A 72,089-nucleotide genomic window follows, 5' to 3' on the forward strand; every position below is an offset into this window, starting at 1 on the left:
TTCTAAGGCTGACATTGTAAATAAAAGTAGTGATTAACTATTACGGCAGTTGGAGAATGCTTATGTCAGGGATTTGGGACTCACAGCAAAAGACTGATATTTTGCTATTCATGAATTTAAACGGCACTGTGAAAAGGAAAATTCCTTAGACCAATTATGTTAAACAGTTTGTTAGAGTAAAACAAAACAGAATGGTTCACAAATCAGGCAGCTTCCAGAACCAGAGCAGACCTAGAACTCCCACCAACAATGTGCTCATGGCATTTAGAGGAAAACAAATGGGAGACAGAGAACAATTTAATTGACAGTAACCTAGTCAGTCAACTGACTGGTTAATGCCTAAATAATTAATTGCTAATATCCAAATCAGATAACAGGCTACAGAGTGCTGTGCCACCAGCTAAAGCAAAGTTAACTATTGGTTGGGTTTGGTAGCGCCAGAGCAGCCCAATCCATGACCTTCTACAAAATCTCATTTGACAGATCAGTAACACTAAATATACTAGAGGCATCAATGCACTGTAATGTGGAGTTGTTTGTTTACTCCAAAAATTGTTGCTGAAACTGAATCCCCAAAGCAACAGAATTGGGAAGCAGAGCTTATTGGACCCTCATGAGTTAATTAACACTGCTAGAAAATGGACTGGATGGAAGGGGACAGTAGGCATCCCATGTTAGGGTGCTGCTTGGAGTGCCAGCTGTCCACATCTGATCCAGTTACTGACAAGGACAAATCATTTGCCTGCATTTCCAGGGCAGGGCATAGCACAGATTAATTAAATATTCATTAAACAAATGAATAAAAAGGCACACTTTAAGTGGGTTTTAGTTAAAGATCACTCAGCAGGTGTACCTGTCTAGCACTTTTCTAGGTTCTTTGAGGATACTAAAATGTGCTAGTGGTAATGGGCATTTAGTCTAGCTGCTGTTTTGTTTTCCTTCCTTCTCATCCTGCCTCCCTCACACCCTCTTGTGTCACTTTTTTTAAAAAGATTTATTTGTTTTATTGGAAAGGCAGATTTATAGAAAGAGACAGAAAGATCTTCCATCTGCTGGTTCACTTCCTGAGTAGTCTCAACAACCAGAGCTGAGCTGAGCCAAAGCCAGGAGCCAGGAGCCTCCTCTGGGTCTTCCACATGGTTGCAGGGTCCCCAGGCTTTGGGCTGTCCTCCATTGCTTTCCCAGATCACAAGCAGGGAGCTGAAAGGGAAGTGGAGCAGCTGGGACACAAATGGGCACCCATATGGGATCCCAGCGAGTGCAAGGCAAGGATTCAGCCACCAGGCTACTGCAACAGTCCTTCGTGTCACTTCTTATGACTATAGGCTGCCATGTCATGAGCAATCCTACAGCAAAGTCCTTCACCGTGAGGAGCTGCTGTCTCCTGCTATTACCCACTTAGTTATGAGTTTATAAACAGATCCTCCCTCCTAATCAAGCTTCTAAGTGTCTATAGCCCCAGCCAGTATCTTTACTGTGACCCTAGCCAGACCCTAAGCCAGAACCACCCACTTATGCTGCCTGGATTCCTGCCCCTAAGCCAGTAGAAGGTAATAACTACTTATTGTTTTAACCTTCCATGTCCGGGTGATTTGTCATTTAGCACTGGATAACTGACATAATCACCGTCTCCAACCTCTACATATTTGATGTGTGAGTTTAAAGGTTGTCTAGGCCATTGCACTCCCACTAACAGTTTATCATAAAATACCAAGAAGTTAGGTGGATTCAGTTAGAAATAGGGGACTGTTTTCAACTGTTCACTTGGATATTGGTGGTCTGCAACCACAGTGGTTTTAGGGGAGGTGATGAATACTGCTTCCTGACTTGTCCTTATCTGTTAACAGAGCCGTGGCGCAGAAACCTGCACTCCTTTAGTCCTGGAGCTCCTCCCGTTGTGGACATAGGATCCATGCTTTTCTCATTGGACCTAATGAAAAAGGACCAAGATGCCCAAACACAGACAGATGTTCACAAACATTGTATCTAATAACACTGACAGCTGACATTTATTGAATGGCTTACTATGTGGTAAGTTCTAGCCTAATGATAGGCATTTACTCACTTGTTTGTATTCCCATTTTATAGCTTACAGAACTGAGGCACTAAAAGGATAAACCAGGGATTACAATCACTTAGTGGCAAAGCTTAGATGTGAACTAACCCATTATCATCCACTATGTTAAAAGTATCATAAAAAAATAAATAAATCTTACAAAAAGTCTCGTGAAGTGGAAGTTTCAAAAACGCACCAGACAGCATTCTAAGGGTTAATACCCACCAAGTAAAAACGAACTGAGTAGCAGCAAGGGAAATACTATCTTCTTTCTGATTACGTTCTTCTAACTCTGGGAGGAAGTTTGTAAAATGTTTGTAAATTCAGAATTTTTTTTTTCTGGGGGTAGAACTCACTCCACACTCCCCTTTCCTGAATAAACTGTCCAGAATGCCCATCTGGGACTTGCACCCAAGTTCTCTGTACCCTACTCTATACTGTCCAGCTTGCTAATAAAGCAAAAATATTCTCCCAGGGTTCCATTAGCCACATACATTTTCACCCTCCTCCTAGTCCCACCAAGGCCTCTGCTTGCCTCTCAGCCAGTGCTCCTACATTAATAGGTCACACCCGGATAGGAGCCAGCAAAAGCCCAGCTCACGAGCACAGCAACCCTTCCTGGGGCAAGCAAGGTGTGCGGCGTGAGCACCTGGGCCTTGGCACCTGGCAACGATTGTGCCTTTGGACCTCAGCTCTCTTCTAGGTACAGGGCAAGACGCTCCACACGCCCACTCCCACCTATACACCAGGGAATGACAGAGCCCAAGCTGGGGCACAGCAAGGCCCTGGAATGCAGAAAACCCTCAATCGCTGCTGAACATGGAATGAACAAATGCTCACTGCTGAAATGATCATTTCAGTCATGGATCTACTCACAACAAAATTATGCCACACAAACATCTAGCCAGGATACGTAACAGCGACCTCAGCATAGATGAACCCATCAATGTCAGGTTTCCTTTTAAAGTAACTGAACGTGTAGGGGCGGGTGTTCAGTCCCTGCTTGGAATGCCTACAGCCCAGATGGGAGTGCCTGGGGAGACCTCTTGGCTCGGCTTCTAATTCCAGTCTCCTGCTCCGCATATCCCAGGGAGTACTTGGGTCCCTACTTCGCAGAGAAGATGGTCACCCAGTTCCCCTACTCAGTCCCGGCTCAGCCCTCGATGTTGTGGGCCTTTGGGGTGCGAACGACCGATGATTTCCCTCTCTCTCTCTCGGCTTTTCAAATAAATGAAAATAAATAAATAAAATAAATATAAGGTAACTGTAACTCCGGTGTGTTGGAACCCGGAGTCAGGTGACACTCCTAATGGTGTCTTGGAGTTTTTATTAACTTACAGCACCTCCTCTTTTAAAGCGTGGGCTATGAAAGCGTCTACATCTTCCGTGCTGTTTGTGGGTTTAATTAGAAAACGCGTCACGCGGATGGCCTTTCTCTGTTCAGGAGGGAGCTCGGGCGGAGAAGCCAACGCCGGTGCTAGGGACCCACTTGCCTGGTAGCGCCGCCCCCAACAGTACGGACTACATCTCCCACCGGCCTCTTCGGCTGCATTCGTCAGGCGGGGGCGTTCCGTCCGCCCTAAGACTGCCATTCACTCGCCCTTCGCGGTGACGGCGACCCGTGGGGTTCCAGAAGGGAGGCGGGACTTCCGCTCCGCCGGGCGCTCGTCAGGCAGGAGGCGGAAGCGTGGCGGAGGCGGTAAGGTTGGAGCGCGCCGCGAGGCGACATTGGTCTGGAGTGGTCGCGCCCCCTTGGCCGTGCGGCGGTCCTCGCGTGCCGGGTAAGTGGGATGGATCCCCGGCGCCGGCCGCGAGTGGAGGCGTGTGGCTCCGCCAGCTGCTGGACAGCTCCTCCCCGCTGACCTTGCCCCAGACCAAGCTTCCGTCCCTTTTCTTGGTCTCGCCCGGCCTGCCCACCGGGTCCGTGGGCGGGGACCCTTGAGATGGGCCGGTTCAGCCCCGGCTGCTTGAGCGGAGGGCTCTGTCGTCCTGAGTTCCTGATGGGCAGCTTTCCCCGGCTCGGGCATCGGTCGCTGCGCGGTTCTCCACCTGCGAGGCGCCGGGCTCGCCTTGGAGAGGGCGCGTTCGTCAAGTTGGTTTGCAGGGGTTGCTTGAGTAGGACTCTGTAATTCGCACTGTGTTGTGGTGTCCCCCCCTTCGTCTTGGAATTCATGTAGGGCTTCATTCACAAGAGCAGGATGTTTGTCAGCCAGCTGCCCTAAGTGGTTTGTGACCCTGGACAGAGGCACCCCGTCTGTGCAATGGTGGTAGAAAAAAGGACCGATTGCCCGCGTCTTAGTGGACAGTGTGGAGACATGTGAGGCTGGCCATGGCTTAAATGGATAGCGAGATGCCTAGAAGAGAGATTTTTTTTCTTCCTAGCGCTGAGCTCGTATGGACGCCTGTCAATTGGGCTGCTGGTATATATATTAAAGACTGAATACCGTTGAATGTTGGCATTGATACCACGGAGAGTAAACCATTCATGTTCCTGTTCATCAAAGGCTCAAAGCCTGCAGAGTTTTTTGGATTTACATATTTGAAAGGCGGCATTTAGGGAGGGGAGCTCTCTCTGGTCCTTGCTTGGTTCCAACTTTGGGTCCACACCCTCTCTGGCAATGACCATCAGGATCGCTCCGGAAACCCCTCAAAACAACCAACCAACCAACCAAACAAACAAACAAAAAATCTAGAATAGATACACAGAGAACAACAAAGAAAGCCTAGAATCAGGCAGGAAGCGGTCAGCGTGGACTCACTTATATCTTTTAGAAGGGACACAAAGATTAGTTACTCCTCAGTAGGGCATCAAAGATTTCTCTGATCACCCCTCCATAAAACTGTTCTGCACCTAAACAGTTGACATATGTGTTGTTAGAGTTATAAGCCAGTCTAGACTTCCAGAAAAAAAAAAAAAGCCAGGTTCACCAAAATTATGCTTCAATGCTATAAAAAGCTAAATACTATACTGAAAATAGACACGAGACAACTGAATAGTAATCTATAGCCATTTTAAGGTGTATAGAACCTGGTTGTATATAAACTAAAATTGAAATGTCAATGAAGAAGTCACAGGAGGTGGTTAAGAACTTGCATTTTTTTAAACATTGGTTACTCAGTACTATGCCCACTAATTCCATAACGTTATAAATTGTTGCTGATGTTATATTGGGGCTTTTAATTGATTGGGATGATATTCTGCCGGCTCTACCTTCAGACCAGAGATGGTCTCCCCAAGAAAATGTTGAACTTATCTGGACAATAAGATACTGAACTCTATGCTTGGTATATGTTTGCAAAGAAAGAATCTGAACTTAATTTGATCTGTAATACTACAACAAGGTGGAGGAATCCACCATGGCGGGGGGAGGGTTTTAGGAGGGGTGGAGGGAATCCCAGTACCTATAAAACTGTGTCACATAATACAATGTAATAAAAAAATAAACAAATAAATAAAGATGCTAACAAAGTTGTCAGGAAAAAAAGAAAGAAAGAAAGAAAGACAGGCGGCATTAGAGAGTGTGTGAGTTTCCATTCTCTGATTCACCCCCGACATGGCCAAGGTTGGACCAGGCTGAGGCCAGGAGCCGAGCTCCATCCACCTCTCCGGTATGGGTGGCACGGGCTCAGGTGCCAGGGCCTTCTGCTGCTTCGCTAGGTGTGTCAGGGAGCTGGGTTAACAGTGTGGCAGCTCAGATCTGAACCAGCCTGGCTTTGCAGGTGGTGGCTTGACTTGCTATGCCACCGCACTGTCCCTGAGTATCGATTTCTAATTTAAGCCTGTGCTTTTGCAAATGAGTCTTTCTGGAGAGATTAACTGCATAAAGAAACCACAACTAGATCAGCTGGTGTTTCTGACAACTTTTCGTTGTGGTGAGAGCGTGGTGTATTATACACGTGTATATATGTGCATATATAGATAGATAGATATGCATTTGTTTTGCAGGTGATTGTGAAGTGGTGAGTAATTGCCACTGAATATAATTGTGACAGAAGATACAAAGATGGCAGCAAATCCTTCAGGACAAGGTAATTAATGCATGCTGAAGTTGCTGTTATTACTGGAGACTTTTTTTCTTATATTAATGTATTTGAAGAAGAGAAGAATTCTCACAGAGCAGTTTAGAATAGCCACAATTGAAAAATGATCAGGGTTGTGATATAGGTAACCCAGGGTCAGGAGTACCTGGGTCACCTGTAACTCATTGGAGTGCCCGGGTTCGAGTCCTGTTTCCACTTTTGATTCCGGCTTGCTGCTCATGCCCACGCTGGGAGAGCAGTGATGGCTCAAATCCTTGAATGCTTGCCACCAACGTTCCAGTCTCGGCGGTTGGACCTGTTACGCCACAGTACTGGCTCTTTCTCTTGTTCTTGCTTGTTTATTTTCTTCAAGGCATCTTTGTTATATGTGTAATATGTTCCTTTTCTCTGGCTACTTTTACAATTTTTTCTTTGTGTTTCAGCATTTTGTCTCTTATTGTTATTATTATTTATTGTTGTTGTTATTTATTGTTATTTATTGAGTTGCAGTGGCCCAAGGACTTGAGCCATCCTGTACTGCTTTCTTAGGCTATTAGCAGGGAGCTGGATAGGAAGTGGATCTGCAGGGACTCATATCAGCACTCATGGTCTGCAGAAACAGAACAGTAAACTTCCTTCGGGACTAGGGAGAGGAGTCTTTTCTGGTCCTTACTTAGTTCCAACTTTTTAATCCCCACCCTCTCTTGCAATGATCATCGGGTCGCTCCGAAGCCCCCCCTCAAAAAAAATATTACAATAGATAGACAGAGAAATACAAGGAAAGCATAGAGCCAGACAGGAAACAGTCAGCGTGGATCCACATATACCTTACTAGGTAGGACACAAAGATTAGTTACTCCTCACTAGGGTATTGAAGAGTTCTCTGCACACCCCTCCTAAAACTGTTCTGCACCTCAACTGTTGACAAATGCCTTGTTAGATTTATAAGCTAGTTTAGACTATCCTAAATCTGCCAAGTTCAGCAAAATTATGCTTCAGCACTATAAACTGCTAAATACTAAAATGAAAATAGACACTAGACAGCTGAATAGTACCCTATAGCCACTTTAAGGTGTATAGCAGCCGGTTCTCTGTATAAACAAAAAAATGAAATGTCAATGAAGTAGTCATAGGAGGTGGTTAAGAACTTACAGGGTTTTAACATTTAGATTATTCAATACCATGTCAATTAATTCCGTAATGTTATAAATTGTTGTTGATGTTATGTTGGGGGTTTCAATTGATCGGGATGATACTCTGCCAGCTCTGCCTTCAGACCACAGATGGTCTCCCCAAGAAACCGTTGAATTTATCTGGACAATAAGATGCTGAACTCTATGTTTGGTATATGTTTGCAAAGAAAGAATCTGGACTTAATTTGATCTGTAATACTGCAACAAGGTGGAGGAATCCACCATCGGGGGAGGTCACGGGGAGGGCTTGGGGGAATCCCAGTACCTATAAAACTGTGTCACATAATGCAATGTAATAAAAAAAAAAAATCACCACTCACAGGGGGTCTGGTGTTGCAAACAGAGGCTTGACCCACTTGCTGCCACACCAGCCCCAGGTTATGTGATTTCTAATGCTCTGACTTCATGTCTGCCAATGGTTTTTGCCATCTCCAGTTTGCTGCTAAGTCAATCCAGTGGATATTTTGTTTGATTCATTGTACTGTTGTAGCTCTAGAACCTCTGCTTGGTTATTTTCAGTAGCTCCTATATTTCTTACTAAAATGCCCCGTTTCTTTACTCTGGATCTGTGGTCCTTAACTCCTTCGCTGGTGAGTGTGCTGTCTGCATTATTCTTCTGGAGTTGGTTTCTGTTGACTGTGCTTTGGTTGCATGTGGGTCATGGGTCACGTTTTTCCTTTTCTTCCTGTGATTTTTTTTTTTAAAGATGTTATTTATTTTTATTGGAAAGTCAGATATACAGAGAGGAGACAAGACAAGGAAAATTCTTCCATCTGCTGATTCACTTCCCAAGTGACCATAACGGCTGGAGCTGAGCCAATCTGAAGCCAGGAGCCAGGAGCTTCTTCCGGGTTTCCCATGCAGGTGCAGGTTCCCAAGGTTTTGGGCCATCCTCAACTGCCTTCTCAGGCCACAAGCAGGGAGCTGGATGGGAAGTAGGGTCCCCAGGATTAGAACCAGCGCCCATATGGGATCCCGGCATGTGCAAGGCAAGGACTTTAGCCACTAGGATACCACGCCGGGCCCATGACTTGTTCTTAAATGTGGACATTGTGACTTTGATTGTAGACTCTGGATTCTGTTGTGTTCTGCTAAGATGTAGTGTTTGTCCCAGCAGACAGCTTGGCCTAAACTCGAGCTCCACAGCTTCTCTTGTGTTGGGTAACAACTCAAAGCTTGCTTAATTTTTTCAGTCTCAGCTGCTGTGTTATTGCTGGGGCGCTTGGGTCTCTTCTGTGTGTGCGAAGTTTGGCAGTGAGAGAGAACTTGGGGTGGATTTCACTTGTACAGATAATATAACCTTTACTCCTGCTGGCTTTTCTTTTCATTTCCCTTCTTGAACTTTTGGTTGCTCTGCCAGTGCTGAGCCCTGTATTTTAAACCTCAGACTTGTTAAGGAGAGGCTAGAGCTGTTTCTGGGCTGTGGAGTTCATCAGGAAGGCCGCACGTGTCAAATCCTACCACTTCTCATTTCTGCCTTGTTGTCAGTTCAGTCTCCAGTGCCTTTAAATAAGTACTATTAGTATTTTACTGAGATTTGAGTCATATTCTAGTACCAGGTCTGTGCTGGTCCTGTTCTATCTGTTAATTCTACTCAGTAAAGGTTCTCAGGTATGATGGAAGTGTAGGACAGGTTGGACATGTCAAACTCAAAACCCTGAAACATGAAATGCTGTGAAATTCAGGACTTTCTGAGTGCCATTATGGTGCCACAAGTGGAAAATTGCACAGCAGACTTCATGCTGGGGGTGGCAATCAAAATGTAGCCATGTTAAAAATACTGAGTCAATTTATCCAAAGGCTGTTGTATAAGGCTCATATGAAGCATGTGCATGCTGCATGTAGACCTGAGTCCCATCCCCAGGATATCCATTTGATATATGCAGATATTCCAAAACTTGCTGCCACACCGAGTCTCAAGCTTCGGATGAGGAACACTCAGCCTGTGTTGTAACAGGCCAGCTTCTCCTGACAGCGTTGCCAGCTGACACTGCATCGTGCTCCTGTCGGGTCACCAGCTGGGCTTTCCCTGCTCTGTGTATTCATCACCGGTCAGCATTTCTTGTGCCCTTTGACCTCTTTTCACCATTAAGTCGTAAGGACTCACTGAAAAGGCTTTAGCTAGATTGGACTTGTGGTGGTGCGTGTGAAGCTGCCGCTTGCAAAGCTGGCATCCCCTGTGGGTGCCAGTTCAGCTCCTGGCTGCTCCTCTTGTGATCCAGCTCCCTGCTGGTGGTGTTGTGGCAAGGGCTCCTGCGCCCAGCGTGGGAGCTGCACGTGGAGCCCCTGGCTTCCCCGTGGCTCAGCCCTGGACATGGCGGCCATCACATGGTAGATCCCTCTCTGTTCATGCAAATACATAATCTTTTTCTAAAAAAAGAAAAAAGAAATAAATTGAGTAGGAGTCAAAGTAAAAACTGAGGAAGGAATGAAGTCTATTTGGGAAAGAAGACAGGCTGCTAAAAAACACACTAAAACACACTAAACTGGTTTTTTTTTGTTTCTCTGTTCTATTAACACAAATAATCAAAATTTACTGTTTGATGGTTACTGTTTTTTTCAGCATTTATTGTAAAAACATAAACATTTTGGTGTTGTCTTTCATTGATCCTTAGTTACACCCACTATGACACATCCCAAGTCTAAATAGAAAACAGTTTAGATTGGTCCTGTGGTTTTTATGGTTCTTTCCTCAGTGGTTTTGTGGATATCATAGAGTTGTTGCTGTTAGCGACCAGCAGAGGGCGTCTGTGTCATGCTCTGCGTCATGCTCTGCAGACTCCTGGATTCTCAGTGACAAATGTTTCCATTTCTTCTTCAGATCGACCCTATTTTGGTGTGTTAGATTATTTCTGAATAGCATTCATGTGTACCAGTATGGCATTTCAGTGTCAGATGCTTTAATTATCTTAAAATAACTGAAAAAAAAAGCTATTTCAAAAACAGTCATGATCTGTGTACTGTAATTTGTTAATGTTTCTGGTGCTAGAGCCTAGAACCCATTGTGTTCATGAGCCCTCTCTCAGATGCAGTCCTTTCCTGCTGTGGTAGTCATCAGGACTGCTAATTTCATTGAGGTCACAGAATCTCATATTCTTTTTTTTTTTTTTAAGATGTATTTATTTTTATTACAAAGTCAGATATACAGAGAGGAGGAGAGACAGAGAGGAAGATCTTCCGTCTGATGATTCACTCCCCAGGTGAGCGCAACGGCCAGTTCTGTGCCGATCCAAAGCCAGGAGCCAGGAACTTCCTCCAGGTTTTCCCATGTGAGTGCAGGGTCCCAAGGCTTTGGAGTGTCCTCGACTGCTTTCCCAGGCCACAAGCAGGGAGCTGGATGGGAAGTGGAGCTGCCAGGATTAGAACCAGCACCCATATGGGATCTCGGGGCATTCAAGGCGAGGACTTTAGCCGCTAGGCCACAGTGCCGGGCCCAGAATCTCATATTCTTGATAGCATCCAATGTAATTGGAACATTTGGTAGGGTCTTAATATTTGGTTGATAAGAAGTAACATTTTAGGAATTTTAATGCATGGACAGACTGTCAGACGGTTTTGGCCAGGATACTATTTGTCTCACTGTGTTGGAAGCATTCTTTATTGCTAAATATGGCAGCTGGATTGTTCCATTTTGACTTTAGAAAGACCAGTGAGGTACATGAGTAATGAACTTGAGTTTTCTTCAGTTGTTTTGTGTTTATGTGAAACTGCTGAGAGTAGTAACTGAAAGCCTTGCAGATAGGCCGTGGGCACTGTTAGTTTGGGGCTGCTCTGGATGCTTCCTGCTGTGTAGGAATGGCTGGGCACAGCGGTTGGGGTTTTCTGATAGAGTTTTACACGTCTTAACTTGAACCACTTGTGAGCCAAAGGAAAGAGGACTTAAACGACAGACTCAACTAGGGTTTGCTCCCCCTCCCCCCATTTAAGCTTCACTAGATTTATTGTACTGATGCATAGAAATGGCCTTTTAAATTCTTTGTTTCTTTTTAAAGATGAGACTGTGGATAGAAAGGCAAAATTTGGAACACGCTTTATAAGCTACATTGCTTTGTTTTTTGTTTTTTAAATATTGATAAAACAGAATGGCAGGGTCTCTATTTCATTTTATTTGAAGGGGTGAATGGAAACAGAAACAAAGAGGTTCACTCCCTGAATGCCCACAACATCCAAGTTTGGGGCAGGCCAAAAGCCAAGAGCCTGGCACTCAGTTTGAGTCTCCTGTGTGGGTGGCGGAGACCCAAGTGCTTGAACTGTCACCTGCTGCCTCCCGGGTGTGCTTAGCAGGAAGCTGGGTTGGAAGTGGAGCAGTCAAGGACTCAACCCAGGCATTGAGCTAGGACATGGAGGCAATTCAAGAGGCCACCGAATGGTGCCAAATGTCCTCTGTCAGATTTCTTTATTATTATTATTATTGTTTCATTTTAATTGCCAAGGCAAAGAAAATAAATTAGATTTCTGATGCTACGGTGAACCTAAACCCAGGTTGAAACTAGGTCAAGGTAAAATCTGATATAAAGTAACACAAGATCTGTTGTTTGTTAGGAGATAGATTGGTATCCCCAGATCCATTCAGACTAGTCAGGGAGGTCTTTAATGTGATATCTGCGTGCTAACCAATTGTACCCAAGGCCTATAAATTGGTGGCTGGTACTGACATTCGAACTTGATTCAGCTTACTGGGAAACAGCATGTTTTCTAAAATTTTGGTTCCTTTTTAATGGAAAAATCTATTCCACATGATTTGATGATAAGGAAGAAGGACCTTTTACTGGATATTTAAGGGCTCAAGTTATTAATAATAGTCCAATTTAACTCTTAAATCTTTTTTTAAATTTTTTACCATTTTTATTTATTATACGGTTCCACTCACCAACACTATTACATGGACATACATCTTTTGATATGAAGCATCCTCTTGTAGGAATGCCTCTTCCCATGCTTCTTTTGATTACTTGACAAAACGTGGTAAAATGAGCAGTGGGGTAGCATACGTGTGATCCAAGTTCAACATATCTTGGAATATTTTTATAGCATGTCAAAGTTTCCTTCTGTTAAAGCCACAGGGAGATAGGCTTTTGCCTTAGCAGTCAAGATGCCCTTGGAATGTCTACATCCCATGTCCAAGTACCTGGGTTTGAGTCCCCGTTTTGGCTTCCTGCTAATACAGCAGTGATGACTTAAATGATTGGATGCCTGCTGGCCGTGTGGGAGAGTCAAGTTGAGCTCCTGGCCCCTGGCTTCGGCTCAGCTGATGTCAGCATTTGAGGAGTGAACCAGCGAATGGGAGTGTTTCTCTCAAGTGAAATAAGTAAATGAATAATTAGTTTCCAAAGCCATACAAATAATTTCCAGTCCAAATATCCAAACATATCAGCTTTCTATCTTAAAATCATTTGTTTTCATTTATAGCAGACTCTTTAATCTATGAATTTTTAGTACTTCTGGAAATTATTCTGGAAATTCACAGTGCTAATTTTAAATAGTTTTTAAAATTCTTATAGAATGGGTTTTTGTGTCATTTATTTTCCCTTCCTCCCAAGGCAGCTCACTTCCATGTCTTTGGGGGAAAAAAAGAATCTTATGTAAGTTTATAAATGTTAAAGGGAGTTGAAAAGCTCAGTTGTGTTTGTACAAATTTCAGTGGACATTATCCATCAGATTAAGGCTTTCTCCATTGTTGGCTGCAATTCATACAATTTCTGCATTCGGAAATTAAAATTACTGTGGGAGGACAGTTGATTGGATGTACAAAACAGAGAAATACTTCCAGGCACGGGTGTGGAAACAATTGATGGGTTCCATAGATGATTTATGGGAACTCCCATAATCTCAAGTCAACTCCCTGTTGTTGATATGTAAACTCCTCAAACCCTCCTTCCTTATCCTGTGTGACCCTCAGTCTATAAAAGCCTAATGCTACCAATTGACTTGGCTATTAACTATTGTGATTATTGGCTCTGTGCACCAGATCCGTTGCTGCCAGACAGCAAACAAGTGGCGCCCAAACAGGGAATTGAAAGCAGGTAGAAGGTGCAGTGGAGACCCCCACAGAAAGATAAGTGGGAATAATGGGCCAAAGTCAGCATAGAGAGCAGTGTTTTATCTATCTTGTACAGAACTTTTTAGTGAAACGTGGAGCAAAGATAACTAGGCAGCAGTTGCGTTCTTATTTAGAGGTTATTTGTGAGTATAATCCTTGGCCCCCAGATGAAGGGACCCTAGAAACTGAATTTAAAAATTTTAACCAGAAAAAATGGTGAAAAGGCCCAAACGATAGAAGATATTCATATTAGTTTTTGGATTACATAGGCTTTAATTAAATCCACTATTATAATTTTAGAAGGGAAACCTGCAAAAGACTCCTCTAAGAGGAAACATCACTGTAATGTGGCTAAAAAGGAAATGCCTCATAGTGCAGATGAGGAGGATGGAAAAGGGGAATGTGTGAGAGACTCCCCTAATATGAGATTCCACCATAATGTGACTGAGAAAGAAATGCCTTATATTACTGATGAGGAAGATGAAAAAAACAGAACGAGTGAGAGACCATCCTAACAGGAGATGCCATCGTAATGCAGCTGAAAGAGAAAGGCCTTATACTGCAGATGAGGAAGACAGAAAGGGACAACTCGGGAAAGAGTTCCCTAATGGGAGACGCCAACTGTAATGCAGCTGGAAAAGAAATTAAAGCTTCTCGTGTTAAAATAACAAAATCGCAGGACTTCTCAGAATCTTCTAGTGAGGAAAATGAGGATGGGATAAAAGAACATTGAAGTACCAGCCCACACCGTGTCACCCTTAGACCTGGTCAAGGACATGCCCTAGTGTTTGCTATTTCCTGGAGACCTCATGAATTATGATTGCTTTTCCCAATTACACTTAGCCAAGAAAATAATCAACCTGCGTGTGAGAATCTAGACTTTAAGACCACCACAGCTTTTAAGAAAGCTTGTGCATTCTATATACCCACTTCTTCTTATGGGTGGGAATATTTAAATGGCTGGAGCCAGGGAGTAAATTGGATTCCCTATGGTTTTGAAGTAATAACAAAAACAGGGCTTTCTCCTCCTTATTTACAATGGAAAATGTGGAGGAGTGATATGGCTAAGGAAAGCTTGGGATCCCTAGGACCAGCAGGTCGACAATTCCCCGGGGAGGGGCAAGTGACTTATGATATGTTGTTTGGAGATGGGCAGTGCAGTACTACAAAGCAGCAAATATAACTACCCCAAGCTGTGTTCACCCATGTATGGGACACAGCGCTATGGGCCTGGGAAAAATTGAAACTGGAATTTGCAGGCAGTTATATGAAAGTCGTCCAGGGGCTCGTGGTTTATGCTGACTGTATAGGACACTTCACTGACTCCATAGAAAAATAAGTCCTAGGTGATAGTACTAAAAAACTGTTACTCAGACACCTAGCCTTTGATAATGCCAATGAAGATTGTCAGGCTGTTGTCGTCCAGTAAAAGAGACAGAAGATCTGAAAGCCTGTCTCAACAAAGGGTCATTCAAACATTGTGCTCCTTTAGCAGCACTTGAAACCTTTGCTAGTCAAAAATGCTAAATGCTGTAATTGTGGAAGCTAGGTCACCTTCATAAATAATGTTGAGCATCTTATTTAACTCAAAAACATGGTGCTGATACTGCAAACAATAATTCCCCTGAAATATGCCCTAAATGCCATCAAAGCTGATGTTGGAAAAAAGAGTGTAAATCTAAATTTGACTGTGATGACTGATGCCTGTGGCCAGGTAACTGATGGTGGGACATCAGAGGTTTACAAAACACCAATATCCTTAATACCTGTTGTTGTCTTAAAGCCCCGTATGTGCTACTCACCCTTCAGGTGTAAATCCTGGAGGACAAAATTCTAATCAATTATGGCAAATGGATGCTATTCATATATCACTTTCTCCTTAACCAGTGTGCCAATTTTTTTTACTTTTTTATTATTATTATCATTATATGATACAGTTCCATAGGCCCTGGGATTTCTCTTCCTCCCTCTCCAAGTATCCTCCCTTCCCCAGTGAGTTCCCCTGTATTATTACTATAGTATAGCTCTTCACAAACAGTCATATGTCCGTCATTGTGGGTGTGGCATGGACAATGGCAGAGTCCAGCATCCTATTGTCAAGATAGAGTAAACAATTTCATTGAGAGTCCATCTTTGGTCTGGAAGTAGAGATGCATAATACATTGTATCCTCACATCTGGATATGATAGTCTCCATTACACAGTTACTATGTCCCCTTAAATGGAAAGCCACAATACAAAATCAACAACAGGAAGAAAAATAGAAATTTACAATGCCATGAAGTTAAATAATATGCTTCTGGATATGATAGTCTCCATTACACAGTTACTGTACATCCCCTTAACAAGAGAAAAGCAACAAAACAAAATCATCAACAGGAGGAAAAAAAAGAAATTAAAAACACCATGAAGTTAAGTATTATGCTACTTAATGACTAATATGTCGCTGAAGAAATGAAAAAGAAAATCAAGAATCTTCTTGAAGAAAATGATGCTGCTGTATGATATATGGGTCAGTGAAGAATTTAATGAGAAAGAGTTTTGAAGAAATGAAACTAAAAACAAAAAAATCAAATTCCATGAGATACAGTTTCCTCTGACCTTTGTTGGTGAGATACGTCTTCCGTAGGCAACAAATACATGGGTTTTGTATTTTAATCCAGCCTACTTATCTGTGATGTTTGATTGATGAGTTTAAGCAATTTACATTCAGGGTTAATATGAATGGGTGGTAATTTGGTCCTGTCATTTAGCAATGGGTTGTTCATTGATTTAGGCTTGTGTTGTGTTTTACTGGGATGTTCTTCGCATGTGCCTTTGGTTGTGGTGGGAGTTATTCCTTTCATCTTTCAAGAAAACATCTTTAGTATCCTTTGTAGGGAGGGTTGAAAGCACGATACCTTAGTGCTTATAATTCTTTATAGTTTGCAATAGGCATCATTGTATTACGTTCTGGAAAATAACCATTTGGGAAAGGGGTGGATAGTGAGTCTAATATGTTGCAGAACAGGAATTTTGTTTTCTGCATCTTCTACAGCCTCACCTTTGTACATGATCTACGATCTTTATTTCTCTTCATTCTTCATCTTTTTTTCAGGTTTTCAAAACAAAAACAGAGTTGCGATCTTGGCAGAACTGGACAAGGAGAAAAGAAAATTGCTTATGCAGAACCAGTCTTCAACAAACCATCCTGGAGCTGGGTATTGAATCCTAATTGTGGTGCTAATATGAATCATATTTTTTAAGAGAATAGAGGAAAATATTTACGTTATGTTACTTTGTTAAGCATACATATCTTAATTTTTTTCATGGTTGGTAAGAGAAAAGATTTATTAGACTAATTCAAAATGGTTGGCAGTGGTTTCTTTTTTTTTTTAAAGATTTATTTATTTTTATTACAAAGTCAGATATACAGAGGAGGAGAGATAGAGAGGAAGATCTTCCGTCCGATGATTCAGTCCCCAAGTGAGCGCAACGGCCAGTGCTACGCCGATCCAAAGCCGGGAACCAGGAGCCTCTTCCAGGTCTCCCACGCGGGTGCAGGATCCCAAGGCTTTGGGCCGTCCTTGACTGCTTTCCCAGGCCACAAGCAGGGAGCTGGATGGGAAGTGGATTAGAACCGGCGCCCACATGGAATCCCGGGGCTTTCAAGGCGAGGACTTTAGCCGCTAGGCGACGCTGCCGGGCCCAGCAGTGGTTTCTTAAAGGCTGCCATATATGTGTTGTGTTTTGTTTCTCTAAGGATAGCTACACTTTATGTGTTCTAATTCTTAATTGGGACAGACCCTGTAACAAAAGCAGTTAATAAGGATTTTAAAATAAATTTATGAATGCTTGCTGTGCATTTCATGTATCACTTTTGCTCAATGAAGACTACGTCAAAATGATGGAAAATGCTATAACACTTATAGAGAGCATCTTCTGCAAAGAACAGTACATGTGTGGAGAAATGCAAGGCAAAGGAACGTGTTTTGGGGGGTGATCTATGGGAGGAGAGTGACGGAAGTGGGTTTGCTTGCACAGTCCCTGCCATGCTGGCTGGGCCGATAGGAGGCTGGTGTTGTCGCCAGGAACAGAGAATTTATGGAGGATGGAGACGGCTTTCTCCTGTTTGCTGCTGCTTAATTGCTTTTAGTTATAAAATAATTTTTATGTCAAGGATATTTTGTGATAACATACGCTGGTTTTCTTCATTTCCCCATGAAGACTTTTAAAAATTAGACTCTTACAGTAGTCAAATTTAAAATATTCTAATCATAATATATAATTTTCTGTACAACCCTCTTTTGAAAAATGAATCTTATGTAAGATTTTTGTAACCAGTGATCTGTATTGTAAGCGCTTTACAAAGTAGGTCAAATTCAAGCGGCTTAATGATCTGTATTATTTTCAGTATCTGCTGTATTCAGTATTTTCCCTCATATCTATTTTGTGAATCAGCTGCCAATCTATTTTGTCAATCCTGACTTCTCTTTTTCTCACTCTCTTTTCTGTTGTCAACTGTTTCTCTCTTGTTGACTTCTCAACCCACTGCAGTCTGACTTGCAGGCTCCCCTTCTCCCTCCGTTAAACTCTGTGTTCTTGGCTGGGTGCCGCAGAGCAGCCCATTCAATTGCCACTCAGATGCCTGTGTCCCAAGGCAGAGTCCCGGACATGGCACCTCCATGTACAGTCCAGCTCCCTGCTAGTGCGTTCCCGGGAGGCAGCAGGCCATGTCCTAAGTACTTGGGTCTCTGACTCGAAATCTCAAGTTTTCACCCAATTTGGAAACCCAGATGGAGTTCCTGGCTCCAGGCTTTGGCCTGGCCAGCCCCCACTGCCGTGGGAGTAAGGCAGAAGATAGAGGATATCTCCACACCCCTATCTGCGCTTCTTGTTCTACCTTTCAAAGAAATAAAATAAGCATCTTGTAGAAAGAGAATATTTTCGCGCCTGTATCATTTAGAATCTCCTGGCAGCCAGATCTGGCAGAGCCAAGTCATTTCCTTACCAGACTTCTGAGTGCAACTTGATGTCATTTTTTCTTTTTTAAAGATTTATTTGTCTGTTTGTTCATTATTGGAAAGTCAGATTTACAGAGAAAAGGAGAGACCTTTCATCTCCATCTGATGGTTCACTCCCCAAGCAGCTGCAACTGCCGTAGCCAAGCTGTTCAGAAGCCAGGAGCCAGGAGCTCCTTGCTTGTGGCCTGCGAAGACAGAACAGGACAGCCCAGGACCTTGGGACCCTGCACCCACATAGGAGACCCGGAAAAATAAATGAATCTTTGAAAAAAAAATGTAGTTAGTGGGAGAAAGACTTTACATGGTCTTTTTATCCCGTAAAGGATATATAATGAAAACTGATTTGGAGAGAAGGACGACTCCTCAGGAGGGTTATGGCACAGTCTGGTGACTGCTTGATGACACCTTGTGCACTTGAAAATCGCTGAGAGAATAGATCTTTAATGTTCTCACAGCAGATGAATGGTAAGCATGTGTAATGATGGCTATATTTATAAGCTTATCATTTCACAATGGATACAAGTGTCACAACATCACACTGTACACTGTAACCACATATGGTGGAAAGAATAAGGGTGTCAGGCTCAGCATGGTAGCTAAGCGGCTAACGTCCTCGTCTTGAGCGCCGGGATCCCATATGTCTGCCACTTCATGTCCCAGTGGCTCCGCTTCCCACCCAGCTCCCTGCCTGTGGCCTGGGAAAGCAGTGGAAGACGGCCCAAAGCCTTGGGACCCTGCACCAGCATGGGAGACCCAGAAGAGGCTCTTGGCTTTGGATTGGTTGCTGTGGCCACTTGGGAGAGTGAATCAGCAGACGGAAGATATTTCTCTGTCTCTCCTCTCTGTATATCTGACTTTTCAATAATAAATTTTAAAAAATAAACAAGTGTGTCTGCCTCAGGCAACCGATTGACTTCCACTGCCTTTTAGTATTGCACTCTCAAGGCCGGCTCTGAACAAGGACTTCCGGGACCACGCCGAGCAGCAGCACATCGCCGCCCAGCAGAAGGCAGCTTTGCAGGTGAGCCTGCTGTCACTGGCATTCTGTCTCGAGCCGTTCCACAGTTTAGAAGCCAGCACAGTTGTTGTATCGAGTTACAGTGGAATTACAGTGGTACATAAAACTGTACCACATAATTACAATGGTTTGCTGATGTTCAGTCATGGCCAAAGGGTTTGAAGGACCAATTCAGCAATAATTGAGAGTGATCTATATGATGCTGACATGGTCATGGTTGATTTGGGGCTGCGCCTGCAAAGGGATGGTTTGGGGACCAGACAGTTTGGGATATTTGGGTGGACAGGATGATTTTTTTAATATTTATTTTATTTTTTTTATTGGAAAGTCAGGTATACAGAAGAGACAGAGAGGAGTATCTTCCATCCGTTGATTCACTCCCCAAGTGGCCACAATGACCAGAGCAGTGCCGATTCAAAGCCAGGAGCCCAGAGCTTCCTCTGGGTCTCTAATGTGGATGCAGGGTCCCAAGGCTTTGCGCTGTCCTCAACTGCTTTCCCAGGCTACAAGCAGGGAGTTGGATGTGAAGCAGGATCACCAGGATTACTGGATTAGCTAGGCTACTGCGCCAGGCCCGGACAGGATGATCTTAAAAAACTAAACAGGCTAGGTTAATTGTAAGCATGTATTTTTTTCAAATTTGTCATGTTACCGTATCCTTTGATAGTTTTATAGATTTACTGTTTGTGTGGTTGTTTGAATGATCAGCACAGCTGTTGTGCAGGAAGTGTTTAAAGGAACGTGATGCTGCATTGGATTAAAACATCATTCAGAGTAATAGATGGTTAGAGGGCTGCAGTCATCTCAGATCATTTCAGATTCCCAGAGACACTGAATAAAGGATCAGGAGTTATGTTTTGTGGGCAGAATTTCATTCCTGTGCTTTTAAATCTTAGGATTCCAGAACTGTTTCACGTCGGGTGACTTTTTTCAAAAAGTCCTCTTTCTCCAGACAAAGGACATTCTTGGTGGTTTTCTGTTATTTACATCTGACATTATCTACAAAAAACATTTTTAAGACGTCTTTATTTGAAAGAGAGGGAGAGGCAGAGAGACAGATCTTCCATCTACTTCACTCCCCAAGTGGCTACAGTGGAGCTGGGCTGATCCAAAGGCAGGAGCCGCAAGCTTCTGGGTCTCCCATGTTGGGTGGAGGAATTTAAGAGCTTTGGCCATCATCTGCTGTTTTCCCAGGCACATTAGCAGGAAGCTGGATCAGAAGTGGAGCCACCAGGACTAGAACTGGCATACATGTGGGATGCTGGTGCCCTTGGGTGTACCTTATCCACCACAAAAATGTTGGTTTTTTTTTTTTTTTTTTTAAAGAGATTTGCTTATTTTTATTGGAAAGGCGGATATACAGAGAGGGGAAGAGACAGAGAGGAAGATCTTCTGTCCGTCCGATGATTCACTCCCCAAATGACCCCAGCCGCCGTTGCTGCGCTGATCCAAAGCCAGGAACCAGGAACTTCCTCCAGGTCTGCCATGTGGATGCAGTGTCCCAAGGCTTTGGGCCGTCCTCGACTGCTTTCCCAGACCACAAGCAGGGAGCTGGATGGGAAGTGGAGCTGCTGGGATTAGAACCGGCGCCCATATGGGATCCCGGGGCATTCAGGGTGAGGACTTTAGCCGCTAGGCCATGAGGCCGGGAAACGTTGATGTTTAATTCATCAGTAATCTGTGCCCTCCCTCCTTCCACCAACTGCATTTTGTCAGGTTCCTGCTTTGTTGACCAAGACGGTACTTTGGGACCTTTGGTGCTAACTTTCCTTGTTTCAGGGAACGAAACAGTTCCCATCTTTGGCTCATTTATTGAGTGCAGGGGATCACAGGGAGATGATGGAGATGACAAGGGAGTGCTGGTGCTGCTCGTTAATCTGAACCCTGTATTATTGCCAGTCTCCTGTGTGTGTGAACAAAGTTAGCAGCAACAGAACCGATTTTCCAATAAATTTGGCCTCAGACATTCTAAAGGATAAGTGCTTTAACTACGTTGTTTGGAAACTTATGATCCTCATAGCTTAATTGCCTTTTTTTTAACTCTTTCTCAGCATGCTCACGCACATTCATCTGGCTACTTCATAACTCAAGACTCCGCGTTTGGCAATCTTATTCTTCCTGTCTTACCTCGCCTTGACCCAGAATGAAGGGACTGTGATGGACGTGACTCTGACGATAAATGCCAAAGCTACTCTCAGTGCTGTTCAAACAGTAACTTTCAGAATTCTGGTGAACTTTTTTTTTTCCGCCTCTTTGAAAGAAATGAACATGTAGACGAAGACAAAAGCAAGGGCAGTGAAGATGAGAGCTCGGGATAACCCACCTGGACTGTGCCGCCTAGGTCTGTAACTTTTTTTGTTAATATCATTTGATTTTTATCTGTAAACCCCACCAAACTGTAGGTTACCTAAAATCACTCCCCCCCTCCAACAAGTTGGTCTGAATATGTCATGTCCACCACAGCAGACGGTCAGACGCCACTTGACTTCACGCGGGTACCTTTTAAAGCAGGGCCCCAGCAGGCTTATTTAACTTATTTACGTTCCGGTCATCTTTGGTTTATTAGATTGATGTCATTGCACCGTTTCAGCTGATAGGCACATGTGTATCATCTTGAAATGCTTTGTATAATCACAACTACTTCCTCTATTCTCAATTTTGAAAGGAAAATCAAGATAAGACTAAATTACCCAACAGTCTTAAACACCTTTTGTAAAAATATGCCATTGTCAGCAGTGTGACTAAATGCTGTCAAAAATAATTATAACAAATGTGACTTTAACATTTATACACGATTGAGTGGTACTGCAGAAGTACACAGCAGCGTAGTTATCATGTCCATTTTTATTACAATTAATAAGTTACTATGCGTGTTTATCCTTTTTCATTTACTTTAATTAGGAATGAATTAAGCTTTTCAGTATGACCCTTCTTGAACAGATTCTGAGGTGCCTACTTAAATATGCAGTCCTAAAAAACAAAATACAGTCCTTATTCCCCTGCTGTGGTGTTACAGAATTAGAATCTGATTGAAAATAAAGACTGAAAACTATGGGTGAGAGTCTATATAACATAAATATGTCATAACATCTTTATACATCATGGATTTGTAGATCCCTGACACTTGGAGGTCATTTAACTGAAATCTACATTCCTCCTTTGAGTAGGACTGAAGTTGTGCTTTATGCTGTATCACAGACACAGAATTTTATATAACTTGGTATAATTGACTCATGTTGGTTGAATCCCTATCTTGTCTGGTGCTAGAAGAAAATGTAAACTTCAGAGTTCTGGATTGGGTCAGGCTTTCGTAGTTTCTCTTCCTGCCTCTCATTCCCTGGATTTCTTTGCAGACCACACAGCCCCATCCCACCCAGACCTAGTGAAGCAGAAGTGGACAGTTCTAAAACTGGTCACACTGTGCAGCGTCTCTGGGGAGTGTGAGCTGATTTCCTTTGTTGAGTGAGCTGGTAACTGCCCTTTCTCACAGTCACCTGGCAGTGGACGGAGCCTGCCAAGAGAGTCCCGAGGGCTGGGGACCGTTGGCTGATCTCCCAGCAGCTCTGTGGGCCTCCTCCTTGCAACTGAAGTTCACTGAGTTTCCATCCTGTGTGATTCGCATCGTGGCATCCTGGTTCTAAGCCTGTCTATTGCTGTTAGGGGGCCGTAAAACATGTGTGGTAGTGTGCAGTACTGAAGCCCCTATCTGCTGTGTGACTTTTGCAGTGAGGTCAAGAGATCTCTTTTCCAGTGCTCTGTTTTCTAGTCTTAGCGGGTGAAGTTCATCTTGCCTGAATCAGCAAGGCTTGGTTCAGGAGCACCCTCCCACCTCATGTTCTGAGTTCAGTTCAATTCCATGTGTATTTATTTATACCAACTCTTACAGCTCTGCTTTTGGGGGACCAGAAGCTGAGTGAGACGTCCTCTCAGGGAGGTCTCAGGGCGGATGAGGAAGCGACTCAGGTACCTGCAGTTGGAATACAGGGCAGAAGGGAGCCGCGCCCACGAGGCCTGCTGGAGCGCGCCGATGGCCGGAGTGCCTCGCTGGCTGGAAACGCTCCCGGAGACCTGGTTGAACCTGCAAGGCACGGAAGCACTGATGCAGGCAGAGGTCAAGCCTGCCAGCTCAACAGAAAGTGGGCAGTGGCTAGATAAGAGGCCGGGGGAGGAGCAAGGAGGGTGGAAGTGTCAGGGTCGTTTCCCGCAGCTGATGGGTGACAGTGCGCAGTCGCTTAGCCTTGTCCTTTGCCTGGGCGGAGCCGCACGCAGTAATGGGGGGTTGATGGGTGACTGTGAGGAGGCCGCACACAGTAATGGGGGGCTGATGGGTGACTGTGCAGTTGCTTAGCCTCATCCTTTGCCTGGGCGGAGCCGCACGCAGTAATGGGGGGGGTTGATGGGTGACTGTGAGGTGGCCGCACGCAGTAATGGGGGGCTGATGGGTGACTGTGAGGAGGCCTCACGCAGTAATGGGGGGCTGATGGGTGACTGTGAGGAGGCCGCACGCAGTAATGGGGGGGCTGATGGGTGACTGTGAGGAGACCGCACACAGTAATGGGGGGTTGATGGGTGACTGTGAGGAGGTCGCACGCAGTAATGGGGGGCTGATGGGTGACTGTGCAGTCGCTTAGCCTCGTCCTTTGCCTGGGAGTTGCCGCACGCAGTAATGGGGGGCTGATAGGTGGCTGAGGAGCCGCACACAGTAATGGGGGGCTGATAGGTGGCTGAGGAGCCGCACACAGTAATGGGGGGCTGATGGGTGGCTGAGGAGCCGCACGCAGTAATGGGGGGCTGATGGGTGACTGAGGAGCCGCACGCAGTAATGGGGGGCTGATGGGTGGCTGAGGAGCCGCACACAGTAATGGGGGGCTGATGGGTGGCTGAGGAGCCGCACACAGTAATGGGGGGCTGATGGGTGGCTGAGGAGCCGCACACAGTAATGGGGGGCTGATGGGTGGCTGAGGAGCCGCACGCAGTAATGGGGGGCTGATAGGTGACTGAGGAGCCACACACAGTAATGGGGGGCTGATGGGTGGCTGAGGAGCCGCGCACAGTAATGGGGGTTATTTCCTGTCCCTGTGTGTGTGTGGGTTTCACCTCCCAGTTTATTGTTCCTTCCACTGTGTAAGGTCTTAGAGAGTGAAGATTTTTGTTTCCCTCTTTTGTTTGCTGATGCATTCTTACAGTAGTTCTTTTTGCATATAGTATGTGTTAATACTCAGTTGTTTGAAAGAATGAATAAAAAATATACATGACCTAGGTTGTGATATATAGTTTTTTGTTTGTTTTTACTGTAAGTTATGGCCAAAAGTTTTAAGAGCCTCCGCTAAGTAATACTTGTCGCAGTGCTTGATATGGTCTTGGAATAAAAACCGGAATGACAGTAATTTAAAGGCAGTTTCCTCATGAATAAGCCATGAGTGGCCTCGTTAAGTTGTGTCAGTGCTTTGCTTCTCATTGGCAATAGAAACTGAGCCTTTCTGTGAGATTATCTGAGTTGCTCACTGAGGCGAGACATTTGGCACACAGGGTTACACCAAGACTTGAAGATCAACAGAATGTGAATTCATTAGCACAGCTCGGCCCCACTCCTGGGACCGTATCAGCAAGCACCATCTCACTTCACTGCACTAACGTGAGGCGGTGTTTACTTGGTGCTGCTCCCCTCTGTGAACATGGTGACCGGCATGCAGGAAGCACCCACCATGCTTTGATGAGCATGGGATGCAAGGAGAAGGGGAAGAGAGCCCTGTCACTGTGCCTCAAGACTCCAGCGATCTAGAGGGTGAGACAAGCACGCAGAAAACAGTGAGCGCAGGCCTCAGCGCATGTGCAGGGAGCCAGGACCTGAGCCTGAACACACCAGTGAAGGTCACGGCAGAGAAGTTGGCTCTCCGGGTGGGAGGGTTCAGCCAGCAAGGACAGGAGAGCAACAGTCTGAACACCCACCTGCCCAAAGGTGGGGAGAGAGCAGGTTGTAGCTGCCACTGTAGAGCCACCAGAAGCCCAATTTGGCTACAGCTCAGATGGACTTGAATGGGTTGACAATAAGAAGTGAGGCTAGGGCCTGGCGGCGTGGCCTAGCGGCTAAAGTCCTCGCCTTGAACGCGCCGGGATCCCATATGGGCGCCGGTTCTAATCCCAGCAGCTCCACTTCCCATCCAGCTCCCTGCTTGTGGCCTGGGAAAGCAGTCAAGGACGGCCCAAAGCTTTGGGACCCTGCACCCGCGTGGGAGACCTGGAAGAGGTTCCTGGTCCCGGCATCGGATTGGCACGTACTGGCCCGTTGCGGCTCACTTGGGGAGTGAAACATCGGACGGGAGATCTTCCTCTCTGTCTCTCCTCCTCTCTGTATATCCGGCTTTCCAATAATAATAAAATCTTTAAAAAAAAAAAAAAAGAAAAGAAGTGAGGCTAATGGGCTGCATTTCTGTCGGACAGTCTTTAAGTTCCAAGGTGAGTGAAGCTTCCTTAGATCAGCGTGGAGCTGGAAGCATTGGCTGCTGTGGAAGAACCCATTCGGTCTTCACCAGCACTCTGGGAGGGAAGTTCTGCAGGACCGGAAGAGTCTAAACTTCTGTGAGAATTCAGCGGCAGCCATGTGTGTTCACATCCGCCTCTCAGCTGCAGTCCAGTTTACCTCTGCTGGCTTTCCCACTTGGTTTTTGGACCCAACCTCTACATTGATCTTCACTTACTTGCCTCCGCTCTCCAGCTTCCTTAGTTGTCTACCCCTACCAACCTTGTGAGACGGAAGCAGCAACGCATCCTCACACAGCATTCATTTTTGCCATAGGTCCATGAGGCAGGGAGGGGATATTCTCAGAACCTACACAGCAATCATTCTAATTGCTCTTCCTAGTGAACAACAACAAAATGCATGTTTTTATTGGAAGGGCAGAAATACAGAGAGAAGGAGACACAGAAAGATCTTCTGTCCACTGGTTAACTCCCCAAGTGGCCACAACAGCCAGAACTGTCCAATCTGCAGCCAGGAGCCAGGAGCTTCCTCTGGTCCCCAACGTGGGTGTAGGGTCCCAAAGCCTTTGGCTGTAATCTGCTGTTTTTCCCAGGCCAAAAGCAGGGAGCTGGACAGGAAATGGAGCTGAGGGCTGGCTGGGTTGGGCTAGGCTGTAGCACCTGCCAACATGAGTTGGAACTGGGGGCAGACCAGGCTGACCTGGGCTATGGCACCTGCTGGCAAATGCTAAGGCGAGGTGGGCCATGCCAGACTGGGCTGTAGCACACGTGAGACCTGGTTGGTGGTGCAAGCATGGTAGGGGGCAGCATGGGCTCCCCTGCTAGGCCACTGCTCCCTCTGGTGAGCATGGAGTTGGGATTGGCTGCAGACCAGGCCAGACTGGGTTAATCGTCCGTATCCTCTGGTGCATGCATGCATCAAAGTGAGTACTGATTGGCTGGGCTTTGTCACAGCATCAGATATCAAGTGCTAGACTGGGCGTAAGCTCTGTCAAGCTAGCTGCCAAACCATCTGGAAAATGCAAGATCCAGGACTGGGAATAGGCTGAGTAGGTACACTGTAGGCACCTCTCTGATGGGCTGCAACATCCACTGGTGACCACGAGAACCAGGGCTGGGGGCAGGCCTGACTAGATAGGTGGTTGCACCCAGCAGCATGAGTGAGAGCTTGATAATGGGGCCGCTTTGGTTGAACTAGGCTCCAATGCCCATTGATGTGTACAAAAGCTAGATGGGATTCAGGACAGACCAGTCTGCTGCACATCCTGGCCTGCATAGAAACCAAGGTTGGAGCAGGCCTGGTAGGGGATTTTTGGGGGTCACTCCAACTAGGCTTCAGTTCCCACTGATGTTCATGAGGGCAGAGTGTCTGGTGGGCAGGGTTGGTCTAGGCCACAACAGCCATTGGTTTGTGTAAGAGATGGAGCTGGTGACAGAGCTGACCCAGCAACTGCAACGACCACTACGTGTGTAGGCTGATATGGGTGATGGACTGAGCCAGACCCCGTACTGGCAAGCACACACGAGAATTAGGCCTGGAATCACCTCAGACGAGGTTTCTTTGAGGATTCCCCAGCTGAACCACTGGACTCAGAACTCCAAACATGGTGAGAATTGCAGGATCTGTGGTCTTATTGTGGTGTGCATGTGTCAGAACTGGGCCTCTTCTTTGGCTGAAGATTATGCGGTGGACGGCATGCCCAGATGCACATGGGGATGTGGCAGTCCACTGGGGACTCCAGGGACGCCTAGTACCACAGCAGAGAATGGAGGGCAGAATGAATTGGATAGCTCTTCCAGCGAAGTGTTGAAAGCAAGTATCTGGGCAAGTGGAGACTTTGAGGCGGACTGTGTCAGCCAATGGACCTTGGAGGGATTTCCTCATCCTTGGATCGGCAAGATCAACAGCATTTCAGAACTATCGAAACCACTTGAGCAGAACTCTCGGAGCATGTGCTACATCGGGGACCCTGAGATGACATGGGGTGGCTGTTCCCTATCCCCAGGCACTTCTGTGATTGGGATGCTGGGAGCAGCTTCTGCCCTTCTCTTCCCTCTTTCTTCAAATACAGGAAGAAGAAAAAGAAAATTTGGAAACAATGGCCTTATCCACTTTTTCTATCCTCAACCCTTCCCACCATAATCAGTGGTCCCCATACGCGTGTATCCTTCTTAAGTAAATAAACATTATTTTAAAAAATGAATTCTGGGGCCTGGCGGCATGGCCTAGCGGCTAAAGTCCTCGCCTTGAACGCCAGGATCCCACATGGGCGCTGGTTCTAATCCCAGCTGCTCCACTTCCCATCCAGCTCCCTGCTTGTTGTCTGGGAAAGCAGTCAAGAACGGCCCAAAGCCTTGGGACCCTGCACCTGCGTGGGAGACCTGGAAGAGGTTCCTGGTTCCCGGCTCCGGATCAGCACAGCACCGACTGTTGCGCTCACCTGGGGAGTGAATCATCGGACGGAAGATCTTCCTCTCTGTCTCTCCTCCTCTCTGTATATCTGACTTTGTAATAAAATAAATAAATCTTAAAAAAAAAATGAATTCTGACAGTCTGTGTGTGCCACGCTGTGCGGAAAGGGAAGCTAACCATGAGGATCTCATGTGGAGCACTGAGATGCCAGGGACGTGAGGAAAGACTTTTTTTAAATTCAAGATAAATTAATTTTTATTGGAAAGGTGAATTTACAGAGAGTAGAGGCAGAGGGAGAAAGATCCTCCATCTGCTGGTTCACTCCCCAAATGGCCACAATGCCTGGAGTTAAGCTAGTCAGAAAACAGGAGCCAAACTAGGACGGGGGCTGGGGTGGCTAGACAGAGAGGCACTCAACAACATCCATGAGGGCTGGATGGTTGAGTTGGTTAGATGGAACTAAGCTTTAATACCCACTGACAAGTACAAGAGCCAAATGGGATGGGGGACAGACTGGTCTACTGCTACACATACTGGCAAACCAGGGTAGGGGGTGGGCCTGGTGGGGGTTATTGTGGGTCGCCCCGACTAAGATGCAGCTCCCACTGGTTGATGTAAGGGCCGAGTGTGTGCTGGGCAGAACCAGACTGGACTGCAACACCCATTGGTTCCAGTGCAACTCGGGACTGAAAACAGAACCAACCCAGCAATTGCAACCACCAGCTGATCGTGGTGATGGACTGTGCCGGGCCCTGTGCTTGCTAGAACATACAAGAATCTGGTCTGGGAATACCTCAAGGTTTCTTTGGAGATCTCCCCAATCGAACTGCTGGACTCAGAACTCTAACCAAGAAAAGACAGAAGACAGAGCAGGTCAATCATTCATCTCAGCTATATGTTGGCAGCGAAATATGGGACAAACGGAGACTCTATGATGGACTGTGTCAATCAGTGGACAACCTCATCGAGTGAAACTGGCAGCGATTCATAACTGGAGAACTATTAAAACCATTTGAGCAAGGATCTCAGAGCATGCCCCACATCTGGGACTTGGGGTGGGTGGGAAACTGGGTGGGGCTTCTCCCTCAATATCCCCCTTTATCTCAGATACATGATGGAAACAATATGGACATAATAGTATTACCCACTTCCCTATACCCCCTGAACCTTTTTTTTTTATCGTAATTAACTATGTAAAGATTGTCAACAACAATACAATACAATACAATACAATACAATACAATACAATACAATACAATAAAAAAAACAGGAGCCAAGATCCTATTTTAGAACTCCCACAGGGGTGCAGGGTCCGAAAGACTTGGACTACCCTCTATTGTTTTAGCAGGCCATAAGCAGGGAGCTGGATGGGAAGTGGAGCAACAGGGACAGGAACCAGTGTCCATCTGGGATACCAGTGTTTGAAGGTGGAGGATTTACCTGTTGAGCCATGGCACTGGCCCCCAGGAGAAGCCTCTTTGAGCCTTCCTACCCAGCCCAGCTCCCAGCCAGAAGCCAAATACAGCCAAATGGATGACCCCAACTGATGCCACGTGGAGGAGTACTGCCCCTGTGGGTCCATTTTGCAGGATTGTAAGAAATAGTCCTTTTTTAGACCTCTTAAGTTTTGGGGCAGTCTCATTATGTGGCAAAAGATAACTGAACACCCTTCATTTCCAAGCTCCTAGATCTTTCCTTAAAAAAATATTTTCATTTTTATTGGAAATGCAGATTTACAGAGAAGATCTTAAATCTGCTGGTTCACTCCTCAAGTAGCCACAGCAGCTGGAGTTGAACCAATCTGAAGTCACAAGCCAGGAGCTTCTGGGTCTCCCACACGGGTGCAGGGTCCTAAGGCTTCGGCCCATTCTCCACAGCTTTCCCAGGTAATAAGCAGGGAGCTGGATGGGAAGTGGAAAAGTTAGGGACACAAACCAGCGCCCATTTGGGGGATCCTGGTGTGTTGCAAGGCAAGGATTCAGCCACTAGGCTATTGCGCCAGACACCAGATTTAATATCAGCATTCCAGTTGGTAGTCCATTAGGCATTCAAACTTACAATGTCCACAATTCAGCTTCTGATGTCTTAGCCTGTCAGGGTAGTCTTCTATCAGCACTGCCGGCTCAGTTAATGGCCATTTGCATTGCCACACAGAGGAGTCATTCTAGACTGTTCTGTATCTCACTTTCCTCTTTTCATTGTATCAGTTCTGGCATCAATACACTCCAAATCTTGTGCAATTCTTATGCTGCTAACATCTCGTGCCAAGACACCACTGTCATTGGCCTAGATGACTGCAAGGGCCTCAGCTGTGGGCTCTTCCTCTGTTTTCCCTCTACCCTCCTTGCCACTCCATAGTTGAGAATACTCAGCACAACAGTCAGAATATTCTTTTAAAAATAAGCTAGGCAGGGGCCCAGCGGCGTGGCCTAGCGGCTAAAGTCCTCGCCTTGAAAGCCCTGGGATCCCATATGGGCGCCGGTTCTAATCCCGGCAGCTCCACTTCCCATCCAGCTCCCTGCTTGTGGCCTGGGAAGGCAGTCGAGGACGGCCCAATGCATTGGGACCCTGCACCCGCGTGGGAGACCCAGAAGAGGTTCCAGGTTCCCGGCATCGGATCGGCGCGCACCGGCCCGTTGCGGCTCACTTGGGGAGTAAATCATCGGACGGAAGATCTTCCTCTCTGTCTCTCCTCCTCTCTGTATATCTGGCTGTAATAAAATGAATAAATCTTTAAAAAAAAAAAATAAGCTAGGCAGGCCTGGTGCAGTGGCCTAGTGCCTAAAATCCTCGCCTTGAGCACGCCAGGATCCCATATGGAGACCGGTTCTAATCCCGGCAGCTCCACTTCCCATCCAGCTCCCTGCTTATGGCCTGGGAAAGCAATCGAGGACAGCCCAAAGCCTTGGGACCCTGCACCCGTGTGGGAGACCTGGAAGAAACTCCTGGTTCCTGGCTTCGGATCGGCTCAGCTCTGGCTGTTGCGCTCACTTGGGAGTGAATCACTGGACAGAAGATCTTCCCTTTCTCTCTCCCTCTCTGTATATCTGACTTTGCGATAAAAATAAAAATAAATCTTAAAAAAATAATCAGCTATGCATTGGGGCCAGCACAATGGCTTATTAGGCTACTCTTACCCCTGCAAATGCCAGTATCCCATAGAGGTGCTAGTGTCCTGGTTGTTTCACTTCCCATCTAGCTCCCCGATATGGCCTGGGAAAGCAGCAGAGGGTGGCTCAAGTCTTTGGGACTATGCATCCACATGGGAGATGAGGAAGAAGCTGCTGGCTTTGGATTGGCTCAGCTTTGGTCACTGTGACCATTTGGAGAGTAAACCAGCAAATGGAAGATTTTTCTGTCTCTCCTTTCTGTAAATTTGCCTTTCCAATACGAAGAAATAAATCTTGGGTCCAGTGCAATAGCCTAGTGGCTAAATTCTCACGTTGCATCCTCCAAGATCCAATACAGGTGTCGGTTCATCTTCCAGCTGCTCCACTTCCCATCCAGCTCCCTGAGTAGCGGCTGGGAAAGCAGTTGAGTATGATCCAAAGCCTCAGGACCCTGCACCCTCATGGGAGACCTGGAAGAAGCTCCTGGCTTCAGATCAGCTCAGCTCCAAACACTGTGGCTGCTTGGAGAGTGAACCAGTGGATGGGAGATCTTTCTCTCCTGTATCTCTTCTCTAAATTTGCCTTTCCAATAAAAATAAATAAATATTTTAAAGAATGCAGAATAAATATTTAAACACACACACACCCGACAATAAGCTAGGCCCTGAAGATGGAAGATTTCCCATTGGAGGTTTTTGACGCGTTAGGCCTGACGCAAGGCCGGGAATTGGATGAAACTGTCATCAATCTTAACCCGCGGCAGAGCCAGTCGAGGGGCAGGGTAGCCCTGGGGGAGAAGGCAGTCACCGCAACGACCAGGGCGCAGCGGGGCGGAGCTGTCGGGAACACCAGGAGACCTGCTCAAAGTGACGGAGGGATCAAGCTGCTTCCCTCACTGGGCTTTCTGGATGTGACTTTGCATTTGAGCAGTTGTGTATTTAGGGTTTTTGCAAGTAACGTGGTATCTCTGGGCTTACACAGTGGTGGGCAGCAGGTACTATATATTTTTAGACAGTGACTAAGTACCTGGCATTGTTCTAAGCACTTTGTCAGTATGCCCACTGAGTGTTTTTCAAGTATACCTACCTATCTGAAGGGCAGGGTGGCAGAGAGGAAGATGGTGCTAGAGATCTTCCATCCTCATACTGCTGAAGTGTCCGCCACAACAGAACTAGGAGGGCAGACGGCGGCCTGGGGCTCCATCCATGTCTCCCCTGTGAGTGGCAGAGACCAAGTACCTGACCTGTACCTGACCCAAGCCATGCTCTGCTGCCTCCAAGGCAGATAAACGGGAAGTTGGATCAGAAGCAGAGATGGGACTTGGTCCAGGCACCCTGATATGGAATATGGGGTTTGAGGCTGTAACTTGACTTGCTGTGCCGCAGCACCTGCTTCTCATATCATCACGCACAACATCCCAGGAAAGTGGGTAACATGATTCCTTCATGTAGAAGATGAAGAAATTGATGGCCAGAGACAGTGAGTTCGAACAGTTCACCCAAGATTACATACAGCTAGCTGGTTAAGGGGCAGAGTTGGAGTTTGAATCTTGAATAGTTTGGTTCCAGGATCCCTGCTTTGTTTTATTTTCAAAGGTATGCATTTTTGCTTTAATATAAATTTAAGTTAAAATGGATCAATTTAAGAAAATAGGGACCAAATAATAGAACAAGTAGAGTCAGCTCTCACACAAATTGCGCAGGTGGGATTCAAATGACCGACCCTTGGGCGACTGCGCTTGGGCTAACAGAGAAAGTGTCTGGCAGGGAGCTGTGGGGAGCTGCGCGCGCTCTCCCATGTCCTAAGAACGCAGGACAAAAGCAAACATCACATCCGTGACTTGCGTCCAGGGAGAACAAATCACGTCCTTTCAACTCAGAGGCATTATCCAAGCGACAGACAACGACAAAAGTACAGCATTAACTAAGGACCATCATCAATGTGTTTGTTTCTGGTGGATGTTCAGTTCTTGAATGACATCCTTAGAAACTCACCGGGTTCTTTAAATTTGGCCAAACTTTTAAATTTTATGACGATAGTTAACTGCATTAGCAATGTGCTACATTATTTCCTTGATTGCATTTGGAACATTTAAACAGCTGAGTACATTGTAAATACTCCAGTAGGAATTTTTATTTCCCATCCTTATTTCTTTGGGATCCCATGAGAAATACAAGAATCTTGTTTATTGCAGGAATACATCTTGTTTAATGTCTCCCAAGGCTGTCCCTGGTGTCTTGCCAGCATACATGGTAGTAGAATTGCTCCTCAGCAGAGGAAGGAATAAACGGGGGGGGGGGGTCAAAAGGAAATGTACCAGGAAGACGGGTGGGACATCACCCTCTCCAGACCACACTGCCACACAGACTCCCTCGGGCGCTGGGAGATGACGTTGTGACACATGAATGATTGCAGCGTGCTTCAGGCACCCAGGACCCTAAGCACACATCTTTGCTGGGCGCCACCTGGGATTTCATTGTTTCAAGTAACAACTATCTGAAGAGTGTTTGACCTCGATGGCCAGGCAAAGCGCATGCTACCCCAGGCTCTTGGGTCTCCTGCCTTAGTGAGTCAGCCATCACAGTCCTCACACCTGCATCACAATCTTTGTGTCACAACTGTTGGTCCCCCTGCAGCTGCTGGAGTCACCCCCAAGTTTCCCACGGATCCTCCTGCACTGGAGGGAGGGAGGGAACACAATGTGTTCCCAGGAATAGGGCAGGTAGGAATGAAGTCATGTTGATAACATAACTGGCTCCTGCTGTTAATTGTACAACCTAGCGTGCTTGCCTGAGAATCTCCTTGGAATCTTAAATGTGAGTCCCCTCGCTCTGCTCATCTTCCTTTCAGGTTGAAGATTCTGGGATTCTACAAGACTGGTGAGGAGGGTTCTGGAATCTCTACTGTGAGATTTAAAAAAAAAAATCCCTCCTTATGGGCCTTGCGCAGTAGCCTAGCGGCCGAAGTCCTCCTCTTGCATATGCCGGGATCCCATACTGGTGCCAGTTCGTGTCCTGGCAGCTCTGCTTCCCATCCAGTTCCCTGCTTGTGGCCTGGGAAAGCAGTCAGGAACGGCCCTAAGCCTCGTGGTTAAGGCTCTGCTTAGGATGTGCACACGCCATGCCTGAGTGCCTGGAGCCCTGGCTCCTGCTACGGAGACCCAGGCAGGCAGCAGCGATGAATCAAGCTGAGTCTCTGCCACCACGTGGGAGACCTGGATTGAGCCCTGAGTTTAGGGTTAGGGTTAGGGTTCCACTGTGGGAATCTGGGAGGGGAGCCAGTGGGTGGGAATCCTCTCTGCTTCTCAAATAAATGAAAGTAACTTTAAATTAGAATAAGGAGAAGTCTGTTTGCCTGAGAAACGGTAATTCTCAATGAAATATCTTTTCTCCACTGCCACTGTTACAGTCCACTGGAAACATTTTTTTCCCCCGGAAAATTCTTTCTTGGAAATGATTTTAGCTGTTGGGCAAACTGAACATTGAGTTTCTACTTGCTAAGTTTTGAGGATTAAAAGTAGTCTCCCCAAAGTCATAAACAAAAATCTCCAGAGAAGAGCAGCACAGATAATGACCATGGGAGCCGGGGCCAGTGAGGCAGCTCCCCAGCAGGGGAGCCGAGGGAGCCAGGCAGCAGCACACTCCACCCACATCACGACCCCCAAAGCATGGAACCTGAGTAGGAGTCACTCAGACATCCGGTGCTGTAAAAGACAAAGAAAAACATTACTTTCATGAACATGAAACTAAATTTTTTAAATAAAGAAAACCATATATACTGATGATTACATTAAACTTATTTTAAGAAAACAGACATAAAATAAACATTAAATTATTTTATTTTTCAAAAACCTGGGTTAAAGAGTCAAGTCACATGTACATAAACCAAACGAATGACAACTTAAAAAAAAAAAAATAACTAAGGAGCTCGTGAACTGTTTACAGACTCCACTGGACTACCAACTAGAGCGCCGGGGTGGCTGAACCAGGAATCCCGTCCATCGCGGACACTTGACAACACAAAACAGATGCGACCTTGCTTTCCCATGCGCACGCTCCCATGTGCACATGCGTGTGTGCAGAGATGTCATTATGACTGGGAGAAGGCAGCTGGAAACGGGACAGCAACATCACTCATGTTACGAGCACTTTCTGCATCAACCAGAACGTCTCCATTGTTAAGAAATGACAGTAACATCCTCCAGGCAGAACCAAAATAGTATACATTCAGAATAAGGAGGACACAAGGCGCACAGTCTTGTTGTTAATCGGGGAATGCAGCCACATAGAAAATGTTTCCATCAAAACGCTGCCTTTTTTTTCTTTTAAGATTTATTTATTCTTATGAGAAAGGCAGATTCACAAAGATGTTTCATCTGCTGGTTCACTCCCCCAATGTCCACCACAGCCAGAGCTGAGCCACTCCGAAGCCAGGAGCTCTTCCACTCTTCTATGGTGAGTGATGGTGATGGTCCAAGGACTTGGACCATCCTCTGTGCCTTCTCAGGTCACAAGCAGGGAGCTAGATCAGAAGCGGAGCCGGGACATGCATCGCTGCCCATATGGGTTGCTGGCATTTGAAAGTGGAGGATTAAGCTTTTAAACTGGAAGACATCAGGGCACCGGCCAGGGACGAGTGCCGAGGCCAGGGTGCTCACCAGGCCTGCCCGTGCGTTCTTACCCCCTTCCGGTGCAAGCACAGAAGCTGCAGGCGCCTGGCCTTTAGTTCTAACACTGCCATGGCAGATTCCAGAAATCATGCATTGTTTTTTCTTCGTTCTGCTTCTAGTCCCTTAATATCTGAGTTTTACCAGAGGCTCACAGAATTCACAGCAAAGGGAAGTCCCTCACCGCCCGGCCCGCCTCTTGGTGTTGAAATAGGAGTTTTCCTTCTACTTGTATTCTAAACTGAAGTGTGATTTTCTTGAGCATTTTTCAAATCAGACATACATTCTGGAATTTTCTGCTTTTGTACCCACTCTTAATTTTGCATCTGAGGAGCAAATGAGAAGTGGTCAACAGACCCCTAGGGAGGCCATCAGAACCCTGAACCCTGAGCCTTTACCTCACTTGGAAGCAAGAGACACTTGGAATAGAGCTTTAGGTGGTAATAGGAAGAATCAAGAGCAATGCACGTTTTAATTTTAAAATGCGCACCTGAAACTTTATACTATCATTACAGTACATTGTTTCAGTAGTAAAAATTAACAAGTAGGATGCTGTGGTGCGGCAGCGACTTTTCAGTACATCTTGTATTAATGTAGCTCATTCAAGCAGAGGCTCTGGGCTCCTTTTTCTGTGGGCTTCTAGCCATTTTGTCTATTTTTTTTCTACTGAGTGGATACTGTTCTAATATTTAGTGCTCAAGAGTCCCTTAAAGTTATGATATAAAGCAAATGTTGATTTAAACCAAGCTGGGTGGACTGCAGTACAATTTATAAGACTAGTATATAGCTATCGTGTTTCTGGATATGCTAGCTCTTTCCATAAATTCCCAAAGTCATGGGAGTGGGTTTTTAGCCTAGTAAGATTCTGGCATCCCGCACTTACATATCTGTATTTGAGTCCCAACTCCAGCTCCTGACTCCAGCTTCTTGTCAACTGTGATTCTATGAGGCAGCAGCAATGGGCTCAAGTCATTGGATTCTCAGCCCTCTTACACGAGACCTAGGCTGCATTCTTAGCTCTTTGCTTTAACCCTGGTACCAGCCAGCCCACTGCAAACATCTGGGAAGTGAACCAGCACAGGAGAGCTCTTATGTGTCCGTCTCTGACACAACTTTCCTCTCAAAATTCCCTGTTGTTTCCTAGCATTTGAGGATACAGAAGCTGGAAGGCAGAGTGCGCCTTGCTTTTCAACAGCAGCATGTCAACCTCTTGACTGTTTTCCTCAAGGCCTTTCATGCTCCGCAGGTGAACAGCCCGTCAAGTGCCGCGGCTGATGCTCCTCCCTCTGCCACTGGCGTGTGGTGTCTTTTCAGTGTAGTTTTTCTCAGTATAGTCTTTGCAACAGGACCAAATGTGGGTAATGTCAGTTACTGTTCTGTTTTCCAAATCCAACCTCCCCCCCCATTTAATTTACTTCCTCTGAAAAATGTATTGGGAACAAAACTCCAAGTTTGTCCTTCATGTAACCGAGTTAAGTACTGATAATCTGCTATTGTGTTTTTAAGCTCCCTTGAAATCCTTCTATCTTTTCAGTTTTATTGTTGCCTTTGTCTCAATCTACTCTCATTTTAGTAGGTTCTTATTTATACATAGAAGCAACTCTATCCTTCCAATAGTGATAAAGAAAACCCTAAAGCTTCTTTTAGATCACTTTCATTTTCAAGAGTGTTCTGGAAACTGTTCATTTTCTTGGTTCAGCCATATCTTTTAAAAAGTGATTTTTTTTGGGGGGGAGGCACACACACACACACTTTCCCTCAGCTGGTCCAGTCACATACCCACATCAGCTGGGGTTGAGAAAGGCAGAAACCAGGAGCCAGAAAATCAATGTAGGAATCCCAGCTTTTCGAGCCATCACCACTTTCTCCCTGGGTGTGCGTTAGCAGGAAGCTGGAGTTGGAAGCAGAAGAACAGGAATTTGAAACCAGACACTCTGATGGAATACGGGCATCTCAGGCAACATGTTTCCTGCTCTGCCGAACACCCCCGCCAGTCATATTTTTAAATACCACATCTTCCTTCTCCCCCGCCCCCCATCTATATTTGTCCTCGAATACGTCCCCTTCTTCTGGATCCTGCCATTTGGGTGTTTGTCTAATTCCCTTTAGAGTCAAACCCAGGTTCATGGTAAGGTTGTGTATTTTAAAGTCCAACTTGCAATTTACCACTTCTCTACTGAAAATGCTCTGTTCTTTCTTACTGTCTGGTTTTCTGAACCAACATCAGACATGAAAAATCCTATTATTTCGAGGTTCTGCTATTCAACTACGAATTTATTGTCTCTGTCCCACAGTCTCAGAAGGCTGCAGGTGTCTCAGCCCCTCTCTGGGGTCTGGAGCCTTGTGCTGAATGAAGAAGCACTGGGGTCACCATCTTTAATTGAGGACCTGCCAATTATTTCTCCGGTTCAGGCGTGGCCCCAAGCAAGGAGTGACTAGGTCAGGAAGGAGTAAAGGACTAGTGAGTTTTCACACTTCACAATGTCACAGGGTCTCTGTTTCAGGAAGCAACATCAGGGACTGAGCTACAACCTCTGTCTCAGACATCGTGTGAGCAGCTTAAAATTCTGGACCTGAGATCTGGCCTTCCGCTGGGTTTCTCATGTAGATGGCAGGGGTCCAGGCCCTTGGGCTATTCTCTGCGGTTATTCCCAGGTCAGTAGTAGGGAGCTGGATGGGAAGTGGAGCACAAACCAGCACCCATGTGGGATGCCCGTGACAGGTGGCAGCTTTCCCACTATGCCAAAGCACTGCTCCTGTAATTTTCTAGTCTTGCAATTACTGTTTTTTGTCCGACTACAGATGAGCCCTTTAACATATCTGGGCTTTATCTCAGAGTGGCTAATGACCTACTGTTGTTAAGTCTCAAAACAGAACAAAAATATGTCCTGATAATGGAAAGAGCAGAACACAAGTGACTAAATAATTATATTTTGCTAGGAGAGTGTTGTAGTCTTAAGATTAAAAACATCATCTGACACCAAAATTACAATACAAAAGTAAAAATATGAGCATGTAACTGTGACAACAGACTGGAACCTCCTTTACATTCCAAACAATGATGCCATGTCAAAGCAGGTGATTTGTTTTAGGATAAACTGTCATAACCACCCACCCTGGCCCGTAAGGTACACAGCATTATTCTCATTAGGCAGAAAACGTAACCATTCACACAAAAAAATAACCACCACCAAGCTTTCTAGAAATTATTAAATTATGCCACATTGACCAATCAAGTAGTAAAAGAGTTTACTTGAGGTATAACACAGTATGGAATATTTTCCAAACTGTTTTTTAAAAAGTTCAGTGGACCCATGTGGGCCTGAAAGAGGTGCATTTCCTAACGGACTGAGCACTGGATTTGGAGTCAGATCTTCTGCATTTAAAACTAAGTTCTCCAAGGCTCTGGGGGACTTTCTTCAGCTTAATTAACTTCTGTGAGCCAAAGTTTCTCAATAACTAAAATGATGATGATTAGATATACTTTTTGAAGAGAGCTGTTATGGAAACTAAATGAATAAGAGGCAGCTAAACCTTCTAGATAAACAGTTCAGTAGATATAACAATAAAGTTAAATTAAAAGTAATAAATTATACTAACCAGGAAGTATTTAGGAGCCCATTCTCATCTTAATAATGTGTGTGTGTGTGACTTATTTAATCAGCATGAATAGTAGTGAGATCAATATGCATGCACATATTATTCAATAATTTTATTTGGTCTTAAGTATTTTCTGAAATGGTCAATTTTGATATAAACTATGTTCAATAAAGAATAAAGCGCCTTGGGCTTGGCAGCGTGGCCTAGTGGCTAAGGTCCTCGCCTTGATCCCATATGGCCGCTGGTTCTAATCCCGGCAGCTCCACTTCCTCTCTATCTCTCCTCCTCTCAGTATATCTGACTTTGTAATAAAAATAAAATAAATCTTAAAAAAAGAATAAAGCGCCTTGGTTGAACTTAACTATCTGAGCAACTACTACATCAACAACTAAACATGGAGAACTCTATATTTCTTGAACTCTGAAGAACTCTTAAGTTTACAAAATAGTAATAATAATAATAATGATTATAAAGGGGAAACTTAGCCTGCAGGACTAGTGGCTTCGGTTGAAGGAGTTTTGACAAGTCCTGTGGGGTCAGACCCAAGTCTGATGTGGGGCTTCCAGAAATGCTTACTCCTGAGACCCCATGGCCTGGGAAGGGGTGCAGCCGCAGGCCCCCACCAATCCTTCCCACAGCTTCATGCCTCACTGTCAGGGGAAAACACAACACGCAGGTGCTGTGCTGACTGTCTAACTACTGAATTCTTTTACTGAAGAGCATTAAAAACTCAACACCCCACCCCACCTGACCACAGCGTGTGTTCTGCCCAGAACCGTTGACAGCTTCTAAATATGGAGGGGCTTAACTTAGAGGAAACCAGTGCTTGTACGGAGAAAAGCGAGGGAATTCTTGCTGAGATCTTCACTGTCTGCTTTTCTAGAAGCCTGAATGTTTCTAGCTCAGAATCTTGTAGGCATCTACTTTTCATCAAAGCAGCCCAATGATCTTTGTTGGATAAGGTCAGTGGTTAAACATCCTGTGTACCTTCTTTGAGGAGTACTGGTGTGGCCAAAGCTAGTCTAAACTGAAAAAAAACAAAACAACAAAACCCCTCACCATTTGTCTAGAGATAGCACAATAATTCAAGAAGTTGCAGAAGCTGAACATTCAAATGGAATAGTTGTGTTCAGCAAGGAGATGTGCCGCTGAGGGAGAAGCAGTGTGTTAGATGGTCTGCCCCTGAGGAATCGGGATTTTTGTGTCTTGGCTTTACCTCTTGGGAGATGGCAGAAGTGTGAAATGTGACACTGCCCATTCAGGGATGATCCATTTTATTGAACCACTTTTTGGGTTCAATGAGCAGCAAGTAGGGAAGAAGCTCCAGGTCTGGTTATCTTTGGACCTGCCCAAGAGGCGTCCATTTTCACATGACCCTGACTTGGTCCCAATTCTCACGGGACTGGATTCATGTACATGCTTGCAGCAGGGTATACTGTACCTTGATGCTGTTAATAAGGTTCAATTCAACTCAAAAACAAAACCCACAGTAAGAGAATTTCACATTTCTTCAAACACAAACACCAGTGATCACACAGGGCAGACTAATGCAGCATGAAAACCAGGAAAGATAGGCAAGGCCATGCCACCAAGGTGACCTGCTCTCACAGCTTATATAAGTACTTCCATAATATTCCTGTGTTGCAAATACATTAAACAATGGGAAAATTGTCTCAGTAAGCTCCAGAGGCTTCTCTATTCTCCCTTCACATATTTTTGCTTATATCTGAGGTACCAGGGCTTGGTAGCAACCGGAGGTAGGAATCAAGGCATAAATGCACATACTTGGTCAGTACCAGGTTTGGTTTCTCCATGTTTAAGAACGTAACGGGGTGAAAAGATTATCCCTAATGGGATCAATGAGTGATATGATGTAGATTAGTTGAATATTATTACCCAAAGTGATGACCAAAATGGTGAACACTGGTTGCGTGTTTACGGTGTACTCTGTATTGTGCTAAACTCTTTACATTTGATTGGCTCAAGCCCTACATGTAGGCACCCCATCATCTCTGTCAGAGAGAGGGCCACATGATTCTGGGGCAGGACCAAGAAAGCAGGTTCACTGTGAAGCACAGCAGGAGGTGCTGAAGGTAAGAGCTCACCCCTCAAATGCCAAATTCTCCCCCATCATCTCTGGCACCACCAATTCAGACACAGAGCCTTGAGGCTCTGTTCATGTGTGGACTCATGTATTCTTGCTATGCATTCTCACTTTCCAAAGGTTAAGTGGAGAGAATGCTCTTAACCTCTCTCTGTCGTTTTTGTGGCATTCTTTCTTCTGCCCCACCAAAAGCAGAAAATCATGGAGTCCAAGGAGGGTGTTGGGTAGAGCTGACCGGTGAGCTGAACACTGCCCTAGCTCAGCACTGGGTAGAACCAACTTCTCCGGCCCCCTTACTGTCCTCAGGGTGCACCCCCGGCCAGGCACACAGGTAAAAGCATCTTAGCAGGTTTATCACACTTCACCCCAAGCCAGTCATGTGCGTGTGTGTGTGCACATGCATGGCTGTGTGTATACACACATCAACAACACATCCTGGAGGAAGTACCCACTGCGGGAGCTGGCAGGTGGTAGCACTAGAGGATTGTGTTTTCCTTCTCTCTCCGACGGCCTGGGGAGGCGTGGGAAGGCTGCGGGCACATGTTCTCTGACCGCATCTCCTATCACTGAACATGCACCCTCCTGGTTTCTCATTAAGATCACACACTTCAGAACTTGGGGTTTACAAAGCATCACATGTGGGACACATGACTATTCAGTCCATGAAAAGCTGTTGCCGAACAGACAAATGACAGCCTCTGGGTCAGTTCTTGCAACTTTCGGCAATGTTGAAACCTGTCATCCCAGTGGCAATTTCTTGGCTCTTCTTAAAATTAAAGTGGAGATTTCTCTTCATTAGTCTGCAGCCTCTTTCCAAGAGCCCACGTAGGTCATATTTCAGGTTAAGAGCAGATTGACAAGAGAATGACCACCACCTCCCTACACACAAGACAGCCTTTGGGTGTTCAGCACACAAAAGGCAACTGGACCTAATGTTTTCTATTTCTTCCTAACCCAAACTCTAAAACCACTACAGGAAGTCACACACAACAGCTTGTGATGTAAGCCATAACACTGATAACACAATATTACCAGTTATTCATACACAGAGACATACCAAAATTAATGTCTATTCGGGGAAGACCAACTAGTAAGCCAAATTACAAACATGAAGGAACCGACATAGGAACATTACACTGTAAGGCAGCATTGGTTGAATTTTTTCCCCTCTGGTTAAAGAAAGTACTATATATCTCAATGACCAGTGGATGACTAAAAAAAAATGACGAAAATAAATAGCAAAATAATGTTTTGATAAAGAAATAAGGCTGAGTTTAAGACTCCTCCAAGATTAATCTGTTTGGGGATTTTAATTTGAGATTAGAAAGCATTCACTGGTACAGAATGGTATAAAGTTGTAGCAGTCACCTCACAAACAAAATAAAGATCCCTAGAAATTACTATCACAGTTCATCAGCACTCTTTGGGCTCCATTTTTACTTTTTTGTTGCATTCAGAGGAGTTACTGGAAAGTTCTGTTGGTGTTCAAACCACCCGTGGTTAGGCTGGATTTCACCTGAGTGGAAGGCGTTCAGACCCCAAAGACAGCCTGGTGTGAACACTGGCAGCACGCCCCTTCTTCCCGCTTACCTGGCAGGTGCCAAAAGCATCAGGTGCCAAGCTCTGGTGCCAACCTAAAATGAATGACATGTATCATGACTGAAAAAGTCATACCTGGACAAAACCATTTCAACTACCTTTAATCAGCACTTTTTTTTTTTTTTGGCTTGTTTGTTTGGGTCTTCTTAGTTATTCTGAAAATGGCCATTTTAATTGTTCTATGGATTCAGTGCTGTATGCTGACAGAGCCACTTCTGGGATGCAAAGAATGAATAGAAAATTCCAATAACAAAAAGAGATATTCAAAGGAACATAGCTCTTGCGTGGTACTGAGGGAAAACAAAAAACAAAAACAAAACATAGGCACTTCCGCTTCAGGAGGTTTTTCACATTTTTGATCACAGGCGGCTTTTCCAAGCCCTGTTCCACTACAGACAATGCGCTCCCGGTCCCAATCATCTGGGTTCCTGGCAACCTTGCCCAAACAAACACGCTTTTGAGGCCTTCATCTACTTCCAGAACAATCGTCTTGGCCCAGCCGCCTGCTCAGGCACCTGCACCGCGCTCCAGGCTCCTTCCAGACGTGCCACCAATCAAAGGTGAAGAAGGAACGGGCAATGCCATGTCTCCTGGAAACAGAAGTGAGCAGTGCCCACTGCCGTTGGCTTCCTGGACGGGTCGTCAGCCAAGCACACAGTCTTCAGAACATTCTAAAGCTACGAGGCTACTGGGATTTTAGAGTATGTGTGTGTATGTCTGTTTTAATGACTACTTAAACAGTATCTTCTTTTCTCTTTTCTTTTTCTTTTTGAGAAAACCTGTGCTAAAAAGGCACTCTGAGAAAAATAATTAACCCCTACTCGGAGGCCCATGAGCACCCCACCACCCTGCCCAAGGGGGACGTGGCCCGGGGAAGGTGGCAGGGCCCAGGGCTGGCCCCAGAGAGGCCTCACTGGCAGCAGCTGTGGGAACCCAGTCTCCTGGAGACCTGAGTGAAGGAGACGAAGGTAAAGTTCTCACAGTTTTGCAGCTTGACCTTCTTGGCCAGGTTTGGGACAATTCCCCGAAGCGACCTTAGTCCCATCCTTTGCTCCTCGTACCACACGCTGCCCACGTCGCTGGCCTCCTTCCGGGCGGTAAGGTAGAAGGGGGACTTGGCCTCCATCTGGGTGGGCGGCCGGTGGATGTACATGTACTTGTAGAGGAGGCAGTACGGGCACTGTTTGTGTCCCCTGGAGTGCTCGTGGTAGATCTTCCCGTGGCACACCCTCATGGAGCTGCTCCGGCTCTCACGCTTCACACTGTCAGTGCGGGCAAAGTAGGGCTGGTTCTGGGGGTCTTTGAGCAGCTCGATGTCACCGTACATCAGATCCGCGTGTTCCTGCAGCGTCCGCATGTTCAGGTATTGGCTGTTATACTTGACCACAGTGGACAGCAGAGTGATGGGGCTGTCATCCCCCAGACACCCAGCCTGCCACATCTCTTCCTCATCAGAAAGGGAGAAGTAGACGATATTGCGAGACCGGGCGCCGGACATGCCTGCCTTGCTCAGCACCCACAGCTTCTCCTTGAGCTTCTTGGTGGAAGAACTGAAGGTGCTACTGGTGATGGAGAAGCCCACGCCTGCGTTCTTGAGGATGCGATCGAGGCCCCGGCGGATGGCATGCAGCGACGTGGCCAGGAAGTCTGAGCCGTCGCTCTTCTTCACGGTGACATAGAAGTTCTCCAGCAGCTCGTTCAGCTTCACTGCGGGGATCTCAAAGGAGACAAACATGAAGTTACACACTGGGTGACAGCCACACGCCAGACCCTTCCTTCCTTCTCCTAATCCTACCAGGGATCAATAGTGCACAGGGCATTTTGTGGCCCCTGGAGGGTTGACCCCTTAGCATGATCTGGTGGAAAGATGAGCACCATTGAAACTGGAAGATCTAGGTTCCATACTTGGCTCCACCTAATAATCTCTTTCAACCTCAATGTTTCAATCTGCAAAAGATGACCCAATAACCAAAACACACACACACACACACACACACCTATTCAACAGTAGTTCACAAAATCGGTGAAAAGGTTGCTAAAATATCAGTATGTTTTAGTGCAAAAAAATTCTGAAATCCAGGCATTTTTGCACATAGTGCTTAGGACACTGCTTGGGATACCCACATAGGATTCCACGTATGAAGACCTGTGTTCAAGATCCAGCTCTGGGGCCAGTGCGAAGGCTCAACTGGCTGATCCTCTGCCTTGCAGTGCCAGCATCCCATATGGGCACTGGTTCATGTCCCAGCTGTTTCACTTCCCACTTACCACCATGCTGGTGGTCTGGGAAGTCACAAGGGGATGGCCCAAGGCCTTGGGACACTGCACCCATGTTGGAGACCCAGGAGCAGCTCCTTGCACCCAGCTTCATATCAGCTCAACTCTGGCCGTTGTGGCTACCTGGGGAGTGAATCAATGGATGGAAGACCTCTTTCTGTCTTTCCTTCTCTCTGTGTAAAATCTACTTTTCTAATAAAAATAAGTCTTTAAAAAAAACCCTAACAAGTAAACCACATATAAAATCAGTATGGTGAATTATTAAAAACACAAATGAACTAAAAGATAAAAACTGATCTTTAAAAATGGAAACCATGCAATCTTTGAAAAAACTTATAAAACTGACAAACTTCCAGTAAATCTCATAGAAACAAGGAAACATACATGTAAACAGTATCAGGAGTAAGAAAATAATTACAGAAAGGAGACAAGAGCGAAGGTTAGATAAAGAGGATGAACTTCATGCATGTTAATTTGAAAATCTAGGTGGAAATTGTCTAGCAAAATATGATTTATCAAAGTTGGTTCAATAAAAAGTAAAGGACCTAAATCTCTCCAAGCAGAAGCAAAGAGTGATATGTTTGTCAAATGTGTATATTTCATGCCTAAAAATAAAGCATTATGGAATCAATTCAAATTGTCTTTGGCACTTTAAGTTTTAGGACATAGAAAAAAGAAAAGAAACTTTTTTACTTTCATTTTTAAAATATCTGAATTTTACCAATACTATGCCAAGAAACAAAGTATACGAACATGGATGTAAACTTTCCTAAATAAAATACAAGCAATTTTCATTTTGCACATTCCTTGTTAAAGTGTGTAAACACTGATACAGTACACAGTGAGGACATACACAAGTTCAAGTTAATAATGGAATTCTGCAAAACAAACATTGCCTGTTTCATCAAATCAAATTTAGACTTCTAGTACAGCAACACCTCATCACAATAAGCAGGATTATGGCAGAGTGAGGATGAGCTCATCTTAGATATTGTAATATAACTCATATTTATTAATCAAGGAGAAAACATAAACTTAACAGAAACTGAAAGTTTGAAAATGTGATATTCATTTCACGTTTAAAAAAATTTTAATTAATTTTAGATTGGAAACAAAAACATCTTATTGTGATGAACAGTATTTATAATCAAGAACAATTTACCAGGATGAAAATACTAGATTTCTTTCTTAAGAGGTCAGGGAGCAGATGAGCCTGCTGAGCATCACTAAGATTACATAACACTGTTCTGGGTCTTCCAGCCAACTAAGACAAGGAGAAGAAGTAAGTATACACACATGCATATAGGAAAGGAAACAGAACATAACTGGTTTCTGACAATCCGACTAAGAAACACCAAGATACTCAACTGAAAAGCTGTCAGAGTAGGGTAGCTGTATACAAAATACAAAAGGAACAGCTTCCTTACATGAGGATACTTCCTAAAGCTCATGGAAAATGAAATTAAATGATGAGGTTTGGGTGCAAAAAATAATTGAAATCCATAGTTTTTTCATATGTATTCATTCTGCATTAACTTCTTGAAGAATTCTCATTTATGTATGAATTCTGAAAATTCTGCCACCAAGTAAACTTATCTTTAAATTCCATTGTCACAACCTTTTCAAATTACTTTTGTATATCAGCAAGAACCACTCAAACAACTTCCCACTAATCACTATACTCAATCACAGCTGGCTTTGCATTTATGTCGTCACCTTTAGCTCCCTACTTACAGGTATTAACTTCTGTTTATACTAATTAGGATACTTTTGATTGCAAGAGGAAGAACTAGTTTAAACAAGTGTTAAGCAAAAAGCAGTATCAGAATTGGTGGACTCCATGGCCATTAGACCTCTCTCAATCTCCTGTCTCTTTGTGCAGACTGATTTTACACAGCTGTAAATGCAGCCACCTAGCACACCCCAGAACTTCAGGTATTAGCAGGAACTAACTCATTGTCAGTAAGACAAAACAATCACTGCGCCCGGCGGCGTGGCCTAGAGGCTGAAGTCCTCGCCTTGAACGCCCCGGGATCCCATATGGGTGCTGGTTCTAATCCCGGCAGCCCTGCTTCCCATCCAGCTCCCTGCCTGTGGCCTGGGAAGGCAGTCGAGGACGGCCCAATGCATTGGACCCTGCACCCTTGTGGGAGACCTGGAAGAGGTTCCTGGTTTCCAGCTTCGGATCGGCACAGCACCGGCCCGTTGCGGCTCACTTGGAGAGTGAATCATCGGACGGAAGATCTTCCTCTCTGTCTCTCCTCCTCTCTGTATATCTGACTTCGTAATAAAAATAAATAAATCTTTATAAAAAATCAGAAAGGAAGGTTCTAATGAGCTCACTTCAACCCAAGCAACTCTAATACTAGTTTGGTGGCATCTGCAACATCTTATGTAGGTCCTAGGTGAGGAGTGGTTCCTGTATGAGGGATGTTGAGCAGAAAATCTTACATTCTACCTTAGTGTTCTGAATAAAAACCTCTAGGTAAAACAAAGCCTCTGATAACCGCCCGTTGTTCTTGATCTGAACTCCAAACTGTCACCTGTATGCAAGTCTTCACAAACACTCCTTGTTGATGTGTGCTACTCTGTCAAGCAGAAGTAGAATCTATTTTTCTCTTCCCTTGAATCTAGGCTGCCCATGTGACTTGTTTGGCTGTAGAAATGACAAGATATGAATTGCAAACCTAGGTTTTACTTAGGTTCTTAGTGTTCTTAGCACATCATGTTGTCACGCGTGGAGGACTGAGACCGTGGGAATATGTGGACAAGCTGTCTCCCATCTAACTTTCAGACCCCACACGAGGTCACACAGCCTCTCATCTGAGCTCAGCTCAAGACGCGAACCCATTAAACTATGAGCAAAGAACATGACAGCTGCTTTACGCCAATACGTTTTCGTGTCATGCAACAGTAGATAACTGATAGACACCTTATGTCCCCAGCTTGATGTTCTGTTTTTCTGTACTATTTTCAAGCCTCACTGACTTTCCCAGCAATCACAAGACCATTTTGTACTTCTGTGTCTTCACACAGGCTTTGTCCTTTGCCTGCAATGCTTTATCTTCTAAAACCTCTATTTGGAAAATCTCGATTGTTCTTCCAGAGCTGGCTCACATTTGGCTTTCTATATGAAGATTATTCCAACTTTTCTATGCAAAGATAATCCCTCATCTGGGATCCTTCAGCTTTAACTTTAAAAAAAAAAAAAAAAAGACAGTTCTTTCTGTGTAGAACAGCCTTTTATCTATTGTAATGCCCGTTTCTGAGAGTGTACTGAAGGCAGAAGACCAGGAGGTATCTTCTCATCATTAGTCCTCTAGATAACACAAGGCCAGCCAAGAACTGCTGGATCCTGTACGTGGGAACAGAGTATCCAGGACTGGAGAGCTGAGAGATTGTTAGCACCTAGGAAGCAGGTATTATTATCTAAGTTGTGGAAGATCTGGAGAAATGAGGCCCTTTTCTTGAATTCCTGCATGAAAATGTTCAAGTCCCCAGTAACAGACAACAGCCAATAGTGATTTCACAGAGTATGGAAGACAATACTTTTTGACCTAGAAAAGCTGAAGGCTGTAGAGAGAAAGGAGGGATGGCAGGGGTGCAGTCAGAACAGGTGAAATTGAAGTTACAGATCCTAGGGTAGTAGTAATTGCTTTGAACAATTATCGAGAAGCAGTTACCTCTTTAGTTATTCACTTGCATTTTTAAAACAGTGGTAAAACATACATAATATAAAATTTATCAATCACAATGAATGCAAATTCAGTGCAATTAACTGCATTCACAATGTTATGGTAATCACCACTACCCATTTCCAGAACTTTTTTCTAATTCTAAACAGAAAGTGTACACCCATTGAGTAACTTCACATTTCCTCTTCACTCTAGGCCCTGGTAACCTCTACATTTCTGTCTCAATGTGTTTTTCAGTTCCAGGGACTTCACATAAACAGAATCATATATAGCTGGACTTTTGTGTCTAACTTATATGTCCCTTTGTTCCACTCACAAGGTTCACCCACACGGTGGCATTTCTCAGTGCTACATTGCTTTTTATAGGTAATGGGTTCAATCTGCTGGCATTTTACTGAAGAATCTGTGTGTATATTCATGACATGTATTGGTCTGCAGTTCTCTCAGAGCATCTTTGGTTTTGGTGTCAGAGTAATACTGGCCTCATAGAATGTATTAGAACGTGTTCCCTTTTCTTCTTTTTCTTAAAAAAAATTTAAAAGATTTATTTTATTTTTATTGGAAAGTCAGATATACAGAGAGGAGGAGAGGAAGGAAGATCTTCTGTCCACTGATTCATTCCCAAGCAGCCACAACTGCTGGAGCTAGCTGACCCAAGGCAGGGAGCCTCTTCCCAGGCAGGTGAAGGGTCCGAAGGCTTTGGGCCGTCCTTGACTGCTTTTCCAGACCACAAGCAGGGAGCTGGATGGCAAGTGGAGCAGCCAGGACATGAACCGGCAGCAATATGGGATCCTGGCACGTGTAAGGCAAGGACTTTAGTCACAGTTACTGCACTGGGCCCCTCTTAAAATTTTTTAACAATTGATATTCATCGGGCCTGGCAGCGTTGCCTAGCGGCTGAAGTCCTCTCCTTGAACGTGCCGGAATCCCATATGGGGCGCTGGTTCTAATCCCGGCAGCTCCACTTCCCATCCAGCTCCCTGCTTGTAGCTTGGGAAACAGTCAAGGACGTCCCAAAGCCTTGGGACCCTGCACCCGCGTGGGAGACCTGGAGGACGTTCCTGGCTCCTGGCTTCGGATCAGAACAGCACCGGCCATTGTGGTCTTGGGGAGCGAATCATCAGACGGAAGATCTTACTCTCTGTTTCTCCTCCTCTCTGTATATCTGACTTTGTAATAAAAATAAAAAAATCTTTAAAAAAATAACTGATATTCATCAGTGACACCAATAAAACTTGTGTTTTTATTTGTTTTGTATGGGTAACTTTGTTATTGCGAATTCATTCCCTTTACTTGTTAGAAGTCTATTACATTTCTAAAATTTCTTTATCAGCTGATCGGGGTGATGGACTGTGCCGGGCCCTGTGCTTGCTAGAACATACAAGAATCTGGTCTGGGAATACCTCAGACAAAGTTTCTTTGGAGGGCCCGGTGGCGTGGCCTAGCGGCTAAAGTCCTCACCTTGAAAGCCCCGGGATCCCATATGGGCACCGGTTCTAATCCCGGCTGCTCCACTTCCCATCCAGCTCCCTGCTTGTGGCCTGGGAAAGCAGTCGAGGATGGCCCAATGCATTGGGACCCTGCACCCGCGCGGGAGACCCGGAAGAGGTTCCTAGTTCCTGGCATCGGATCCGCGCGCACCGGCCCGTTGCGGCTCACTTGGGGAGTGAAACATTGGACGGAAGATCTTCCTCTCTGTCTCTCCTCCTCTCTGTATATCTGGCTGTAATAAAATGAATAAATCTTTAAAAAAAAAAAAAAAGTTTCTTTGGAGATCTCCCCAATCGAACTGCTGGACTCGGAACTCTAACCAGGAAAAGACAGAAGACAGCACAGGTCAATCATTCATCTCAGCTATATGTTGGCAGCGAAATATGGGGCAAACGGAGACTTTATGATGAACCATATCAATCAGTGGACGACCTCATCGAGCGAAAGTGGCAGCAATTCACAACTGGAGAACTATTAAAACCACTTGAGCAAATATCACAGAGCATGCCCCACATCCGGGACTCGGGGTGGGCGGGAAACCGGGTGGGGCTTCTCCCTCAATATCCCCCTTTACCTTAAATACATGATGGAAACAATATGGACATAATAGTATTACCCACTTCCCTATACCCCCTGAACCTTTTTTTTTTAACCGCAATTAACTATGTAAAGATTGTCAACAACAATACAATAAAATTAAAAAAAAAAGGAAAAAAAATTTCTTTTTGAACCTTTTTTAGTAGTTCGTGTTTTTGTAAAAATTTGTTCATTTTCTCTAAGTTACCAAAATTTTTGGCTTACAGTTGTTAACAGTATCCATTTATAATGGGTTTTATTTCTGGTGAGGTTAGTAGCAATATTGCCACTCTTAGTCCTGGTTTTAGTAATTTGACTCTTGTCTATCATTTAATTATAACCTCTCATAAATGCCATACATACTGTCCTTGCTCTCTGTGCCACTGGTTCACTTCCCAAATGGTTGTAACAGTCAGAGCTGAGCAGTTCTGAAGCTGGGAGCCTAGATCTTCTTCCCGGCCCCACAGGTAGGTGCAGAGGCCCAAGGCTCTTTGGGTCGAATACTTCTTACAATTTCATTTATTCCTACATTAGGGTAAGCAGCTCTGTGTCTGTTTTTTATATTTAGTGTTGCCGTTAAGATTAGTAAAGACAGGGCCCGGCGGCGTGGCCTAGTAGCTAAAGTCCTTGCCTTGAATGCCCTGGGATCCCATATGGGCGCCAGTTCTAATCCCGGCAGCTCCACTTCCCATCCAGCTCCCTGCTTGTGGCCTGGGAAAGCAGTCGAGGACGGCCCAAAGCTTTGGGACCCTGCACCCGCGTGGGAGACCTGGAAGAGGTTCCTGGTTCCCGGCATCGGATTGGCGCGCATTGGCCCGTTGCGGCTCACTTGGGGAGTGAAACATCGGATGGAGGATCTTCCTCTCTGTCTCTCCTCCTCTCTGCATATCCGGCTTTCCAATAATAATAAAATCTTTTATAAAAAAAAGATTAGTAAAGACAGGGGCTGGCACAGGTGAACAGTAGGCTAATCCTCTGCCTGTGGCACTGGCATCCCATTGGAGTGCTGGTTCATGTCCCAGCTGCACCACTCCCATCATGCTCTCTGCTCGTGGCCTGGAAAAGCAGCAGAGGATGGCTCAAGTATTTGGCCTCATGCACCTCTGTGAGAGGGCCAGAGGAAGTTCCTGGCTCCTGGCTGGCTGAGCTGGCCATCTAGGGAGTGAACCAGCAGACTAAAGACCTTCCCCTCTGTGCCTTCCAATAAAAATAAAATAAATTTTAAAAGATTAATAAATATATATTTAACTTATCACGGTCTGCATTCAACTACTATCTAACTTTTAATATATTATTGGAAACTCAAAATATTACATTTTATCTTTTTCTGTTTACAATATTACACTATCATTTTTCTACCTATCCTTTGTATTACTGTTATGGCATATTTTTCTCTTCCACAGATAACCAAAAAATCTTGAAATACATGTATAGTTTTTGTTTTAAGCAGTTAACTAAGAGAAATTAAAATGAGAAAAAATGTCTCTTTGTACCACTTCAAATATTTTCCATTCCTTTGTGAAGCACAAGTTTCTATTTGGCATAATTTTGCTTACACTCTAACATTTATTGTTGTCTAGTTTTTTTTTTTTTTGCAGTGATTAATGTTGTCCCGTTTGTCTTGTCTGAAATGGTCTTTATTTTGGCTTCATTTTTATTTCCTCTGAGTATAAAATTCTAGATTGGCAGTTATGTTTTCAGCCAGCTCATTAAAGATGTTATTTCATTGTCTTATGACTTTCACAGTATCTAATGAGAAGTTCTTTAATATTTTATTCTCCTTTTGTATTATTATTGTTTCATTTCAAAAGTGAATTATCTTTTAAAGAAAATTAATTTTACACACACACACACACACTCTCTCTCTTAGGAATTAAGAATAGGCATTGATTGGCATAGTGTTTAAGATGCCTTGCGATGCCGACAGCTTACGCTTGAGCACCTGGGTTGGAATCCTGGCTCAATCTTAGTTCTAGCTTTCTGCTAATGTGCACCCTGGGAAGCAGCAGGTGATGACATTAGTACCTGGATCTCCATCATCCATGTGGGAGCTCTAGACTGCACTGTAAGCTCCAGACTGCCTGGTCCAACTCTAGCTGTTACGGGCATTTGCTGAATGAATGAGTGGATAGGAGAATCCTCCCTCCAGCCTTCCCTTCCTCTCATAGTTATGATTCCATGTTCTTCATTCCAACATTTTGCTCCTGCCTTATGATGAACGATTTTCTTTCATTTTCTGACATATTTATGGTCTTTATTTTATGTGCATGTTGGGAAGATAATTTCATTGGGAATAGTGGAAATACTTTCCTATCAGTAACTTACTGAAGTTATTCTATTGTCCACCCATCTTTCCTTCATTCATACATTTTTCTCCCTGTCAAATAAAATTTTTTAGAGACTCACTTATTTGAAAGTTAAAGAGAGGGAGAGGAGAAGGCAAAGGTAAAGAGAGAAAGAGAGAGAGAGAGAGAGCTATGGCTTAAATCCCCAAAAAGCTGCAAGAGGTTGGGTGGGGGCGTCCTGAAGCCACAGGAGCCAGCACTCTGGCATAGTGGGTTAAGTCACTGTCTGCAGTGCCGGCATCCCATAAGGGCACAGTTGGTGTCTCAGTTGCTCCATTTCCAATCTAGCTCCCTGCTAATATGTCTAGGAAAGTAGTGGTGGAAGGCCTAAGAGTTTAAGCACCTAAACCCATGTGGGAGACCTGGAAGGAACTCTTAAAGGTTTCAGTCTGGCCCAGCTTGGCTGTTGTGGCCATTCTGGAAGTACATCAGCAGATGGAAGACTTTTCTCTCTTTCACCCACTCATAACTCTGCATTTTGGATAAATAAAAAAAAACATTTTGCAAATATGAAGAAAACAGACTTGGTGAATTTCCTCATTCCCCCTAAATGTTCCTTGATCTCTCCTCTCTCTTGATTGGTGTTTGCAAAACACTCTATATTCACAAGTTTAATTCACCACTAATTATAATACTGAACAAGTAAAAATTAGGAAGACCACACTAACACCAGAGTAAAACCAATAATCATGGGCCTGGCGTGATAGCCTAATGGCTAAATCCTTGCCTTGCAACTGCTGGGATCCCATATGGCTGCCAGTTTATGTCCCCGCTGCTCCACTTCCCATCCAGCTCCCTGCTTGTGGCCTGGAAAAGCAGTTGAGGATGGCCCAAAGTCTTGGGACCCTGCAGCCACGTGGAAGGCCCAAAAGAAGCTCCTGGCTCCTGGCTTCAGATTGGCTCAGCTCTGGCCACTGTGTTCACTTGGGAGTGAACCTGTGGATGGAAGATCTTTCTTTCTCTATGTTCTTCTCTCTGTAAATCTGACTTTCCAATAAAAATAAAATTAATCTTAAAAAAAACACCTTTTCCCAAGTAATCATTTTATTCCTATACTTTTTTTGGTATTATGCACTAGCTGCTGCACATTAGAGAAAAACATATTTGTCTATTGAGACTGGCTTATTTCACTAAGCACAATGGTTTCCAGTTGTATCCATTTTGTTGCAAAAGACAGAACTTCATCCTTTTTATGGCTGGATAGTATTACATAGTATACACACACACACACACACACACACATATATATATATCACATTTTCTTTATGCAGTCATCATTTGTTGGACATCTTGGTTGATTCCATATTTTAGCTATTGTGAATTGAGCTGCAATAAACGGGGGGGAGTTATAAATAACTCTCTCACAGGCTGACTTCATTTCATTTCAGTAAATTTCCAGGAATGGAATGGCTGGTTAATGTGGTAGATTTTTTTTTTTCCAATTTCTGAGGAATCTCCATACTGTCTTCCATAATGGTTGTACTAATTTACATGGCAAACTAGTTAACATGGGTAACATGCTCCATGTCCTCACCAGCATTTATTGTTTTTTGACTTTTGGATGACTGCCATTCTAACTTGGGTGAGGAAAATCCTTATTGTGTTTTTTATTGATATTTCCCTGATGGTGAGTGATTTTGAACATTTTTTCTTGTGTCTGTTCATCATTTATATCTCATTCTTTGAAAAGTGCCTGTTCATGTTTTTTGCCCATTTCTTAACTGGATTTGTTGTTTTTGTTGCTGTTAAGTTTATTGAGCTCTTTATAGATTCTGGATATTAATACTTTATCACTGTTTAATTTGCAAATATTTTCTCCCATTCTGTTGTTGCCTCTTCACTTTGTTGAGACCTTGAACCAGTATGCCCACTTTCACTGTTGCTATTCAATATAGTTATGAAAATTTTAGCCATAGATATTAGGCACGAAAAAGAAACCAAAGGGATACAAACTGGAATGGAGGAATCAAGTTATCCTTGTTTGCTGATGATATGATTCCATATACAGAGGACTGAAAATACTCCACTCAGAAACTACTGGAATTCATAAGAGTTTGGTAAAATTGCAGGATATAAAATCAACACATATAAATCAATAGCCTTCATATACAAAGACAATGCCACAGCTGATAAAGAAATTGTAATTCATAATAGCTATTAAAAAAACCTTAAGTATCTTGGAATAAATTTAACCAAGGATATCAAAGATATCCACAATGAAAATTATAAAACATTAAGGAGAGAAATAGAAGAAGACAAAAAACAATGAAAAAAATCTAACAGGTTCATGGATTGGAAGAATTAATATGAAAATGTCCATACTTGTCTACAGGCCATACCACCCTGAACGCGCCTGATCTCTGAAAATGTCAATACTACTGAAAGCAATTTACAGATTCAATGTGATCCCAATAAAAATAGCTAAATCATTCTTCTTAGATGTTGGGAAAAAATGCTAAAATCTTATATGGAAATACAGAAGACCCAGTTAGCTAAAGCAATCTTAAAAAAACAAAAATAAACCCAGAGTCATCATAATACCACACTTTAAAATCAACAGCCTGGTATTGGCACAAAACAGACATGTAGATCAGAAATTAATTTATGCATCTATTGCCAACTAATCTTTGACAAATTATCTGAAATCAATCTCTAGAGAAAGGACAGTCTCTTTAACAAATGGTGTTGGGAAAATTGTATCTATGTGTGCAGAAGTACGAAACAATACATTTACCTTACGTCTCATACACAAAGCCCAACTTTAAATGGATCAAGAATTTAAATCTATCACCTTATACCATCAAATTACTACAGGAAAAGACTGGGGAAACGTTGTATAACATTGGTATAGGCAATAACTTACTAGAAAAATCTCCATAAGCACAGACAATCAAATAAAAAAATAGACAAATGGGATTACATCAAGTTAAGAAGCTTCTGTACTGCAAACAAACTTTTTATTAAAATCCCACATTCCCAACCACTCATTGTACATGTCCACCTGGAATCTGATTTAGATTCAATATACCCAAATCAAAACATAGTATCTTTCTCTTCTGTTTCCACATGTCCAAGATTTGTCCTATTAAAATAACTCAAATATTTCAAGCTAGAGGGAATCTTAAGAGTTCACTTTCCAGGAGGGAAATGGAAGGCCTAAGCATGCTAAACAAAAACAAAAACAAGAGACTCGCCATTCACCTGTGTAACAAGGCTTTTAGCCAGCCACATAAGCATCATCAAAACCTGCTTTTACAGCTAGTGACCCAGTGACATACAGAGAGCCTCTGTCACAGGCAAGTGAGTCTTTCTGCACAAACTGTACTTTTCTTCAGACCACTCAGCTTAGAAGACTCTTCAACTAATTCTATTGGCATTCCGCTGCTCTCCCCAAAATACGGCCTAAATATCAGTTCTCTCTTGAATTTGTCCATCTGAATTTTCAGGTGCTTCTGATCTACAAACTCACAAAACATCTATTCAATTCTGCTCTTTATTAGGAATATCATTCTTTCTAGTTTATGTTCTTTCGAAGTTTTTCCAACAGCAGCAAGCTACTGTGTTGGGTTCCTCTCAGTGCTTAACACAGTGCCTGGCACTTGAAAGCTCAGAGAAGTTTGATAAAAGAAGAAGCAAATGCATGAGCGCCTTACCTTGGTGATGTCGGTGTGGTCTTTGAGCCCGTTGGTCATACACCAGTATCGCCACACATTGAGGGCATACCGCGTGGCTTTGGTGGTATTGGGGCTTACTGCACTGGTACACAGATCATTCAAGTCATCATTAATATTAAATACAGGAAATTTGTTCAGCTTAGTAGAATAAGCTAGAAACAAAAACAATAAAAACATTAAAATAATTTGCCATTGCCTTCTTCAGAGAATTACATCTGGGGATCATGTTAAGTAACTGAGAATTCCTGAAATTTAATGCATTTAAAATGGAATTTCTACCAAGTAATACACACATTAGAATACATGAAGTTGGAAACAGTATTTCTAGCATGGAATCAATGCTGCAACTTTCCTTTAATCATCACTGTTTGCCATAAATATTAACTGATGTAGTAGTACAGACATTCCAAAAACAAGAGGGGGAAATGAATGCTGAAAAGCAGAAAATGTTCTATCCAAATGTCTCACTGGAAAAAAAATCCAGCATTTCTCGCTAAGAACAACAAAATATGTGGGAGGAAACAGGCAGGGAGAAAATTAATCTTCCACCGCCTGCCCAGAGCGGCCACTTCTTGGCCATATACAGGCACAATACTGTTTTGTGCCATCATGGGCATTCTTAAATGCAGCAACATTAGCCTTTTCTTTAATTTTTCATACATTAATAAGGAAAAATATTAAAGCCCTGACCCTATAACCCACCCAATCACTTGGAGCTAATTGGAAGATTCAAGGGAAAAAAGCAAGAAGACTCCAGAAGGGCTCACAATTTCCCAGAGGAGAGGAATCATATTTTAAATTGCCCAGATGACTTCAGATGAAAACCAGACTACCTCAATGTATCCAATTTACATGCTAGTTGCCAAAGAGATAACCAAGTCCTCAAACATTAGCTGGTCTTTCTCCCTACTCTATGATCTGCTAAAAATCAAGCCAGATTATTTCATAAAACATTACCAGCATGCACTTTACCTAGTGGTTCTCACCCTCTCTGTAGTGTTTCTGTATTCAAACAAGGCACTTAACAGCAAGGTCTCCAAGAAGTCAAATGAAAAGGTAATGCAACTGTCAGGGTGAGATACAAATGAATTTCCATTCACTGAAAAACCCACCTCCTCTTTCACTGCTCCTGCTTTGGAATAACTGTATAGCAAACTGCCAGTCTCCTGTTCCTCGTATCCACACAGTCAGAACAGCCATCCACACCACACCTTCCCCAAACAGGCTGAGAAATCTGCCCACAGTCTTTCTGCCAATCGAAATACAATCATTTTCAAACCCCAGTTCACTCTACACTCTTCCCAACACTAATCCAACTTCCTTATTGTCTCCTTCATTGTCTTGTAGGAGTGTGACCTAATTGTGTGTGGAAGATTTTTCAATTAGTTGGTGGGCTCCTTGAGACTGTATCTTCCCCTTTTAAATCTTGATCCTCCATGAATGGATGAACGCATAGTGCACTAGAGTGAATGTGTTATAGCAAGGGAGTCCCAAACAATGCTGGCAACACTGCATCCTCTCACTACCCTCCACAAACATAAATAACTCCTTTATTTGTTGGACTTGCTTGATAGCAATGAAGGGATTCTAGTAGAAAACTTGTCACATCTAGCATCTAGTCAAGAGATTTTACATAAATTATCTGTAATGTGTGAGCAATTTCATGTCCACCTATATTTGAGGAAACTGTTAGCTTCATAGCTTCATTCATTTCACAGAAATAGTACCTTCTCTGCCAAGCACTGGCTGATCAAGTCATGGGGTTGATAAGTCATGGGTAGTGCTAGATATTAGACCAGGTAAAGAAGTCACTATACTCTAGTCACTTCAGTGAAGATATTACAGGGAATATTCTTATTAAACAACACAATTTAGGAGTGAGCATTTAGTCTAGCTCTTTAGATACTAATTAAGACACCTCTAGCCTACATCGGAGTCCTTGGTTTTGGTGCAGAACTCCGCCTCCTGACACTAGCTTCCTGCCAAGGCAGACTCTGCGAAGCAGCAGCAGTGGTTTCTTGCCAGATTGAGTTCTCAACTCCAGCTTCAGCAAACAGACTGGCCCCAGCTGCCACAGACACCTGGGAACTCAGACCATGGCTGGGAGTTCCCTATCTGTTGGCTACCTTTCTCTGCTTCTCAAAATAAATACATCTTTTTAGAGAATATAGTTTATACATTAGCTCCTTGCGCTTATGAAAAATCTCTGTCCCATAAATTTATTCAGATTATTCAGTAAGAACAACTAAATTTGATTTATTTAAATGACGACTACAGTTTTAGATAGAATGTTTAAGTGGAATTATTACATTAAACAATTAGCTGCTCTTAAATAATTTCATTTTTACTCAATTTTTAACAAAAGGCAGACACTGTATGTTGAAAATTAAAACCAAAACTCTAGCATGTAGTGAAACAAGGATGCTCATATGTCTATATAATGGGGAAGAAATTGAGTGCAAATGATCAAATGGAATATGTTTCCTTTATGACTGTGATGATCAAATTATATTTATCTCATAAACTACTTTTAGAGTTCATAGGTAGAAGCAGTTATAATGATATGAAGCTGAGGAAATTTTAGGAGACAGTATCAATGGAAGAACAAGCAAAAATAATTTACAACTATAAACAGGAAAAGGGTGGGGTTCCCGCCAGATTACTAAAGAAGGGCTTGACATTTTTTCTTTCACTAGTCGACAGGACAAACTCTTTGCTCAAAGTCAGGACTAGTTGGGCATGCAGAGTGAACACACTACAAGGTTGAGGTTGTAGGATCGCAGGACTGGCAGGCAGGAAATGACTCCTCTGTCCACACAGAGAGCACAGGAGCTCGTGAGTGCAGCCATATTAAGCCGAGGAAAATCTGCTATGGAAGGCTACACGCTGGATCACAGAGGACACAGGGCATTGCCTCAGGCGATTCTTGCAGCCCCGCTGTGGGCATGGGGAGAATGCAAACAAACTAAGAACAAAGAACTGCCTGCCTGGATCTCTGATGGAAAGCCTCCCCAGCTTCCTGGCTCATACACCAGGAAACAAATCCCATTGGTGGACTTGTCATCAGCCAACAGAATGCCTTCGCCCAGCCTTGCGCTCAATCATTATGGGCGGAGCTGAGCTCCTCCCAGATGAAGCAGCGGGAGCCAATAACATGTCTGGAAATCACTATCAGCTACCAATAATGATCAATCTAGACTAGAAGTTTTAAAAGGTGAGCACACAAACACACATCACCTGGCAACTGGAGACAACCAACAGCATGAAAGTCACTAAACAAGAAAACACCTGATTCCACACTTCCTATTGGTACCCCTAAATATAGTTAATTCAAAAAAAAAACAAAAAAAACAAAAACCAAGCCACAAATGTATCAGCAGAGAGATCTGAGAAGGTAATACATTTTTAAACACAACCTCCTTCAAGTAAAAATAAACAAGCAAAAACAAGACTGGTTCTAGAGATGCAACATTTATATATCATAATACATAAAAATATGTAAATGCTTTTCATATTGAATAATAGTATCTTCTTCACAGCAAGAGAAAAACAAACTGTGGATCAGAAAATATTTCAACTGAATTTGACAGCACAACATGTCAAAGTTCTGATTAGTAATTGCAGTGCCTCAAGAGGTCCTGCCTTCCAAGTAAACTAAATGAATCCTTAAAAGAAAGGTTCAGTATCAACTGTATCAAGAAATTATAAAAAGAACACATTTTTTTAAAATGTAGAAGGAAACAACACCGTGATGAAAAAAATCAATGAAATAATGAGCAACTTAGAATTCCAAAAGATGAATTTGAACAGACTGAATTATTACACTAGGGAGAAAAGGTCACAACAGATCCTGTAGATAATAAAGACAATAGGAACAATTTGATACCAATAAATTTGAAAATTTGGAGAAAGGAGACAAATACCTAGAAAAGCCACATCTCACCAAAACAGGAAATAAAATTTTTGAATAGTTTTATATCCCTTAAGGAAACTGAATCCACAAAAACCTCTGAGTTCAGATGGATTTTACCAGTAAATTATTCCAAAATTTAGAGAATGAATGTCAAACCTACAAAATTCTACAAGTGAATAGAAAAAGGGACAACATAACTATTCTATAAAAATCCAGAAACAAAAAACAAAGCAAGATTGCAGGCTAATTCAGCTCATTAACAGACAAGTCCCTTAACATTGTATGAGAAAATGTATTTTTATTTCACATTATAAACACCAACAGAAACAATTCCAAATGGGTCACGACCTACACGTGAATGGCAAGACGGCAGAGCTTCTAGAAATAAACAGAAGAGATAAGCTACATGGTCTTAGGATAACCACATTTAAAAAAAAAATCTATTTTAATTGGAAAGTCTTAACAGATTTATGGGAAAAAAAGAAACAAGAGAGACAGATCCTCCATCTGCTAGTTCTCTCCCCAGATGGCTGCAACGGCCAGAGCTGAGCTGGGTTACGTTCTGGCTGTTACACTTCCTATTCAGCTCCCCAACTGTGGCCTGGGAAAGCAGTCGAGGATGGTCCAAAGCCTTGGGAACCTGCACCCATGTGGGAGAAGCTCCTGGCTCCTGGCTTCGGATCAGCTCAGCTCTGGTCATTGTGGCCATTTGGGGAGTGAAACAGTGGATGGAAAATCTCTCTGTCTCTGCTCTCTGTACTTCTACCTTTCCAATAAAAATGAATAAATTTTCAAAAATTCAACATTTGCTTTAAGGATTATCTTTTGAGATGATACATCAACACTGAGTAATTTATGCACCTGAGGGTATTTCCAAAAGTTAGCAGAAATTGAGTTACAAATTTATTTGGGTACAATTGAAATACAAGCATGTTTCTTTTCCCAGAAAAAAGGTTTTTTTTAGAAAGATTCATTACCCAGATGTAAGCAAGTACCTAGCTTAGCTACACTGTATCTAGGCAGGTGTTAAACTGCTGGGAGAAAAGCAGCCAAAAGCTGGCAGGCATTGTGGGCCTGCTTAATGCCAATTCTGTGTTCACGGTTACTATACCAGGATGCCAGCATGGCTGCCTAATTTTTTTAAGGTACTGGGGGAAAGGGTGGAGCTCCTGCTGTGCCACCATGGGTGCATGCCAGCTACAGCCATCCTTCCACCATCACCACTGCCATGGGCACATGGAAGGGCTATGAATTGTTAGGGGCTGGGAGACTGGGGATAAATTGGTGTGAGGACTGTTGAGAGCTTCTTTGACATATATAAAATGATTCCTGGAGGCGTCCAAGGACCAGGTCACTACATCAGCAGGTAATCAAGGGAGCTGAGATGGGCTTGGAGATCAGAAGGGGTTATCTAGAGGGCTCCCTGGATCAGATCAAAACACCCAGCCATGTGCACAAGAGCCAGGGTTGGGGTGGAATGGGCCAGGCTATGTCACAGCACCTGTTAGAGCTGAGTTTGGGGGCCTGGCGTAGTAGCCTGGCAGCTAAAGTTCTTGCCTTGCATGCACCTGGATCCCATGTGGGCAGTGGTTCTAGTACCGGCAGCCCCACTTCCCATCCAGCTCTCTGCTTGTGGCCTGGGAAAGCAGTCGAGGATGGTCCAAAGCCTTGGGGCCCTGCACCCATGTGGGAGACCTGGAAGAAGCTCCTGGCTCCTGGCTTCGGATTGGTTCAGCTCTGGTCATTGTGGCCATTTGGGGAGTGAATCAACAGACAGAAAATTTTCCTCTCTGTCTCTCCTCCTTTTTCTATATCTGACTTTCCAACAAAAATAAATCTTAAAACAAAACAAAACAACAGAGCTGAGTTTGGGGCCAGGCATGGTAGGGGTTTTCTAGGGTTGCCCCAACTAGACGCAGCACCTGATTTTGGGTGTGGTGACTGGAGGCAGGTCACATCAGGCTGGACTGGCATGTGAGAGAACCGGCACTGGGATCAGGCCTTGCGGTCCTTGCTAGGTTACAGCACTGCAGGTGCACTCGAGCCAGGTCTGGGACAGGCTGAACTAGGCTAGGATGCAGCATCTGCTGGCACTTCTAAATATCAGGACTGGGTATGAGCCTCGTAGATCTTTGGGAATACTCCTGCTAGGGTGCAGCACCTGCCAGTTCACATGCCAGGGCTGGGGAAGGGACTGAGCAGACAGCTGCACCCACCTGGCATGGCCCCGACCCTTCACCAGCTAGCACAACATGAGAGCACGGTATAAAAATCTCTCAGATGAAGTTTCTTAGGGTCTCCCCACCTAGGTTGCTGTGTTTGATCCTCAACATCAGGGAAAATCACATAGACATGTGATCCTATCCTGGTACAAATGTTGTAGGATGGGGCCACCTTAGTTGCTGTCCCTCATGCAAGAATGGAAAGCACACCCAGATGAACAGAAAAGATGTACAGCCAGTTCACCCAAGCCAAGAGAAGACTCCGAGTACTTCATCAAAAGACGGAAAGGACAGGTTGAACAATATCCAGGCCAGGCTCTACAACAGGCATCTGGATCTGTGGGCACACTGACAGCTGAGGACAGCAAACAGGCCTTAGACACAACTTCAAACAGAGCCAACAACCTGTAAGAACAATCAAGACCACTCAGGTTACAGACACCCTTAGAACATTCTTCCCCACAATGCAGCCTCAAAGGACTGATTCTGTCCAGGTGCTATGCAGTGTGACAGCAAGGAGCCACACACCTTCTCATCTCCGTTCCCCCTCCTGTGAATACAGGAAGGAAAACGGAAACATTCATCCCACCCACCTTTCCCCACAACTCTCCCAATCCTAATAGAAATTCAAGGCCCACATGAATCTGTATTAAAAATTTTAAAAATAATTTATTCATTTATGTATGACAGAGCATCTTCCATCTTCCAGATTACTCCCCAGATGCCAGGGTCTGAGACCAGGAGCCAGAAACTACATTACAGTCTCTCATGTCTGTGCCACAGATTCAACTACAGTGATTAAATCATGCTGTCATTTTGATATTGACATCATTACTTAATTTATTGGATTTCTTTTACTTACTGAAGTTTTAGACTGTATCAACCCATATAAAAATTATATTCAATTATAGCCATCCCAGGTGCATTAGTGGGAAACTAGGTCAGAAGCAGAGCAGCCAGGACTCAGATACTTTGATATGCGATGTCGGCATTGCAAGAGATGTTGGCATTGTTGGAGGCTTAACGTGATGCACCACAATGTTAGTCCCACAGTGAACTTCTGGAAGACCCCTTGCATTATCCATTTTAATTGCATGAGGAAAATGATTAGAAATAAATTAAATTTTTTTTAAAAAGGATTTATTTATTTTTATTGGACAGTCATATATATAAAGGAGACAGAGAGAAGATCTTTCATCTGTTGATTCACTCCCCAAGCAATGGCTGGAGCTGAGCTGATCTGAAGCTAGGAGCCAGGAGCTTCCTCTAGGTCTCCCACATGGGTGCAGGGTCCCAGGGCTTTGGCCTGTCCTGTACTGCTTTCCCAGGCCACAGTTGGGGAGCTGGATGGGAAGCAGGGCTGCTGGGACATGAACATTACCCAACCTGAATTATATATAATATTCTTCCTCTTTTAGGCAAATAATGTCATGGATGTTTTTATATTCACTTCTTATTTACTTGAAAGACAGAGATATAGAAAGAGGAGAAGAGAAAGCCAAAAATCTTCCACCCACAGGTTCACTCCCCAAATTGCCACAATGGCTAAGGCTGGGCCAGGTTGTAGTCAAGAGCCTGGAGCTTCTCCCACATGTATGCAGGGACCTAAGTACTTGGTCCATCTTCTGTGCTTTCCTAGGCGCATTAGCAGAGAGCTGGATGAAAATTAGAATATCAGGGGCCTGGCATGGTGGCCTAGCAGCTAGAGTCCTCGCCTTGGGCGCACCAGGATCCTATATGGGCACTAGTACCGGTCCTGGAGGCCCCACCTCCCATCCAGCTCCCTGTCTGTGGCTTGGGAAAGCAGCTGAGGATGGCCCAAGGCCTTGGGACCCTGAGCCCATGTGGGAGATCTGGGGGAGCTATTGGCTCCTGGCTTTGGATCAGCGCGGATCTGGCTGTTGTGGTCACTTGGGGAGTGAATCATTGAATGGAAGATTATACCTTCTGTCTCTCCTCTCTGTATATCTGACTTTGCAATGAAAATAAATAAATCTAAAAAAAAAAATAAGTGGAGTGGTCAGGACTTGAACCAACCCACTATAAAGGATGCGAGCATTGTAGGTAAAAGCTCAACCTGCTATATCATAATGCCAATCCTGTATATTTGTCATATTTGATTGTATTATTTGCATACACATTGGAGATGTGTTCCCTGCCTACTAACATACAATACCAAAACAAAAATACAACTGTTTATAATTTTAATATGTTTTAAAATATTGCCATTCTATTTGAAATATTCAGCTATGAGCAGAGTCAATGGATTATTTCAGACACGAAAAAAAAGCTTCAACATTTCTGTAAAATAATTGTCTATGAATGAGAGTATCATACTTTCAGGTGCTTATTACGGTTTTCCTTATTGAGTAAGTAGTGACACAACAAAGATGTCTGAAATTGACCAACTTAGTCATAATTATTCTGAGTACCTGTTATAATCTGTTCAGAGAAAACTCTCAAATGTGATAAATGTCATGAAAGACACAGGAGAATTTAAAAAGATTTTCCTAAAAATAAACAAGTGTATAACTTGACATCGATTTAGCTTAGTGTAACTTTGTATTTATTTAAGAAGCACCTGGCAAGCATACAAAGACAGGTCAGATAGTGAGTTCCTTGGTTGCAATGGGACTTTCTGCTCTACTAAGAGAATTGTCAAGGTAACCTGACAATTGGATAGAAGCTTTCCTATAGGCTTCAGCTGCCCTCTGAGCTGCGTCCTTGCAGTCAGGGATACCAGCGTTCCCTCCCCAGCCTTTCTGCTCTTCAGTGGTCAAACATACACCGGAAGGGAAACAAAAGTTTTTCCAAACTGGAGCACGTTTTTAAAATTGTTGGACCTACAAAACTCAGCCAGTGCTGCAGAAAACATTAAACAAGGATCAGCCATCATACTCAAGTATAAAATACTGTGACCAAAGCATGCTCTCATTAGAGACACCAACAACACTCACTGCTTATTTTACTGGATTGCTTTTATTTCCATACGTTTTAGTCTGTACCAACACATATTGAAGACAACAGAAAATTACGCTACACTAGAGGCTAACATTATACAAACAATGGAATAGACTACCGAGACATAAACTAGAACTTTATTTAAAGCACAAGTACACACATATGAAGGAAAAAATGGTTCATAAAGATGAAAACAGCTTAGTGTAAAAGATCAGTGAGCAGCCAAATCAAACTGAAACCAACATCACATATTACCAACATCACTTGGCAGAGGACTAACCAACCAAAGGCTCAGAGGTCCACATTTGAATATATTAACAGAAATTTCCTTCCATTTAAATTCTTCTATTTCTTTCACAAATTACAGCAGCTTAAAAAAAAGTCAGGGCCCGGCAGCGTGGCCTAGCGGCTAAAGTCCTCGCCTTGAAAGCCCCGGGATCCCATATGGGCGCCAGTTCTAATCCCGGCAGCTCCACTTCCCATCCAGCTCCCGGCTTGTGGCCTGGGAAAGCAGTCGAGGACGGCCCAATGCATTGGGACCCTGCACGCCATGTGGGAGACCTGGAAGAGGTTCCTGGTTCCCGGCATCGGATTGGCGCGCATTGGCCCGTTGCGGCTCACTTGGGGAGTGAAACATCGGACGGAAGATCTTCCTCTCTGTCTCTCCTCCTCTCTGTATATCCGGCTTTCCAATAATAATAAAAATCTTTAAAAAAAAAAGTCTAAAAAAACACAATTTGAGTGAAAAAGGCAGGCCTTTTTTCCACATAAATAAGTTAAAAGCCAAGAGTCCACAAATGATCAACAAAAATGACAATTGTATCCATTAAAGAAACTCAGCTTCAAAGAATTGTACAGTAACAATTTCTCTTCATAAAATTTTTTCTAAGTATTAACTGTAGATATATTTCTAAACAGATGCCTAGTCTTGTAGTGGCTAAATGTGTAAATTTATCTTTTTATACCCAATTAACTTCTAAGTGATTAGGATAAAAGGAACTTTGAAAATATTCTTCGTAAGAAAAGATGGAAGACCTTACTGGGATTGAATACACCTTTCACTCTACGAAACCATTGAAGTTCTTTCTTTTAGCAGGTTCATGAGTCATACAGCCATGGTGATTCTATTGAACTGAAAATGCTCCCATTCATTCTCTTACCAGTTTGTAGGCCTCTGGAGTTACAGTTAACACTTTCATATAACACTCCATTGATTAGAAACCTACTAAGCACATCTGTATGCAGTTACATGTACAGACATCTGTACTGGATTAAGAAAAACATCCTTGGCATGAAGGCCTCAGAACGAAGTTCAGAGAAGTTCCCAAAAGAGCAGCATTTAAGAAAACGTTCCTGTTGTTACTAGAAATTGATAGTCATCAGGATGCATGCCTTGGTCTTTGGTATAAGAGGAATCATGTGTATAAAGGCTCCATGTGAAAACTCCCAATGTAGAACTGGAGGGCAATGGACAAAAGCCGAATTTCTTCAGACCATGCACAATTGAATTCCTTTTTATTGCTTTATCATCTTATTGAGGAGCGAATGGCTAAAGCATATTTTGTAGAAAAGGCTCCCAGTTAAAATCTGCCTTTCTTTTTCTTTAAAGCAAAGAAATGGCAGAGGCCTGAATGAATTCGGTTTAATGTTCTCAGAATTAATCGGTAATTTCCGCAGCAATGTGTTCAAAGACAGCACTGGCTGTCACTATGTGTCTGATGGTCACACAAAGAGCTTCTATATAATTCAGCAGATGATCCCTTTATTAAAAGGATTTTGTAATTATAGACCCATTGAACTGGCAGAAGAGACTGTGATATATGAAGTGAGGAGGCTTGGCATGTTGCTGTGAGGAAGGCAAACCACTTCTTCACATTTTTATGGCAATTTGCCCTTCAAGAGTGTACATAAAAGTATAATGTTTAATAAAGTCCCTGATGATGTTTAATAAAGTAGGGTAGTTAATCCACTTAAACATGTTCTTTCTGCTTTCAGAATTTGTTTGGAATTGCTGAGGCAAGTTGGGAGACATAAACAGCAGATACCTGATGGTGGGCATGACAGAACCCAACAGTCAAATGGCATCTGCCTGGGTTCATTAAGTCCCAGCAAATGCTAAGAAGGAAAGCAGCTGACCTTTGGGATGCTTCAATGATCCTTTTTCAATAATATGAAATTACTAAATATTCTTATTCAATGCAAATCAAACAATGGGCCATGAATAACCAACAAAAACACTGCACGCATCACAGTCCTCTGACGTTTCCTGGTTCAGCCTAAAACATCCAGATCAAGAGAAGTTGTGCTGCTCCACTGTCACTCCACTGGGGCTCTGCCAAGTACTCAAGTATCAGGAGAAAACTTTTTCTTTAAATTCTCGAGGAGGGAGCACTGGAGAAGTTCAGAATTCTTTGTCTATTTTCAGATACTGTGCTGATACAGCAGAGTTGGGAAGTGCAGAAGAAAACCTGACCCAGCCTAGAATGACATATAGCAAGATAGTCAAGTTCGGCACCATTTGACAACTACAGTACTTCTTTCTGTAGAGGCCGTTAAGTGCTGGCTCAACATCCTAAACGAAGAAGTACATACTCTCTCAAGTCACACACACACAAATGTTGACTGGCACAGACTTTCAGCTTAACTCCAACAAGTGAAAGCAGCAATGGTTAACAATTCCACAGAAACACCACAAGCACACATACAAAAGAGCACCTTGAACAACATGCAAAATCTCAACGACGACATCTCTGGAGATGACACAATGCATAGAAATTGCAATGGTTTTTTGGCAAAATTTTCTTTTGTAACAAATACTTTATAAAACAGAAGTTCTTTTGTTATAAATGCTATTTAAAAAGTTGTAATATCATGGATATAGATATAAAAGTTCAGTTGTTCTGAGTAGATTAATATTAAACATGATCTGCTAGTTCATCCAGTATAAATAAGTATAAATTAATTTTTAGTGGAAGTATACTAAGGTTTGATTCATAAAATGTAAGAATTACAGAAAATAAACTGGCATAAAAAAATCATTAAAATACAGTATGCACAATTACCATTAGGAGTCTATATTGCTGATAACTTCTTAATTCTACTTATACAAATAAATTATACCCAATACCCAAGCATTTTCATAGCTAATACTGAAATGAATGCACAATGGTAAAAATGCTAGCTCCAGTGTAATATCAGGACAAATATTAGAAATCTAGCAAAAGTCAACACATCATAAAACCACCACAATTACATAGTACCTTTTTCAATGTCCTAGAACTTGATCTTTTTTCAATATGATTTGGTAAATATCATTTGCGAAATAAAAATTTATGAATTTGCTTGAATTACTTTTCAGAAGAGGAAAGGTAATAGGAGAAATATAAATGTGTTCTATTTCTATATCCTCCTGATGTAAGCCTTTTTCATTACTTCCCATTCTTCCTAAACAAATGCCCTTCAGAAATACCAAATATCAAATAGAAATTTGATCTTCCTGAGACTACATCCCAAATCTTCAAACAGTATTTTTAGTCCATGAACTGCATTCAAAACCCAATAAAACAGATATTAAGTAGTTGGATATCCAAGTGAATATCAAATTTAACAAAATGTTACCTTTCAGTCAATAATCTGTAACTACAACTAATATAGTTAAAAGATTATAAGGTTTCCTCTCCATAATCATAAAGTAAAGGAAAACAATTACATTTAGAGATTATCCTATTGAGCTTCAAAAGAAGTTACTAGAAGTCAAGATACAACCCCCTACACAACTAAAAGTGAACTTCACACTCCAATCTCTTATTTGGAAACTGCAGTGTTGTCACGTGCTGCCTAATAAGAACTTAAGAGCTAAAAGACAATTAAAACTTGGAAAACAAGAAGACACTCTTTTCTTAGTGAAAAAGCTGTTCCTCTTTAAGCATATCTACCAATAGGAAGTCACGTGCCTTGGTTGCAGCTGTGGCTCCCATCTAAACAAGGCGCAAGCACCAAGCAATCCCCTGCCTTCTCTGGGTCTGTTTCCTGGTCTGCCTGGAGAGGGATGTTTCCACTCTCACTTTGCAACCAGAGCCCTCCCACCCCAGGAGGATGGTGCTTCCAAGCAGGAAGATGTTTGCTCTAGGGTGTTTTCTGTGCTGTTTCCATCTTCTGACCCCACCCCCTGCACGAGGACCTGATGACCTCTGTTCTTCACTGCACTAACACCCGCTGGACCAGATCATCTCTAGGTGCCTCTTGAGGCCTACACTATGATTATAATTCAACAGACAGCTGTTTTACATTAATACTCTGCCCTGATTCATATTCTGATCAAATTAGGTCTCTAGCCTAATTACTACTCTGTCTGATTCTAATTCTACAGTTATGGTTTACATAAAAATGCAATTGAAATGTATTAAAAATTATCTTTAAAAAAAAATGCAATCTTCAGTACTAAGTCAGGTCCTGTGCTTGGTTTCAGCAGGCTCAGGTGAACAATTCATATGGTTGAAACACGAGAGATTCTGTTTCCCTTTTATTTGAGAAAAGTGAAGGCAGAGCTGTTGGCTGTTTTCCACTAACATTCCCTCCTCCCTGCTGACTTATCCCAAGGAATACACCAATCACTAGGAGGATGACACATGTAATGTATTTCCTTATCCCAGTTCTATTCAATGGCAGTGATCTCTAAAATTACCTGACCTTCCTCACTCTTTCTCATATTATCTCAGTCAGACACAAGTATTGAAGAAACATGCTGAATAGTATGCATTAAGGGAAAAACACAACAATTGCGCATGTCCTCACCAACATCTATCTGCAGCATATATTATGATATGTACAGACACATCTTTCACAAAGGATTGTTAAGAAAATTTTATTAGACTAATTCTTTTTAACGTTTAAGTGAATATTTTTAAGGAAAAAAATCCTACTACAATAAATTCGTGTCCACTCCTCTCAAAATCCTTACTCTTGGAAATTTATTTCCTCTATTTCATAAGAGATTTTATTTATAGATGCTTAGTGTTAGAAATTTATTTTGGCTACAGCAGTAAGATAAAAAATACCCAAGTCAGGTTAATTAAAATCAGGAATTTTTTCCTCATACAAAACTGTGGGAATAGTCAAACTAGGGGAAAAAAATGAACCAAAAAAAAAAAAAAAAACCCCAAAACCCAAAAACCCAACCCCTGAACAGTTTCACAGGCTATTTAGAACAGAAAGGGGCAGTGCTTAACAGGATCCAGATCTGCAAGCAGTCTCAGATACTGAAGCTGAAGGTTTTACTATTTTATCTTTGTGAAGCATGTTTATATTTAATGGTAACTATTATCTTATTATTTAGAAATTTTTATTTTCATTTACTTGAAAGGCAGATGCACACACAGAGAAAGACAGAGAGATTAAGAATTTTCCATCTGCTGGTGAAGTCCCCAAATGCCATGTGAACTGGCTGGGGCTAGGCCAGGAAACCAGAAGCTGGCAGCTCATTCCCCAGCATGTAGCAGAAACCCAGCTACCTGCACATTATCCGCCTCTCAGGGTGTGCAGCGAGCTGGAATCAGAAGTGGAGGTGGGACTCAAACCCAGACACAGTGCCATGGGATGCAGGTGTCCCGTACTGCTGTCTTAACTGCTGTTCCG

At 43.6% G+C, this 72,089-nt stretch overlaps 2 protein-coding genes across 3 annotated transcripts in view; one reads left to right on the plus strand and one right to left on the minus strand.

The window, feature by feature from the left end:
* The first annotated feature begins 3,689 nt into the window (after positions 1 to 3,689).
* On the plus strand, positions 3,690 to 21,645 carry INIP (INTS3 and NABP interacting protein). Its single transcript, XM_004581145.4, has 5 exons — positions 3,690 to 3,837; positions 6,003 to 6,085; positions 16,406 to 16,508; positions 19,242 to 19,332; positions 21,381 to 21,645. The coding sequence occupies exons 2-5, from the start codon at positions 6,061 to 6,063 to the stop codon at positions 21,474 to 21,476; spliced, it is 315 nt and encodes a 104-aa protein (XP_004581202.3). The 5' UTR covers positions 3,690 to 3,837; positions 6,003 to 6,060; the 3' UTR covers positions 21,477 to 21,645.
* A 22,477-nt stretch (positions 21,646 to 44,122) lies between these two features.
* Positions 44,123 to 72,089, minus strand: part of KIAA1958 (KIAA1958 ortholog) — a 156,954-nt gene continuing 128,987 nt past the window's right edge. For both annotated transcript variants that reach the window (XM_058672527.1, XM_058672528.1), the window contains 2 exons: positions 57,339 to 57,511; positions 44,123 to 45,018 (listed from right to left, as the gene is read on the minus strand). In XM_058672527.1, coding sequence (XP_058528510.1) covers positions 44,212 to 45,018; positions 57,339 to 57,511 — 980 coding nt within the window. In that variant the 3' untranslated portion in view covers positions 44,123 to 44,211. The remainder of the gene's footprint in view (positions 45,019 to 57,338; positions 57,512 to 72,089) is intronic.

The sequence above is a fragment of the Ochotona princeps genome, chromosome 14, assembly GCF_030435755.1.
Source record: "Ochotona princeps isolate mOchPri1 chromosome 14, mOchPri1.hap1, whole genome shotgun sequence".
Taxonomy (NCBI): domain Eukaryota; kingdom Metazoa; phylum Chordata; class Mammalia; order Lagomorpha; family Ochotonidae; genus Ochotona; species Ochotona princeps.

Excerpts from the sequence above, each read along its gene's own strand:
- INIP (XM_004581145.4), top strand. The coding sequence starts at position 6,061 with ATGGCAGCAAATCCTTCAGGACAAG. Across the intron at positions 16,509-19,241 it reads ACAAACCATCCTGGAGCTGG|TATTGCACTCTCAAGGCCGG; the intron begins GTATTGAATCCT and ends ACTGCCTTTTAG. Across the intron at positions 19,333-21,380 it reads AGCAGAAGGCAGCTTTGCAG|CATGCTCACGCACATTCATC; the intron begins GTGAGCCTGCTG and ends ACTCTTTCTCAG.